Raw genomic sequence first — 72,089 nt, 5'->3', positions numbered from 1 at the left:
AAGCCTACCTGCAGTGTTCCATATGGCAGAAAATGCCTTTCTAAAAGCAAAATCCCTCTCAGAAAAAAAAATGACAAAATTTCAGAAAAAATTGAGGAAACACAAGACAAATTTTCACAGATCTGGTTAAAAAAAGTTAAGTATACCTTAGTTTTACCAGACCACTGAGCTGATTAACAGCTCTCCTAGAGCTGGCCCGAAGGATTAGACTTATTTAACGTGGCTAAGAACCAATTGGTAACTTTGCAACGGGACCTACAGCTTATTGTGGAATCCAAACCACATTATAGCGAGAAATGAATTTCTATCACCAGAAATAAATTCCTCTAACTCTTCATTAGCCGGCCGGAGAGTCGAACTCGAGCCTTAACGAGTGCAAGGCCACAACTCTACCAACTGGCCCAAGGAAGAGCTATTCACAGATCTGGTACGTGATCAAGGGATTACAGGAATCACTCAACAGTCTTAAAATTGTGGAAACAAATAGCAATCTTTCACGGATCTGGGATGCTATCAAAGGAGTGGAGTAATCATTAGACAATCACACAGCAAGCCAACAGTCTCCTTTGAATGAGGCATCTATTATTTCCTTGCCTCCCAACAACATGAGAGAAGTGAGGGTGCGACTCGAAGTCAAGATGGCTATACCCTCCCATGAGGGAACTGCCCTCTTCCCTTCAGATGAAGCTCCCACATCACCTGTAGACCTATCGGAAAGGACCAACGAACCTCCAACCTCCCCTCCCTTCCCAGTGCCTATGGTAGAAGATAGATCTTCAGCGATGATCACCAGCCCTCATGAGTCTTCCGACCCTATCTCTCCCCCAGCCCCCATTGTGGATGAGGATGTGAATGATCATGAGTGTCCGCTGAAACGAAGCCCAGCATTCATGAATCACCTCGCCCGAAACCTGAGAGGAGATGTCACTTGTGATTCACAATTTATGGTCATCGGTGAAGCTTGACACCATAATAGAGAGAGTCAATAGCTCAACCAGCAGATGCCTTACTGTGAACTAACCCAAAATGTAAAAACGATCACCATAGGAGAGATTTGAAAGAATTCTATTCGAATATAATTTCCACTATGCTCGCCTCTGGCAGGGATACCTTTAGATCTCGTCAAGGCAACTCTCGTAATGTACTTGGATGGAATGACTTGGTTAAAGACCTTTATACACATTCACGAGAAATGTTTCTACTGTGGAGGAAAAATGGTAGCCCGAGGGAAGGACACTTTGCACTGCTAATGAGGCAGGCGAGAGCGCAGTTCAAACTTGCCATTGAGCATTGCAGACTGAATGAAAAACAACTAAGAACTAATGCAATGTCTAGAAAATTAGAATTTGGCGATTACCCCTGTTTTTGGAAGGAAATTCAATCCCTGAATCCCAAAACTAAAAAGCTATCAAAGAGAGTAGGAGAAGCCGTCGGTGACGAGGCAATTGCAAGAATGTAGGGGGATCACTTCAGCACTATCCTGAATTGCATAAACGATCAAGACTCCCACAGGGATGTAAATAACCTCCTTACTGATAATATTTAGTTTCATTTCACCAATCGTATTACGCCAGGTAACATCAGCAATGCCACAAACAACCTACCTAATAATAAATCGCCCAGCTGCGGTGGACTGCCTGATGAAGCTTTCAGACTCTGCCATACGATAATTGACATTTTGCTAGCTGCTCTGTTCAATGCGTGCATAATTCACCAGTTCCATTCACTTAATACCATTAATAAAAAACAAGCTAAAGGATGCAGCTGACCCTGGCAATTATCGCCCAAGTGTAATTACTACAATTGCATCGAAGATACTTTCGTCCATTCTTCTAGTGGGACTTCTCCCCTTTTTACACACTACTGACAACCAGTTCCGCTTTAAAGTAAACCACTCAACCGACACCTACATCTACATCCTGAAAGACTTGCTGAACTATTACCTATCATCAGCCTCTCCTGTTTTCCTATGTTTTTTTTAGATGTGAGAAAACCATTTGACAGAGTAAACTACCTGAAGCTCTTCCTGAAGCTGCACAAACGACGCACACCTCTATATCTAATTGGTATTTTATGTTGTTGGTTCTCCACACAGCAATTCTGTGTCAAATAGGGTAACGTACTGTCGTACACCTTCGGCTCCCTAAATGGGCTCCAGCAAGGGGGCATTCTCTTCCCATACCTGTTTAACACGTACACAGATACCCTGAATGTCAAACTGAACTCACTCCCAATCGGATGCACTATCAATGAAACAACAATAAACAACAGCTTTGACTGAGAAACAGCAGCAATTCGCTCAAACAAAGCATCCTAAGCAGTGAGGCAAGAAGATCTAAATTGTGGGAAAGATGGAATAATGAGGGATCTGTTCCTTGAATGACTTATTCTCTATTTTTGTAATTATGAAGTGTCATCTCCAGAATATGTCATTATTATTATTATTATTATTATTATTATTATTATTATTATTATTATTATTATTATTATTATTATTATTCGGGAGAAGACCTTCTCTGAGGGCAGTTGCATTAAAAATTATAGCTGTTTCCACGGCATTCAGTTTATACAAATTCTTCTCCATTCTTCTTATTACCTTTTTTTCCTCAGCCTGTAGCTGCTATATCAGGTTTCCCAAGGACATACAAAGATTTCTGTTTTCTTAGTTTTATTTCCTCTGACGTTTCAAATGCTCTCTGGCGTTTATCTTCAAAGAGAGAATGAATGACATGCAGGTTACAAGGGTATATATAGCAAGTGGGGGTGTACAGTTGTCAAGTCGGTTATTCAGCAGTGTTTTGGGTGGTCCTAATAGGTTGGTGACAAAATCTGGCCTGGAGGCGTTGAGACCTTCTGCGCCTAATTGCTACTTGAATTTGGGAGTAGCTGTTATCCGGGATTATAAGTTGTTCAGGTAATCTGCCTTCTGTGTCCTATGCTGAGTCCCTTTCTCTTTCTTTTTCTCTTTCTCTTTCTGTCACACTTCCTCTTTCTCTTTCTTTCTCTCTCTCTGATTGTCTCCTTCTCTCTCTCTCTCTCTCTCTCTCTCTCTCTCTCTCTCTCTCTCTCTCTCTTTCATTTTCTCTCTCTCTCTCTCTCTCTCTCTCTCTCTCTCTCTCTCTCTCTCTCTCTCTCTCTCTCTCTCTCTCTCTCTCTCTCTCTCTCTCTCTCTCTCTCTCTCTCTCTCTCTCTCTCTCTCGCCCGTATCTGCCATCGGTTGGTTTCTTAAATTTCTCCGTGTGATGGTAGGGAGAAATTCAGTTTCCTTCACTGTGTTGATGTTCGACTTTTTTCTAATATATATAAAGCTTTGAGAAGCCATAGGCGTTGACGATCCTTAGCCTGGTCTATGATTTTGGTATTCTTTATGAGTTGTTCTCTTTCAGGCCTTCTTTGGTGTTTTTGAGCGTAATGATTAATAATTGCCCCTTCTTGGAGGTGACAGGAGAGATGCTTTGAGAGTTTGGTAGTCGTCATCCTGACATAAGAGTGGTGGCATCTTTCCACCGGGCATGTGAATTCGTTGATGGCACTACTTCTCTTCAAAGACGTTTCTGAGGGCGCAGGGTTGTTTTTAAGTAATAACTGGCTTGTTTTCATATTTTTATAGTATATTATTCAGGGCAATTTTGTCATTTTCTTTAATAGGGGTTACATTTTCATTTATTAATTTCTCTGAGCGCCTTCTCATCTGCATATTTTTGGTGCATAGTTCCTGTAATATAGTTTTATGGACTTCCTATGGTTGTTTCCTGTGTCCGTCATGCTTTCCCGGTGCCAGTTATTTATAGAGACTCGGATTTGTTGTTCAACCATGTGATTAGAGAAGTTGTTGTTAATAAGTATTTGTGTTGATTTGTCGATCTCTTCCGTCGTTCTTTTCCAAGTGGAAAAATGTGAGAGGGCGAGACGAATGAAGGCGTCAACCTTGGACTTTTTATACCTGTCCAGGCACTTACTGGACCCATTAAGGCATAGACCCGGGTTCTTGGGTTTCTTGTATACTATTGTGGTATAACCCATCGCGGTCTGCTGCCCTCGAACGTCCAGGAAGGGAAGGGCGCCGTCAACACCATGTTCGCACGTGAAACGGAGGACGGAACATTCTTCAAAAGTAGTCCTTAATTTTTCCAGGTCTTCTTTGTTACTTACTCTCACAAAGGTGCCGTCTATATACCTGTAGTATTGAGGAGGGCAGGGGATCTTACTGAAGACCCTCTCCTCTACGAAGCTCATGTAGAAATCGGCAAATAGGACCCCTAGAGAGGATCTCATTGTCACGCCATTGATCTGGAAGTATAGATGTCCTCTGTGGGTGGTGAAGGGGTCCTTCTTAGTACATGTTTTGAGAAGGGTTTTTAGGGCTTCTTCGGGGATGCTTATGGTCGGTGTGTCCTCACATCTATATACCCTATTCAGGATATGTTCAATTGTCTCGTGAACTGGCACGTTCGTGAAGAGGCTCTTGACATCTAGGGAGGCGATGATACCTGTAGAGGGAGAGTCTTGGAGTTTCCATAGAATGTCGGTAGACGACTGCAGACAATACCTGTCAGGGATATATGGGGTGAGGAGATCGTTGAGTCTCTTCGCGATGCTGTAAGTCGGAGTTGGTATTTGGCTTATAATCGGGCGCAAAGGATTACCTGACTTATGAGTTTTTACAGTGCCGTAAATATATCCTGGATTAAAGTTGCCTGGGCAAGGGGGAACCTGGGGGCATTCCTCGCAACATGGATCCTCTCAACTGTCCTGTTCATCTCTTGTTGGATGTCCTTGATGGGGTTCTTGTGGATTTTTTTGAATCTGGAGTGGTCAGCCAGTATTTGGTCCAGTTTCTCGTTATATTCAGAGTCTGGATGAGCACTAGGGGAGCAGCTTTGTCTGCTCTTCTTATTGTGATTTCTTAGTTTTTTTTTAAGTTTTTGACTGTTTCTTTCATTTCCCAGGTGAGGATAGAGCTTCTGAATGGGGCACCTCGGTTGGTAAGGGCTTCTGCTAACAGTAAGGGCTGGAGGAAATCACTCGACCTGACCCTACCTTTGTCCTCGAGGGACTGCATAGAGACAAGGAGGACTTCAACCTCCAGGTGCTTTGCGTGCAGGTTTGGCTTTTTTATCACATGATTGTTAAGCCCAAGATTAAGGAGGTCTTCTTCTGGTGTTGGTTTATATGGTTGTATGGTTGATAAATTCATTCTTTTGTCGGGGGATCTTCAAACTTCCGCCGTTAAGCTTCACAAGCTTTTTAAGTATGTCCTTTCCTCTCTCGCGGTAATCATTCTGCTGCAAGTGCCGGAGGGCAGCATCAATGTCTGTACAGGGGGTTTCTTAGGAAGCTATGTCTCTGTGTTTGCAGTGTATCTAGTTCTTTCTTTATTTCTCTCTTCTCTTTCTTTTTCCCTTCCAGCTGGCAGAGCACCAAAGTCCTCCTGAAGGATGTAGTGTTCTCTTCTCTTGTCGCAGCTGCGTCATGGAGCCATAAGTGGGTATAATTCGGGAGGAGACCTTCTCTAAGGGCAGTTGCATTAAAAATTATAGCTGTTTCCGCAGCATTCAATTTATACAGTCTTCTCTATTCTTCTTATTATCTTTTTTTTCCTCAGCCTGTAGCTGGTATATCAGGTTTCCCAAGGACATTCAAAGTTTTCTGTTTTCTTAGTTTTATTTCCTCTGACGTTTCAAACGCTCTCTGGTGTTTATCTTCAAAGAGTGAATGAATGGCATGCAGGTTACAAGGGTATATACTGTATATCAACCAGGGGTGTACAGCTGTCAAGTCTGTTATTCAGCAGTGTTTTGGGTGGTCCTAATAGGTTGGTGACGAAATCTGGCCAGGAGGCATTGAGACCTTCTGGGCCTAATCGCTTCTTGAATTTGGGAGTAGCTGTTATCTGGAATTATAAGTTGTCAGGTAATCTGCCTTCTGTGTCCAATGCTGGGTTTCTTTCCCTTCCTCCTTCTCCTTCTCTTTCTATCACACTTCCTCTTTCTCTTTTCTCTCTCTCTCTCTCTGATTGTCTCTTTCTCTCACTCTCTCTCTCTCTCTATACCGAAGAAGAAAAGTAAACATCAGTCACACATACCAAGAGACAGAAGGATCTTGTTCCAGAAAATCAGAAAGTGGAAAAAAGTTCTTGCAAAAGAAAAAAATGCATGGAAAGTGATGGAACTAAAAAGTATGATAGAAAATGCAGAACAAAAGATTATCCAGTCAAAAGAAAATGAAAAACAGGACCTAGAAGAAAGGACCCTACTAAATATCAAGCAAAACCCCAAAATTTTTTACTCATATGCGAAAAAGATGAATAAAATAAGAGTAGAAATAGGCCCTCTAAGAATTCAAGGGCGATTAACGAATGAAAAAAAGGAAATATGTAACATATTAGCAGAAAGATATAAGAGTGAATTTACACCTAGAATTGATAATGAAGATAATGATACAGAAATAAGGGATGAAAGTAGTGAATATTTATCGGACATAGATATTACTGAAGACAATATTGTGCAGGCTATTAATGAGATTAAAAATGGATCAGCAGGAGGACCAGATGGCGTACCTGCCATTTTGTTAAAGAAAGTGGTTCATTCAATCACAAAGCCGCTCACAATATTATTAAGACAAAGTATAGATACAGGCAAGATTTGTGATAAGCATAAATTAGCCTATATTACCCCTACTTTCAAAGGTGGATCAAGACTAGAGGCAACTAATTATAGGCCTGTGAGTCTTACATCTCATATTATGAAAGTTTATGAAAGGGTAATGAAACAATATATAATGAAACACTTAATGAAAAATAGTTTGTTTAATATATTACAAGATGGTTTTGTACCCGGAAAAAGTACACAAACCCAACTGTTAGTCCACCGTGAAAGCATATATAAAAATATGATAAATGAAAAAAGATACAGATGTGGTTTACCTAGACTTTGCAAAAGCTTTTGACAAGGTAGACCATAATATATTAGCGAAAAAAATTAGAAAACATAACATTTTGGACAAAGTAGGAAGATGAATAAAAGAATTTTTGCAAAACAGAAAATCGGCAGAGGTAAATAGGATGGTATTTAACTCTGATAAATTTAAATCAATAAACTATGGTGATAAAGAAGGAATGCTATATGCATATAAAGGACCTAATAATGAGACAATCACAAATAAGGAAGCAGTTAAAGACCTTGGTGTGATGCTGAATAGGAATATGTTATGCAATGATCAAATAGCAATACTATTGGCAAAATGCAAAGCAAAATTGGGAATGTTGTTCCGACACTTCAAAACAAGAAAAGCTGAACACATGATTATGCTTTATAAAACATACGTACATAGTCCACTTGAATATTGCAATATAATATGGTACCCACACTACCAAAATGATAATGCACAAATAGAGTGTACAAAGGTCCTTTACAGCTAGAATAGAAGAAGTTAAGGACCATGACTACTGGGAAAGACTACAATTCTTAAACTTATATAGTCTCAAAAGGAGAAGAGAACGCTACATGATAATCCAGGCATGGAAACAGATAGAAGGAATTACCGAAAACATCATGGAGCTAAAAATATCAGAAAGAGCAAGCAGAGGTAGATTAATCGTGCCAAAAACTATTCTAGGAAAACTGAGGAAAGCACACAGGACATTAATACACCACGCACCAGCATCGATAATGCAGCGTCTGTTCAATGCGCTACCAGCTCATCTGAGAAACATATCAGGAGTGAGCGTAGATATGTTTAAGAATAAGCTCGACAAATATTTAAGATGCATCCCAGACCGTCCAAGATTGGAAGATGCAAAATATACCAGAAGATGCATTAGCATTTCTCTGGTAGACATGAGAGGTGCCTCACACTGAGGGACCTGGGGCAACCCGAACGAACTGTAAGGTCTGTAAGGTAAGGTAAGGTCTCTCTCTCTCTCTCTCTCTCTTTCATTCTCATTCTCTCTTTCTCTCGCCAGCTCCGTCTTTCTCTCTCCCTTACTCTCTCTCTCTCTCTCTCTCTCTCTCTCTCTCTCTCTCTCTCTCTCTTTCATTCTCATTCTCTCTTTCTCTCGCCAGCTCCGTCTTTCTCTCTCTCTTACTCTTTCTCTCTCTCTCTCTCTCTCTCTCTCTCTCTCTCTCTCTCTCTCTCTCTCTCTCTCTCTCTCTCTCTCTTTTCTTAAATTTTCCCATATGATGGTAGGGAGAAATTCAGTTTCCTTCACTGTGTTGATGTTCGGCTTCTTTCCTAAGATATGCAAAGCTTCGAGAAGCCGTAGGCGTCGGTGGTCCGTTGCTGGTCGATGATTTCGGTATTCTTTACGAGTTCTTCTCTTTCGGGCTTTCTTTGGTGTTTTTGAGCGCAATGATTAAGAATTGCCCCTTCTTGGAGGTGACAGGAGAGACGCTTTGAGAGTATGGTAGTCGTCATCCCGATATAAGAGTGGTGACACCTTTCCACCGGGCATGTGGAAAAACACCAAAGAAGGCTCGAGAGACAAGAACTCGAAAAGAATACCAAAATCATTGACCAGGCAATGGACCGCCGACGCCTACGGTTTCTCGAAGCTTTATATATCTTAGAAAAAAAGCCGAACATCAACACAGTGAAGGAAACTGAATTTCTCCCTACCATCATCCGGGGAAATTTAAGAAACCAACAGATGTCAGACACCGGCGAGAGAGAGAGAGAGAGAGAGAGAGAGAGAGAGAGAGAGAGAGAGAGAGAGAAGAAGGAAGAGAAGGAAAGGAAGAAGGGACTCAGCATCGGACACAGAAAGCAGATTACCTGAACAACTTATAATCCCGGATAACAGCTAATTAGGCCCAGAAGGTCTCAACGCCTCCAGGCCAGATTTCGTCACCAACCTTTTAGGACCACCCAAAACACTGCTGAATAACCGACTTGACAACTGTACACCCCTGCTTGCTATATATACCCTTGTAACCTGCATGCCATTCATTCACTCTTTGGAGATAAACGCCAGAGAGCGTTTGAAACGTCAGAGGAAATAAAACTAAGACAACAGAGATCTTTGTATGTCCTTGGAAAACCTGATATACTAGCTACAGGCTGTGGAAAAAAAGACAATCAGAAGAATAAAGGAGACTCTGTATAAATTGAATGCCGTGGAAACAGCTATTTTATAATAATAATAATAATAATAATAATAATAATAATAATAATAATTATTATTATTATTATTATTATTATTATTATTATTATTATTATTATTATTATTATTATTGTTGAACCAAAGAAAAAATTCTTTCAGTTTTCTTCTGAAGAGATTATTAAATAATTCCGTTTGGATCAAATTTAGCAATATGGATAATATAAAGAGTATCTCAAGCAGATTATTGACTAGGGATGAAACAGCAGCACTAGGGCTAGGATTGAATTTCTGTGTAGGGACTACAAATAATATCAATATAGAATTCAATAGCAAGATTAACTATCCTGATCTTGAACAATACAATGATTTAGCTCCGTTTCCCAGAGGAGTGATGATAGGGAGTAATGAAAACAAACTTGGAGATATCTTGCCAGGGAGATTTATCACCGCTCTACAGAGATTAAAAAGTTACAAAGGTATTAGAATTATGAAAGCTGACAAAGGGGGTAGCATTGTTATCATGAATAGTTCAGAATATAGGGATAAAATGTACAGGCTACTAGATGATGAAACTACCTACGCTAAAATAGAGAATCCTCGCTCAGTCCAAAGGCTTCAGAATATCTTCAACCAGCATGTTAAGAAAATAAACAGTAAGCTAAGTAATGAGAAGGAAACGCTATGCAATAAATTATTCTCAAGTAAACTGCCTGAACTTGTATACATATATGGTAGCCCCAAAATACACAAGGATGGCTGCCCACTACGCCCTATTGTTTCTAGTATGAAATCTCCTAACAAAAACTTAGCTTTGTGGTTAGCTGGAGAACTAGGAATATACTTAGGTAAATTTGCAGAATCGCGTATTAAACATTCAGTAGATTTCATAAAGTTAAGAACAAGAATATAAAGGGACATATGGTTAGTTTTGATGTAGTAGCTTTATTCACCAATGTCCCCTTAGATAAAGTTTTAGAATTTCTACAGACTAAACATAATGAGGGCAATTTCAATCCAAGCATAGAAATAAGTGTCTTCCTGAAGTTGATCATATTATGTGTTAATGATACTTATTTTACGTTTGAGGGATCAGTATATAAACAGAAATATGGAGTAGCTATGGGGGCCTCATTATCGCCAATACTCGCAAATATATACATATGGAATATTTTGAGACCAATCTAGTTCCTAATATTAATTTCCCTAACTTAAAATTGAAAGGTTGGTGGAGATATGTGGATGATATTTTTGCCATTCTGCAGGGTGATGAAAGTGAAATAGAATCTTTTCTAGACGAACTCAATAGTTTTGATAACAACATCCAGTTCACTCTAGAGAAAAGTAACAATAATAAAATGCTGTTTTTAGACATCTTGATAGATAGGAAAGAAATAGGATATGAATTCAGCACATATAGAAAGCCCACACACACAAACTTGTATATTCATTTCTTCTCTTTTCATAGTCATGATATAAAAATGGGTGTTCTAGCAGGTTTATTTCTTAGGGCAATGAGAACGTGTGACTCTTGCAAGATAGATAAAGAAATAAATTACACTGATAAAAGCTTTGATACATTAGCATACCCGGAGTGGTTCAGAAAAAGGGCACTCAACAAAGCTAGGAGGATTTTTTACAAGGAAAATGCAGAGAGTACATGGAATACAGAAAACAAAAAAAAAGTTTCCCTCCCTTATATGCCTAAAATGAAACAAATTACATCAAAAGTGAAAGAAATTAAATATAAATTTGTGTATACCTTTAACAACACCATAAAAAACAAAGTATGTAAAATAAATTGGAAGAAGACAGTAATGCAGATGATATAGGGGAGTATACATAATTAATTGCAACAATTGTGGAGACAAATATGTTGGTGATACAGGTAGGGGAATAAAGACTAGAATCCAAGAATACAGGAGGGCAGTACATCTCAACTCACAGCGGAGTGCTATAGCTAGGCATTGTTAGGAAAAGGACCATAGGATGGATTTTAAAAACAGCAGGCTTATATACCAAAGCAATAACATCAGTCATAGGAGGGTAGTGGAAGGGGCACTCATCAGAGAGATTAAAGTGATAGAAGGAAACAAAGGATTTACCTCAGAAGATCCCATAAGCCGAGCTTTAATATTAAAAGAAGCTAAGATCCCCTTCTGACCAGGAGGTTAGGTCTCCTGCCCAACAGACCGATGGTGACCACTCACTTACCACAAGGGTTAATCCCACTGACCATCAGTTCAGGATATCAGACCGACAGGAGGAGATTAACAACTCTCAAGACAATGGAAACCAGGACAGCCATCATATAAATGACAGCACAGGGAGAAGAAGTTCCAGAAGATTGCTGGGCCTTGAACCAGCCTGACTACCTTCACATCTCTTGAAAAAGGGTCACAGTTAGGACCTGAAAGGACTCGAGATTAAAGTAATATGTAAATATTTACAAGTAAACAAGTTATACACAGGAATCTTGTGGGTTTCTCTTTCCATTATTATTTTTTTATTATGATTATTATTATTATTATTATTATAGTTCTCCGTTTCTTGTTATTTTGGGTATTTTTACTTTTTTTATTACTGTGACTAATATCATTGTAGAGTTTTGCAATTTTCAATATTCGTATTTAGTCTTCTGGACTTGACTTCTGTAACCACCTAAGGTCCCCAGATGGAAATTAATCGTCTGCAATCTGCATTTTTGATTGTTATCATTTTCATTTTTTTTTCTATTGCTCTCCGTATAAATACTGTCATACCGTTATTATGAATTCTATTTTTTTCTACTTCTTCAGCAACTGTGTGGATACTGTCGATAATTATTGTTATCATGTTACCTTATTTATCTAGATTGTGTGTATTGTATTTGCATAATCCATGTATATGGCCTTGAGTCGAAATAAAGTATATTATTATTATTATTATTATTATTATTATTATTATTATTATTATTATTATTATTATTATTATTATTAAAACAAATATCAGAGATAAATATTTTTCAATAGTAGGGAGGGGTCTCCAACCATCACGATCTAACTATCCTAGAGTCTATTACCATAAAGAGAACTGTTCCCTCGTTAATTAAATACTGAAATGTCGTCAACTCAGTTATTTGTTGCCTAGCTTTTCCTTTATGCATATTTTCTGTATTCTCTCAGTATCATTCTTTCATTTCGCTTGTGAGTCTGTCTTGGTTCCCTTGACTTATATCTTTTGTGACTCTTTCTATTTTTCTCTTGTTTTATGTTCATTTATATACCTAATTTTAACGCTTCATTGTCATTTTTTGTGAATTTTAAATATTTTAATTTTTTTAAATCTTTTTAGTACCGTGATTCTATCTGTGGTGCAAATTATTTTCTTTTTTAGCCTTGAAAATGTGACATGTGTCATGAAAGTGCAATAAACTTGTAAGAATGGAGGTCTTCGTTTTCCTTGTTCCTTGAGGGTATATATATATATATATATATATATATATATATATATATATATATATATATATATATATATATATATATATATATATATATATATATATATGTATATATATATATATATATATATATATATATATATATATATATATATATATATATATATATATATATATATATATATATATATATATATATATATATATATATATATATATATATATGTATATATATATATATATATATATATATATATATATATATATATATATATATATATATATATATATATATATATATATATATATATATATATATATATATATATATATATATATATATATATATATATATATATATATATATATATATATATATATATATATATATATATATATATATATATATATTTATATATATACGTGTGTGTGTGTGAATGAATGCATTGTATGCAAAATGAAAAAAATCAAAATAACAAATGCCCTTCTGAAATGTAGAAGACTTCCTAATTTTTTTTTATAATACCTGATATATGTATATATATATATATATATATATATATATATATATATATATATATATATATATATATATATATATATATATATATATATATATATATATATATATGTAGTCTAACGATCTGTTAGCCCAAAATTATCATTACTGTGAATTCCTTCAACATAGATAACAAAATTCATGCCGTTTTATGGGTATTGGGAACTATTTACTAATTAATGATATACCTGACTATTAACGCGAAATATGTTCATTGCATAATGAGTAATATTAATGTAAAATTCAAATATTTCTAGAAGTTTTTATTCATATTTATAAAGTAAAAATCCATCGTAAAATATTTTGTATAAATACTGGTATGTATTTAAACAATGTACATAATTTGAAATATATGCCTTATGGATATTTGTTTTATCACATAACCCTGAGTATATTAAATAAAATTTTCCCTTTTCCAGTTTTTCCCCAACGTCCTCCATTAAAAAAAAAAAAAGAAGAAAAATCAATGTTATCAGTGACCCTTTTGTCTGGGTCCAATAACCGCATTAATCAAACATGCTTTCTGTGTCAGCGAATAGCCTTTGACGTGACATCCATTGAAGCATATTCCTTTATGGTGGTCTGTTACATCGAACCACATATATGAAGCTCCGTGAATCTACAAAGGAAAAAGATGATTGGGATGGATTGAGTAACAGAAGAGAGTGACAACATAAAAAGGAAGAATGAATGAAAACAAAGGAGGGAATGATTGACAAAATGCTCAGTACCAGTGTATCACTACGACTGTGTACAGTATACAGCGGTAGGATACAACGGAACACAACTAATGTTCACTAGTCTTGTGGAGATGGTAACAAAAGGCGTGAACCTTATTTGCCCTTGGAATAAATAAAAATAGATTACAAAATAAAAACAAATAAACATGATTCCAAACTAAAATAAAAGCCATAAAAGGTATTAGATTACTACACAAGATATGAATCTTTGTATGTAAGTGAAACTATATGTAAAAGATTTTATCGATTTGGGAATATCATTCCAAAAGGATTTTTTAGGAGTCAGATGGCAGGACAGAGGTCTAAAAGGCACCATTGCGGAAATGACGCAAGTTCTTATGTAACACAGATAATGATGAAAGTACATGTTCTTCGCAAAACCACTCACAAAAACTAAGTAATAGCCTGAGCTGGGCTCCTGTGGACACCGCAGAAGTTGAAGGGCCGAGGCCTGCTTGGATGAGAGGTATGAGAAAGGATATCGGAGACGAGTGGATATTTGTGGAAGATGAATCACAGAAAAGAACGAATGGCGCGATTTCATAGCGGTCCTTTGAGACATTGCGTTGGAGGCGGTGATGATGATGATGATGATGAAATGTATAAAAGGTCAAATAATTAAAACTTAATATCTGCTTTGTTTCTGGGAAATAATATCTGTAGAAGATAAAGCAAACAAACAGACAGGATCATCGAACTCTAGGGTATAAATAACAAAATTTTACAAAACAAGATAAGCATCTAAAGGTCCGAGATGATTTTTGCCTTTAATTGTAAAATATGGTTCTCTTCTCACAACATGCAATAGAAAAAGCACTCAGCAAATATTGCTTTTACGAAATAGATTGCAAATGCAAAGAAAACAAAACCAGAGAAAGCTGGGTCGGAATAATGTGCTTATTTGCATGTTTGCCATTTTTTCTCTGCTCTGATAAACTGAAGGCCTGATATTGGGTTCCAGTAATCGCATTTTTTTTTTTACTTTTTTTTTGCAGATTACAGTAGGTTACTGTATTGCATCGGGATCATGACGCATATAATTCGACCAATGCATCTCAGCAAGATTTTGTCATGACCCGAAACAGAAAAACCCCTTCCATTTGTTCAAAAATGTATAAGACATTATCTTTAGTAACCAACTCAATATGTCTTTCCCTTAGCATCTGATCGATCATATACATTCATTAGAAAAAATTGGGCGGCCATAAAATAGGAAACGGTCGTACAAATCGCTTATCCTTGTATGTTTCTTCATTTGAATGTTCGTCGAATATTTTTGTATATGTAAGTTACTATAGAGCGTGTTATACTTTTTCTTTCATTCTATGTGCTTATTTAGGATCTTTTATTGGAATATTTTTGGGTGTTACTTAGTTTTAGATTTTATCTCAACGTTTTTTTAGAACAATGTGTGTGTGTGTGTGTGTGTGTGTGTGTGTGTGTGTGAGAGAGAGAGAGAGAGAGAGAGAGAGAGAGAGAGAGAGAAAGAGAGAGAGAGAGAGAGAGGCGGGTATAATCTTGAATCAGAAAATGATTTACTGCAAGAACTGTTTCTTATGATATGTGAATTATATTCTATCCTAAAGAGTGTGACGGTTTCGTTATCATGAATTGGCATCCTATTATTAGGAGACTGGAGGCACTGTTGACTTTCAGGCTGCAGGGGCCATACCAGATTAACAGTCAACAGTGCATACGATTTCTAGATGCTAAGTTTCCAGGGAAGGACAACACATCCTTCAGACTCATCGGTTGCAGAGCCGTTCACATTTCTTATGGTATGAAATTTTTGAGGAACAATTCACAGAAGAGGAACTATTTCTGTTCACAAGAAATGTCTCTTGTGTCACGATGACAAATATGCTCCACAGACGGCAGCCTTCATTTACTTCGGGTGCCGCTCGAAAGGAACTGATTTATGAGGGCAGCGTATTCGGCCCATCTGGAAGAAGAAGAAGAAGAAGAAGAAGAAGAAGAAGAAGAAGAAGAAGAAGAAGAAGAAGAAGAAGAAGAAGAAGAGAATCTCTCCTTCAGAGGAGAAAATGACAGAAATTAAATTACAAATTTGCATTTAACTACATGGATATAAAAAAATTCTGGATAATGTTGATAGCTAGGATGAAGAAGATCCTGATGGTTTCTTCCATCTGTTTTTTTAAAAAAATGTTAGTGAGTTGTCTCCCAAGACTACTAGATTCTATAGACTTTTATTTCGACATAGTATGGATGAGCGCAAGCTTAGTAATACAGCGCCTGTTCTAATCAGTGGCTTATCTGCAGACTGCAGTAACTACAGGCCAATCTCTATTCTCCCTGTGCTCTCCAAAGTTGCTGAAAAGCCTATTTTGAAGCCACTATATAAGCATGTGGAATCTAAAGAATTGTTACTTGATAGTCAATACAAGAAACAGTTATGTACCTGCGATGCTCTTTTAGATTTGAAATGCCATTTGCAAAGGAACCTTGATGAGGGTTTTGAGTGCAGAGTAATTCGAATAGATTTTAGTGCCATTTTTTATTTAGTGAATCACAAGGCACTTATAAACTTAAGAATCTCGGAGTGGGTGGATATGTTTTAGGATTACTTCAAGATTTCTTTACAGGTAGACAGCAGCGAGTTGCAGTGAACGGGATCTTTAGTTAACCTAGACCTCTTGTGTCTGGCGTTCCACAGCGCAGTGTTCTTAGTCCACTGTTATTTTTAGTGCATACAAGTGATATGGTTGTTGGCCTGGAAAACAAGATTGTTCAGTATGCCGATGATGCAACGCTTGTGGGTGTAGTAAAGTCTCCACTTTTGAGAAATGAAGCTGCCTCGTACAGATTTTCCATCACATCCTCCCCTTCAGGGGGATGAAACTTTGCTAAATGAGTCTGAAGCTTTAACTATTCTAGGTGTAACTTTTGAGAAACTCCTAATGAAAATTTCATCAAATGCCGCACGAAAATTAGGTATTGTTCGTAGGGCCTCATATATTTGTAACAGTGATAAAATCAATGCAACCTGTTTTAGGTCATAAGTGTTCCCTTTACTGGAATTTCTCTGGTGTGGATATCCCCTTCTGCCAGAGATTAAATCTCTTTTGGATATAAAATTTATTTACTTTTTTTTCTTTTTTGATAAATGGGAACTCTTCTTTTTGTGTTTCACTTTACTTCTTTATAATTCTTCCTAATGAACACCGTATTCTTTTGAAGATTGAATTTCAAGTCAATGGCTCCTGTGGGCTTGTTCCATGTGAATAGGTTTTCATCTACTGAATAATAATAATAATAATAATAATAATAATAATAATAATAATAATAATAATAATAATAATAATAATAATAATAATAACGTTGTAAATTAACGGCACCATTAGAACAACATCACGCTTGAAAAGACAAGATAGAAAAAAATATATAATAAAAATGTCCACCAAAATCACCGAAAAAGAAAAAAAAAATACACTTGCCTATTCGTTTGGTTGTTAGCAACAACATTCAATGGCTTATCTGCGGGTTTATTTTTTTGTATAAAATTGACCAGTCAGGAATCGTTCCTTACAAAAAGATATTAAATTTTGGGAATGAAAGAGATATATCCTTTAGGGGAAACAGAGACCTTTAGTGTGTAAGTTGGTCAAGGCTCTTACATAGATGTACATAATATGGATAAATATAACGAGTGCAGTAATTTAAGACAAATGTGAAAAAATCACAGTCCTGGCAGTATGTTGCTTTATAAATTATTGCATGAGAAATTTTTATATTCCTATTAATTGACTATTACAGCTTTTTTGTGACTTTAGTCATGAATGACAATGTCTTTTCATGGCAAATCACTATCAGAATATTAGATACTTATATATTTTTATATTTTTAAATCGACATGTCTTTTTCTTATAAATTACCCTGGAATATTTACACATTACCTACAAATCTAATATTATTTTCAATATATTTACAGTATTAAGTTTCAGAACATCTGGGATTTGTAAAGCTGATAAACCAACCCTGGATAATGATGAATCTAAAAGTAGACAGCAATTTTGCGTCAAGTGGAAAGGGTGACATTTTTAAAAGAAGTTGTTCAACGAATGGAATACTGGTAAAGGTTTCGTGTTTACTTTTTCAATTGCTGTCGCGCTCTCCCCCCATCGCTGTTGCTTGTCCTTATTTCCGCCTGTATGCGCTGTCACGGACAAGAATGCTGTGAGTGACGTGGCCTTTGTGATTGACTGACACTCCCCAAAAAACCGGGAAAAGAGATTTCACATATTTCGAGCCGCCGTAGATTACCGAATGGCAGATAGGAACTACTGCGATGAGGATTATTGCCTGGGGAGAAGATTTAGACTTGAACGATGACCCTCGATAAAAAGGCCATGTTTTTTATTTGATTTGTTTGTGATTTTTGTCTCTCTGATTTTAGCAGGGTCGCGAGAAAATCTCTGAGCAGGGTTTCACGACAATTTGACAATTAAAAGAGAGATTCCGACCAGGATAAGGACTTTTTTTAGGGAGGTAAAGTAGATTATCCGGCACTGATAGATGTCTCCGGTTTCGGTTTAAGAATACTTTTGTTTCAAACATTCCTTAAAAAATAGAATGAACTCCATCACCGCTGATACGTTCTGTAAATATACTTCATTTCAGAGTATGGACATAGAATTGATTTTAAAGGGTCAGCTTTGCTGCTTCGAATTGATAGGTTTAGTTAAGAATATTTAAGTATGAAAAAAATCCCTACATTTACTTATATGAATACCACTTTTGCCTTTTGCTTATAGGATCTCCCATTTCAACCGAATGTTTCGATTTTTTGTTCTATTCTTGAATTACTTTTGTTGCTAGATGTAACAAAAATGCTCATCCAACAGTATCCAACAGTATCCTGCGTTTGGACATATTTAATTTCTTCAAATTATTTCCTAACAGAATTGTCCTAGTGTTAAATGGTTTAAATGAAATTTTTTACCAGATACAAGATATGGCTAATGTTTCCTTAGGGCAATAGGGGACTGCTATAAGTGGGCTTCTACTGTACATTATGAATATTAACACTTTGCACTTACGCAAGATTGACTGCAATGGAAAACCAATTCATATTATTAAGATTTATCTTTGAGAATTATTCAGAATGAAAAAAAAAACATAATATAAAAGTTGACCAATCCATAAACTAAAAAAAAAAAAAAATCAGAAGGAAGTCTTTAAAGAACAAGAACTATTGGACACCAATAGCAAAGACCAAACCTGAGAATTATACCTGACAGAAGATCACTTTTCTCTAGGAGACATTCCTGTCTGTCTGATAATGTGATCACTTTTTTTTAGGTCAAAGTCTACCCTCTTTATGATTTTCTGAAAAAATCTATTCGTTGCATTGTGCGCAATCCTGTTAGCAAACAAACACAGAGACAAGAGAAGCAGAGAAAACGGCAAACAAGCAATATCTAATCCAAATAAAAATTATCGGGTTGATCTGATCACATCTGAAAAGAACTCACCTCCAGATGAGGGTGAGATCTTTTATATCGGCTTCTAAGGTTTAGAAGCAATATTTATGAAGTCTCACGCGACGACACCATAACATGGCCCATTTAACCTCAGTGGGAATACCATAAAAACTTAGAAAGTATTCTTTAAAAAGTATTTGTACACGTAACAAAAGAGAATTATTAGGCCGCATATTAGAACAGAATATGCAAGGCATAAAAAGGTTGAAACTAGATTTAACCAGTGAAACTTCTTATGCATCTGTTAAATGAACTCATCGCCAGGTCAAATAAGGTCATCTTTTATTGCTTTACCTGTTGTAAGAGCAGGAGCAAACATCTTACTTTCCTAAGATGTCTCTGGTAGCAGTGGCTCCCCTGTGTTAGTAAATTCCTTCTCCTTTGCCGACTTCTCTCGCTGAATCTATTCTTCAACAAAGGCCTACTGGAATTAAACACTGATATACAAAACTAAACTTTATTAGCAAATTTAACGAAAATGATTCAGCAAAGGCTACGATCATGAAATGGAGTGAGTTCCACCCCCTACAAATGTGAATCATTACTAGAGGAATTTCTGATTCACAAATATCCAGATTATCAATTCTAAACCAGCTAATACTAGTGACTAACACCCTGGTCACCAAATAAAGTAATAAGGTCGTAATTATTCTAGACCACAATAAATGTCATATAGTACGTAAAAGAATAACACTACTTCCAAATATATTCGTCCTCTTAGGACGAACCCAGAATTCCTGTTGAAAGAAACATATCATATATTAAAACCTAAAATGGCGTTAAATGTTATTCCTATTCAAAACAGAAAATTGCACACTGGACACACAGAACTGGAAAAGCATAAGGGAGACACAGCGGAGTTTCACTGCAGTACTCTTAGGTCTTTCCACAAAAATGTCTGGAAAAGATGTGTTTATGAGTTATGTACTCGCTTTCCTTTGGCCCATATAAGGTATCGTCACAGTGGTGGCCTTTAAACACTCGCAAGGCAACACACACACCAGCCACAAAACCAAAGTACTCCTGTGATTCACTGTTCCTCTGATAATATACCATTCAGGAGTGCAACACACATACGCACTCACACCATAATTTCTTCCGGAAATGTGACGACCCCGGGTCAATGTTCGATCACGCGGTCTCCATGAACTTAAATCATGATCAAATAGCTCTCTGTATCCAACTGTGCAAGCCTGCAACGTCAACACAAATGCATCTGCAGCGGAAGCACACTGACAGGACAGCACATAGTTCGTTCAAAGTCATCCAAGACTTAATACATCTAATTAAGCATAGCATTGTGTGTTTGTGATCTTTTTTCTTTTCATTCGCTAACTGTAATGTAAGTAGAAATCATCTATAGGGAAATCAATAATATACTTCATTAAGGAAAAGACTTCTACTAATGGGGGAGGGGGAAACGTACAAAACTCGAGATGTAGTGACACCATAATAACAATGTAGGCTCTTACAATAAATGATCGTTTCAATAACACCTAGTAACACAAAATGTTATATTTTCAGGTCACCCGAGAGTAAAGGGTAAAGAGAACCACTGGGCTTCTCTGCAAAACTTGGTTGCATATATTATTTCAGTAGAGCTTAAATTTAACCAGATTTTTTAAGCAATAAATTAGATGAACGTTTTTGTTTTCTGTAAAAGAAAACTATTGTCTGTCCGTCCGCCCTCAGACCTTAAACACTACTGAAGTTACAGGGTCACAAATTGGTATGTTGATCATCCACACTCCAATCACCAAACATACTAAATTGCAACCTTCTAGCCTTATCAGTTTTTATTTTATTTAAGGTTAAAGTTATCCATAATCATACTTCTGGCACCGCTATAGGTACCAACAACATAGGCCACCACAGGACCGTGGCTGAGTTTCATAGGCAGCGGCTAAGGAGTTTTATGGGTCGTAGCTGAGTTTCATGGGCCACGGCTAAGAGTTCCATGGGCAGTGGTTGAAAGTTTCATACAGCATTATACCCTGTACACAAAACTCAGCGCATTTTTTACTTGTTTTTTTTTTATGTAAACTGGTCATGTAAGTTCATTGTCTGAAATAAAATCTTCATACTATATCGGTAAAATAAAAAATAAGTCGAAAATAGATATAGTAAGAAGGAGAAACTGAATAAGAGACTTCATCACAATTTCAAATTCCGATGACATTTCGGATTCAGAACGACCTCCCGGCCAAAAGTAATTGCTCTCGGGGTCACGGATTGAATAAGATTTTAATCGTTGCTCGATTCAGTGAGACATTTTTCTGGTACTTCCTGAATGGGATTTTTTTTTTTTCTCATCTTAAGTCTCACAGGTTAAGAGAGAAAAGTTATTTATGCTTAGTACTTCAACATTGGTTCAGTATCTAGTTTCGTAAAATGATTTTTTTTCTCATCCGATCCGTGTAATTGTCTATCTAAGTCATTTTCGTGCTCATAAACTGCTTATGGAAATCAAGATAAATAAAGCCAAACAAAGTAAATGAGCTAAAAAATTTTTAAATAAAGTAGCTAAGTAAATTATATATTTGGCTCAGCTCAAAGTATTGGGGTAAATTATGCCTCTGTCCCCGAATCTTTTCAATTCTTTTTGAATGTTTATGAAAATAAGTTTTCCTTAAATTCTGTTTACATCTCCTTGAATGAGCAAAGTGCATTTAAATTCAATCTAGTCCTGAGTCAATATTATACCGAAGCAGAGATGGACTATACGCCTTTCACCATTCAGCAGGCGCCACCTTCCCGTTGCATGGGGAAGGGAGAGAAGAGGTCTTCGACCACTCGTGGATATTCTGCTTCGCTAGTCGTGTTGATCTAGAAGATTAGCCTCAGCTGTGTGTAACCAGAGGTCCCACCATCTCATCGCCAAATTCAACTGCAATGTTAGCTCAGACATCTCTCTCTCTCTCTCTCTCTCTCTCTCTCTCTCTCTCTCTCTCTCTCTCTCTCAAAATAATTGTGTCTAAGGTGACAATTTTTTCTTGCAGTTCTTTAATGTCATGCATAATATGGACATTCAAGTGTTATTTTACTTAACTTTGAGATAGGAAGCAAAACATTATTCTCTTTCTCTCTCTCTCTCTCACACACACACACACACACACACACACACACAATTGTGTCCCAGGTGACAATTTTGCTAGCAGTTCTTTAATGTCATGCATAATATGGACATTCAAGTGTTATTTTACTTAACTTTGAGATAGGAAGCAAAACATTATTCTCTCTCTCTCTCTCTCTCTCTCTCTCTCTCTCTCTCTCTCTCTCACACACACACACACACACACACACACAATTGTGTCCCAGGTGACAATTTTGCTAGCAGTTCTTTAATGTCAAGCATAATATGCACATTCCAGTGTTATTCGACTTAAGTTGGAGATATGAAGAAAACATTATTCTCTCTCTCTCTCTCTCTCTCTCTCTCTCTCTCTCTCTCTCTCTCTCTCTCTCTCTCTCTCTCTCTCATAAGAAAATGAATGAATCGTTAGTATGATGATGAATTTTGCGGTAAAATCTGGCACGACATGCAGTCAATGCACATTTAGATATAATTCGACTCACTTTTAGACTCCGATATAATCTGAAAGTATTGCACCTTATTCTTTTTTTTTCAATTTTACTCACACACACAACGCATTCATATCACAGCCTTGTTATCTAAGAGGTACATCAAATGCACTCCTAATTGTATTGTATTATTCCCTCACATTAATAGTTGCATAATTATAATTTTTTCATCCCCCAAAATATATTTTGATGAAACTCTGCAGTAAATGATTTTGTATGAATAGCATTGCAAGATATATGACCAAAATTCAGTTGAAGGATGGATAAAACTTACATACAATAACAACCCAGAAACGAGTTGGGAAATGTCCGAGAGGGGAAGGAGGTTAATTTACATCAAACTGTGCTAATTTCATAATCCTTCGTTATTTGTTTGTTTTAATAACAATAATTATCACTCTTAGAATTATTCTTCTCCGAATATACCTACAAATTACTGAAGAGTCACCGTCAGCAGTATAATAATCATATATAATTTTAGGTGCTCTTTTTCTAAACATTGCACCACCAACTCTTTAATATTGCAAGTATTATATTTTTTTTAGCTAATTAACATATCATCCTGCGTTATTCTCATCTGAATTACATTACTGGTTGGGTTCTCAATAATGAAGTATTATTTCTGATTGATGAAGATAAAATTTTGGATATGGAAGTGTTCTTAATCATTACTTTTCCCTGAGGTGTGTAAATGATACCTATTCTCTTCTTTGGATTATTTTGCTCTCCACTGCTCGCACGTTTTATACTTCTGCACACTCTCTGGTTTATATATCATTTTTCTGACATTATCTCTCTCATTCAGTTTTCTTTAGATGATTAACTTTCTAATTCCTTAGCTTCCAAATATAGTCAAAGAACTTGTGCGTCCGCGTACTTCAGATATCTGCACAATCTTTTCAACAGCCGGAAACCTCCTTTTGTTTAAGTCAGACAAAAACAGAATTCTATAATTTATACTTCTGGGCCCTTGATTTTGCATTCCCACCTCACTCTGTTGCATAACATCAAAGAGAGCATCTTATGAGCAGCTCATGGATAGTTACATTCTGATTGGGTGCAGGATTACCTGGTTATGATTTCAGATAAAACGCGGCGATGGAGAAATATTTACTTAATTTTTTTTTTTTTCTCTCGCTATTACTCTCTTCGCCAAACTGCTTCCCACAATAATCCACCTAAAATCGGCTACCAATTCCCTGCTCAAAGTCAATGACGTCCGTCCCTCATCGTTCGGTTCGAGAATCAAACGCTTGTTCGTCAAATAGTGAGTTGAGTGAGCTACCATTGCGCCAAGATTACGGAGAGAGAGAGAGAGAGAGAGAGAGAGCAAGAGAGCAGAGAGAGAGAGAGAGAGAGACAAAGGCAGGCAGAATGATTACACTACCTTTTTACGTGTAAAATTAATTATGGTAACAATGATAAGTAAATTCTTCGCACTGGTAAACTGCTAAGAAAAACCACACATGTAAACACAATGTCTGGTTTTATGAATAATAAAGGAACCCACATAAACTGAAATTGTAGAATAAAATCTGGCTATCTGCCGTAACGGGACACCACCAAAAACTAAAAAAATTAAAAAAAAAAAATAATAAAAAAAAATAACCACGTAATTTGTTGGTATATAATTGAATGTGGGGAATTCCATGCAATATTCTGGCAATCTTGTTCAATATCACGCCAGGAATTTCAAAGCAATTTCACTGCCAGGCCTCTAAAGCGGACGAGGCCTAAACCAGCCAGTAAATGAAACACTGTGGAATACTACGTATCGTTGTTGCAAATTCTGTTTAACGCTGCGAATGTCGAAATGTATAGTTTCACTAACATGATCCCTGATTTCTTATATTTTTCTTCCTTCATCTCACGCACGAATGACGGAGGCATGAATGGGAGAAAGAAAACCACTAAAATGTCAAAAATTAGTTGTTATGCGAATTTATTTACTCAGTCAAGTCGTCCTTTATAAGAAAGAAACTGTAAAACAGAAACATACAGAAGAGATAAAGCCAATTGATATGAAAAACTAAGTTACGAACTCGTCCTACGTTACAATATGAAAGGAAATAAAGAACAAAGTTAACATTTTAAATGCGAAAGCAAGAAAGGAAAGGGAAATAACGACCGAAGCTAACGACTTCTTATTTGTCAAAACAGGAATTGATGAAAAGAATCAAGTAAACAACTTGTTGCACATGAAAGGAGGAAAGGAAACAAAGAACAAAGTTAACGTCTTCTTTTATATGAAAGAAAAAACGGCAATAAAAGACAAAGGTAATGATTTTCTTATATGTCAAAAGAAGAAAGGAAATAAAGAACTAAAGTAACAACTTTTCATAGATCAAAAGAAGAAACGAAATAGCAGTCAAAGACTTCTTGGATCTTCATTAGATAGAGACCCCCAAGAGTTTTAACCCTGTATGTATCCACCTTTGCGGCGTGTTTAGTACAAGCCCGTTGGGGATTATCGTAAAAACATAAACAAAAGACTGTAAATATCTTAAATATTAGTACTAGATAACGATCCCGAAAATCCTTGGGGGTTACTATCTAGAAAGATCGGACTTCTTATGTAAACAAGAGCAAGGTTAACCACTTCTCTGTGATGGCAGAAGCAGAAATAAGGAACAAAATCAGGACTTTTGAATATCAAAAAGAAAAGAGATAAATCATAAATTTAAAAACTTTTGTTGTGCGGACGCAAGAACTGAAATAAAAGCACGTTAACTATATATCTTTAGAAAAAAAAATGAAGAACAAAGGCAGAAAGGAAAGAACAAAGTTAAAGCCTACCGCTATGCCAAACGATAAAACGGAATAGTGCACAAAGTCATGGACAAATCCTCGGTCAAAGGAAGAAAGGAAATAAGGAAACAAATAAAAGCTACAAATATCTGAAAGGAGTTTGTTGTTTTTAATCTATGGAAAGAAAATGATGTGACATGATAAGATTTGATTATTTGTTTAACCTTAATTTTTTTTTTCAAACTATTCAAACAAAGTAAACAACTTTACCAAAATAGAAAATGAAGATGCAGAATCAGGCACAAACATCGGCTAAGTTTGATTTCTTTTTGCCAGCATTTATTTGGCTGAATATTGTAGTCTTATTGACTATGTAATAGACAAATTATGATAGAGTATCAAATGGTTCCATAAAATCCACTCAAGCTGGAATCCCTTGTTTGAGAATTGCCCCTTTTGGCTCTTTTAGCTTTAAAATATTTCATTTCCATCAGTGTTTCCACTCCTAAATGAACTTTGATGTGACAGGTGCTGCGTCATTAATTTCCTGTTCATTCCAGTGGTCAGCCAGGTATTAGTATAGTCCTCACTGACGCCTCTCTTCATTCATTTTCCGGTTGCTGTATTCCACTGAGAATTTCAGTCGTGTTTAACAGCTAGTTCGTTGCCCATAAAGAAGCACACCAGCCAGTTTGTGAGCTTTATCCTATTAACTCCCATTATCAAGAGTTAAAAGCTTTCCTTCTTTTGGTGATGTTTTCTTACTCTTAGATATGGGAAACACATTTAACAAAGCTCCTTGAAAATTTTGTTTAAAATCAACCCAGTCAGGGAAGTTATTTTTTGGCTTGGTTGGTTGTGTTTGCTTTTGAATTGTTTGTTTTGTTAGCAGGATTACGCAAAGGTTAGAGAGCCATTTATTATCATTATACAGATCTCCACTAAAGAAAAATGGATGGACGCCCTCTACAAGAGATCTGGGATCATGCATTTTGATCTCTTTTCATATAAGCACCAAATGAGGATTCGTATGTATTCTCTTGTCTGAATAAAGAACATGAGGTCTATGGGTTTTGAAATTCACATCTGAGTAGAAAAAAATTTTAAACAATTAAATGCAGAACAACTTAATGCATGTAACTGGTACAACATAAGTACGAAAGAAATTCAAGTTTACGTAACCAAGTTTGACAGAGCAGATACATAATGATCTTTTATTAACAACGGAAGCAATGTCGATCGTAATATAGATGTGCATGTATTTGGGAAACCGGATTTCACTAATGTCTTCCTTCTGGCAGACCTGAATTTCAGAGAACATATCACTGATATCAACAATAGATGGAAAAAAAAATAACCCATCTACTTGTCTGATACAGAAACAAAGTTTCTCTATGTATCATTTACCTCAGTCAGAAATTACTATTTTCAGTCTTCGTATAATGTTGGTCTATGGGGGTTTGCAAATGTAAATATTAATCTTTAAACTCAATACGATGATTCAAAGAAGATTAACTGTGAAGATCATCTATTTCAGCATCGATTATTTTCATATATAATATAACTTCCCCATAACGATTATCATTTACCTTTTTGGATGTGATATTATGCAATTAGGATTTTGCAAACATACTTCATTACGTGCAGGAGACGATTAATCAAGAAGTCTTTCCAAATAAATGACAAAGTTATGAAATATTATAAAATAAATATTATGAAGATGCTGATTAACATTCACAGACGTTTGTTAATGGGAAACCTTCTTTAATGAACTCAATACTGAATTAATCTACATTTTCAGGAAATTTCAGAGCAAGTTAATCATCATGTCTACTTACCTGTGGAGTTTTTTCTCAACGGGTAAGTAGATTTGATAATTGCCCTGGAATTTCCTCAAAATGTAGATTAATTTCTGAGATGAGGACAGAACAGACTACACAGTTGTGGTAATTGCATTCAAGAAAGATTTTTTTTTAGATTTTTTTATGTTTTTTTTTTATATAGTTAAGAAAAAATTATTTTCTTGATTTTGTGATGAGTTGTTTTCTCTTCGTTATATAAAGAGGTTCATAGGAAAAACATTGAATTTCTTACAGCCATACAATTTAAACTGATCAACATATTCTGCGTATTCCCAGGAAGTGAGTTTCGGTACCCATTACGACCCTAAAACCTCTCTTCATTTCTCGCAAAATCCTAAAAGCTCAAAAGGCCTTGTTCCCTATGTAGTAAACCTCAACTCCCCCAAAGAATCCTTTCGAAAGTATGAGAGAGGAAGGTCATAAATCGGGGAATTCCGAGGATAATTCCTTAATATGAAGCCTTGGAAGATATTCAGAGGCCATTTAGGGTCGTATCCAGAAATCTCTCGGATGAAAGCAAATGCTAAAAGCTCTAAGGCTATAATGTTGAGGAAGTTAGTCTGGGTGAATGTCTACTATGTTACCCATGTGCTTGCGCTGTGAATAATGAATCTTACTGTAGCAAATTAAAAAAATGGAACCAACTGTTGGATATTGGTGTTCTTCACAGAAAAAAGTAAGCCATATTAATGTTATAATTGGTCAACCTCCTTTAACCCTTGGGAGTTGATGAGCAACCCATCCAATCCCAGAATGCAGACTGCAGAAAAACACGTATAAAGAAGCATAGTTTATATAACTGTCCAGGTTTTAGCCCAAAACGAATACCAAGATTTCGAAACAAACCTTAGAGATACATATCTGACTCAACCCTCAGCATTTTCAGGTTTCCCATTCGTTACATGTCTCTAGAATTTTAATTTATTAAAGTCTAGTGCGGTGATTAAGAACAAACGCATTAGGCCTTTTTTAGGAGAGCTGACACTATTAATGCAGAGCTATGGTGACGCTGTCTTCTTATAATTATTCATATCACATAGTACACGATATCGCTTGAAAAAAAGCCACAAGCAATGATTTCCTCATTAGGATTTGATTTTCCACTAGCTGAAGCAGCAGGTTACAGCTAATCCATTCTGTTACAGGGAACTTGAAAAGGATGGAACCAGATACGCAGTTACTTGCATATGCACAGAATCATAAGAGGGCCACTGCACCAATGATTATTGTTATTGCACCCATTCCTTGTCCCACCAGTAGGAAGGAAAATCACAGTTAGGGGAGAACCCCTGCCCAACCCACCAGCAGTGGTGAGACCGTCGTTAGGGCGGCCGTGGTAGTACCTTGCATATACAGTAGCATATCTCATTCCTATCTTTCCATCGCTCCTTCAACAGAGTGTATGAAGGGTTGGCTATAGCTTCAGTGGTAGGCGGTTCGATTTTTAAAGAGGTTGTTGTTGTTGTTTACGGTAGTAATAATAATAATAATACTGTATACAAGTGCTTGTCTGAAACTTTCTTCCAGCATGAGTTGCAAGAGGCTTCAAAGATCAAGAGCCCCTACTGACATCAGGTGAGTTTAATGTACACCAACTAAAATAGTCGTTTCTTTCAGGTTTATTGGTTTCCTTTGTTGATGTATAAACTAAGTGCATGAGTGTTAATGGGTTACTTGAATACTTGATACATTTCATTTTTAAAAATTTAATAGGTTGCTTTTTTGTTCTCAATGAGGCTGCATTTGAACAGGCTCGTTTACACTAGACTTCAAAGAACGCTGCATACGTAAAAATCATCACCAACTCCTCCCAAATTCCTGTTGGCCCCGCCCACTTGACTGCTCATCAGGACTTATACCGCACTACCCAACCCATCAAGCTTGCAAGACTCACTGCCGACAACTACTCACTTTTTTTTTTATCTTTTATTTAAAATGTTCAATGAACAGTATACCTAGTTTCGGGTTGCAATATTACCTGAAATTTCCTGTAACAATGTTCCTCAGTACCTCACTTTAAACCTATTTTAATTTTTTTTTTATTTATTATTTTTACTTTACAAATGTCCATCATACAACATTTACCTTATACTTAATAACAATTTTCTTTAATCTGTAACCAGTAACTTCTCAGCTGTCATCGAGTACTGTATTTTACGATAGCGCCAGAAATGGAAACGAGAAGAATTTCGTTTTTTTCATAGAGTATTATCAGCATCATCCATGTTTATGGAGTGTCAAATTAAAAGCACAAAAAAATAGAGATGTACTTGACACTTCAATGAAGAAACTAAGGGACGAGGTGATTTTGATTAACGACAAAATTAACAGAAGATATAAAAAAGAAAATCCATACACTACGTGGCCAGTACAAGCGCGAACAAATAACCGAACGGGAATTAAAAAATTCAGGAACTGGAACAGATGATTTATACGTTTCTAAGCTCTTGGTGGTTTGGTTTGCTTCATTTCTTGCAAGACGACAGTATTCGAGAGTCAACTTCATCACTGGGAATGATAGAGGTAAATATATTTTAGAAGCTGTCGTTTAGTGTAATGATTCATCAATATAATTATGGAGTATTGCTGTTTTGAATTGTTTTTATAAGAAATATTTTGATGTTATAATTAAACACATTTTTTTTCAGTTATGTGATCTTACTTTTAATGAAAAGTTATCACGTAATTTTCTCTTGCAAGACGACAGTATTCGAGAGTCAACTTCATCACTGGAAATGATAGAGGTAAATATATTTTAGAAGCTGTCGTTTAGTGTAATGATTCATCAATATAATTATGGAGTATTGCTGTTTTGAATATTTTTTATAAGAAATATTTTGATGTTATAATTAAACACATTTTTTCAGTTATGTGATCTTACTTTTAATGAAAAGTTATCACGTAATTTTCTCTTGCAAGACGACAGTATTCGAGAGTCAACTTCATCACTGGAAATGATAGAGGTAAATATATTTTAGAAGCTGTCGTTTAGTGTAATGATTTATCAATATAATTATGGAATATTACTGTTTTGAATAGTTTTTATAAGAAATATTTTTATGTTATAATTAAACACATTTTTTCAGTTATGTGATCTTTACTTACTTTTAATGAAAAGTTATCACGTAATTTTCCAATCATCGTGGCTGTCAGGAAGATATTGCTGCCGTTCCCAGCAATCACGTAGTGTAGAGGCGAAACGCGCTATGCAGCACGATGCGTCACCAAGGTGGGCGGGCATATGCTGGCAGAGGTGACATATGAAGCGTGCTGTGAAGCCTAGTGTAAACGAGCCTTAATAACCTCTGGTAGATGGTGAGAATGAGGGTCTGCTCCTCATGAATTGCTTCAGTGTTGCAGGGTGCGAATAAATATGTTTTCAGCTGCAAGCAATCGCACTACAGTAAAAGACCTTTCTGTATGGTTTTCTTAGTGACCAGAGGCCAGTTGGAATGTCAATCTAATGTCCTATTTTAAGCCAGGACTAAAGAAACAAGCAAATAGTGGGACTCGACTACGAAGGAAGAGTTAAGACCATTCAACCGCCTAATCTGTTTCTCACAGACTGTTCACTTATTTGTACGATCAACCAGCCATGCAATAAAAAAAAAAAAAATTATAAAAAAATTATCATTTATGAGATGTTAAATTGACAGCGATAGTGGTTAATTTATGACCCTTTGTAAAATGAGGCTCTATAGCTATTGGTAATTAGAATAAAATAATCAAAGCGGCGAATGCCACTCTGGTTGTGATGACGGCGATGGCAACGCTGCTTTGAATGTCAACAATGAAGTGATGTGGAAAATGAAGAGATTTGGGAACGGATTGGTGGTGCTAATTATCACCAAGATTGCATTGCATATTGCTTCGCGCTTCAATGAATTCCACACCATCACTGTTTCCTGAAAAGCTATGATGGAATATTGTGAAATTAAGGACAATGATTTCTGAGAGAGATAGAGAGAGAGGGAGAGAGAGAGAGAGAGTGTGTGTGTGTGTGTGTGTGTGTGTGTGTGTGTGTGTGTGTGTGGAAAGAATGTCTTCCATTTGTAAGCAAACTAAACCCTTTTGCTTTTAATGATGCTCTTAAGCCCAAATAGATATGAGGAAGAGAATCTGATTATTTGTTCATTTTATTAGGTAAGTGATGATTACTGGATAAGAAAATATTAAAATGAAATACGCTGTCATATCTACAAAGAGATAATTTTTATATTATCCCCCCCCCCAAAAAAAAATAGCTCAGTTACAAATAATTGTTTTTCCAAGATGAATTAACAATATATTCATTAGCTCGAATGCACAAAATAACTATCCCATTCACTGAACTTATCATAATAGAACGACAGTGGGATAAATTTTCATTGGTATCATTTCCAATACATTTATTATTATAAACCGAAATAACCTTGTGGTTTCTCATTTGAATTAGAATTAAAAGAAAAATTACATTTGATTTATTTGGATGAAACCATAATTGTAAAGCATACAATACAGAAAAGTATAAAGAAGAAAGTGATACAAATAAGATCCAAAGAGCAATAACTGATCGGGCAAAATGGTATAACAGGGGGAAGTGAACAGCCCTACCAAAGAATTATTCCGCTATGCTCTTCTCTCTCTGTAAAATGACAAAAGCGAATTTGTGCAAATTTATGCAGTCTTTATTACTGGATTCCACGGAGGTGAGGTGAAAATTCAGGCTTTGAGACTAATCTTTTTAACATTATAATACAGATCTTCTTTTTCATAAAGAGAAAAATATTTATCAGTTTAAAAAATCAGAAACAAGAACTTCGTCGAGTATGCCACTGAAGCGATACTAAGGCCGTTTAATCTAGACGACCTTGGTAAGGAAGGTCATAAGGGTTAGGAAAGGTAGAAACAAGGGGAGGGATTCGATATTGGAAGTTAAATAAGGAACTTTAGAAGCTAACCCTGTATACCCAGGAGAATTGTCGATTTCCTGAAAATTTAGACTGGGGAATGGAGCAAAATATGAAGGAAATATGTAACATTTATATAAATGAAGAAATACTTCTTGAATATAATAAAACTAAAATTGACCGTAGGTTCTCTTTTTCTTGTTTGTAATTCTGATAGTCTATGGCCACTGAACTCCATGTTGGAACTTTTAGTTGTCCTTCCTGGGCTGTACACTCAACACTGGTCAATATGCTTCATGAAGGAGCTTTAGTGACAGTATGGGCAAAATAGAATTTCAACAACTGTCTTCAGCTGGGGGCCCGGGGCATTAACCTGCAGCCTTGACCTGTTGTATTTTTGCGATTCTTAAATAATGCTGTGTGCATACCAAAGGTTCATTAAATCTGGAAGATGAACTTCCTGTTGTACACAAATCTGCCGAAGGACGCGTATTTCGGACATATCACAACAGATGATGATTTCTATTTCTTTATAAAGTTTACACCATTTTTACCCTGAGTGAATATTTAAAAAATTATATTATCATAAAATAATTTAAGCACTGTTACAGAAAGAGATGATTTAAAAAAAAAATAATTCTAGGTAATGCAATCCATCTAAAAATATCTGAATAATATGTTTGTAACAAATTCATTATTATATGATTACCATAAGGATGAATTATAATTTTTTCCCATGAGGATTTACTAATATAGAAGTATGTTTTTTTTTTTTTTTTTTTACTTTTCTTGTTGCCCCAAAATATTCGATAAAGTCCTCAGCACCGAACTAATTAATTAAGGTCAATAAATTGGTAGCCTACTTCTCGATTCCATGCTAAGGTGAACGATTGTCTGAATGACGCAATTAGTCTGTCAGTCTTCATGATTTACTAGATATGAAACACGCGTTTATCATTCGACCATCAGTCGGTTATTCAGTCAGTCATTCATCGTATTTTCCATCAAAACCTTCACTGAAGCTCTTCATGCAAACATTATTGTCGGTTCTGGACGTCAATTCTAGTTGCATGAGGGAAATGCATTTTGCCATTCATGGAATACACCGCAGCACTTTGTTTTACCAATTGTTCGACTATTATTGACAATAGATCAAACACAGAGCTCCAAAAGAACGGAAAGCGTCAATCAAACCGCTGTGATTGCTGCTCTTGTGTAAGTGCAGGGGATTTGCTCGCATGGATTTTTCATAGGTGGGGGCGAGATATGGTTATGGAAAAAATATAAACAAGACTGGAATAAATGTTATAAGGCTTTTTGCATATAACATAATTCTCCTTAACGTTACGCTATAAAATGTAAAAAGTTGTCTTATAATCAGACTAATTCATTTTAATTAACAGTGAATATGAATTTTTACTGGCTCGAGCTCACATGTAGTCTATTCGTGGATACGGTTGGGTACATAAATAGGCATAATGTCAGAAAGATTGAGCAGCCTTTTTGAAGAACACAATGTTTTAATATTCCTGATAGGAAATATGAACAACGTCATTTATAAAAGTGCTAAATCAGTCTCCGATTAATTCTGACTTTAAATTTTCCTCCTTTAACTCATAACACATATTTATGCGTCGATTCTCCCAAATATTTTAGCTCTCAGGTCTGGAAGTTGATGTTTTTTTTTTTTTATTCCTTCGTAAAGATTATCATTTTATGTTTAGTTTCATTTTCCTGCAGCATTCTCCGTTTCTAACTATTATTGCAATTTGGCTAATAATAATAATAATAATAAAAAAAAATTAATAATAATAATAATAATAATAATAATAATAATAATAATAATAATAATAATAATAATAATAATAATAAAATGCCATTTTCTTAATTTTGGATCACTAACATTTACAGAGTATTTCTTTCAGCTTTTGCACGCAATTCGGCGGTAAAACCAATTATTCAACTTGAAAAAAGTCAATCACATGACTTAAAAAAGTAATCAAGCATAATTATATCTGATTACTTGTCACTGTTCCTTTGACCCCCGCCCCCCCAAATAAAGGGCATATGGAAACATCACTAAAAATAAACATATGTCGCTGTTTGCAAGGGCCCGAGCTGGCATTAGGCTTCCATAATCGAAAACAATCAAGTAATAAATCCTAGCACTTATATAGTTAACGTTCACAAATATCATTTAGCAATTAGACAAAATTTATATCTCTGGTTTACTTATCACTTTTTCTCTGTTAATGCTATTTTGACAAAAATATGCTTTATAGCTCTGTTGATCGCATTTCTTTCCCGTGTTTATTTTTTGAGAAAGTCCAGTGATAAAAGGCAAATAAATTAATTTTAATTAATATATATTAAAATATGTAAAAATAATAATGTTATTTTATATTTTAACTTCAACTATACAATGTGCAACAGAAACATGTTATCTTAATTTCCTATTTTATGCAGATTACGTTGTTACAACGAATTGCCAAGTGTTTCTATCAAACTCAGATGAGGGTGAAATGCACAGATTTTTAAAATTTTTTTTATTTAGAAGTCTATTGGTTTCTTATAAAGGAAAGGGAAGTTTGCCTAATTACCAATGTATTTAAGAGGAATAGTTTCGCTTCATCTTCATATTTTAAATCAACGTCTAAAAAGAGGAACATTCTCAGGTTCTTAAAAGACAGTGACCCCCAAGGGTTTTCGGGGGTCATTATCTAGGACTAATATTTCTTGGGGGTCATCATCTTTATGATATTTGCAGTCTTTTGTTTGTTTGTACAGTAATCCCCAAAGGTAGAGACATATCGGGTTAAATAAAACCTTTTGGAGGCCACTGTCTAGGAAAGATCCAGACAATGTTATAGAAATAACATCATTTGAGATTTGAGCGCTACGTAAGGAGAACTGAAAGTGTTTTCCGATATCAAAAGAAGACTGAATTAAACGTTAAACGTTTTCCAAAAAGTTTTCAGTTACTCTTGAAATACAAAACTAATTTATTATACGACAAACAAATCAAAATGAAGGAGTATGATATTTTGATTTATTCCTGTTATAAAAGACATATGATGAAATATGGTGCATGTACGAGAGATATATTAGTTGCATAATAAATTCATTTATTATCTTGATATTACATTTTTAGTTTTCTGTAAATGAAAACTATTGTGTGGACTTTGTCTATCAGTCAGCATTTTTTTGTCCGCCCTCAGATCATAAAAACTACTGAGGCTAGAGGGCTGCAAATTGGTATGTTAAGTATCCACCCTCTAATCATGAAATGAACCAAATTGCAGCCCTGTAGCCCAGCCAGTTTTGATTTTATTTAAGGTTAAATTTAGCCATAATTGTGCGTCTGGCAACGATATAGGATAGGTCACCATCTGGCTGTGGTTAAAGTTTCATGGGCCCCGGCTCATACAACATTATACCCAGACCACCGAAAGATAGATCTATTTTCGGTGGCCTTGATATACGCTGTAGCGGCTGTACAAAAAAACTTGATTGAATGTGCCGAAAAAACTTCAGCGTATTTTTTTTTTTTTTTAAACAAGTTAGCCTTATGTTAACACGGTATAAGAGTTCTGGTATGGACAATTTGACTTGACCAACAAACTATTATATTTTCTACTGTACAGTACGCAGCAAAACTCGTGCAACTTTTTTTTTTTGCTGGACAAGCATTGATCTCAATTTGACACTTAGTATTAAAGCTTATATTTTACTTTGTAAACATGCGTATGTATAAGGGAACGTTGGTCAGTTGTTATGTGGAATTTTATCATTGAAATATATTGGATCATGAAAAACAAAAATATTTCATGCTACAATAATAGTTTAGAACAAAAACTAAACACATTACTGTAGCATAAATCCCTCGGCTCACAGTGACTCCTATGAGTCGTCGAACCATCAGTCTGGATACAGTGAAACTGTGATAGAGAACGTTGCGATTGAATGAAAAAGAAAAGTTAAGCAGTGCATAGTCTAATGACAGGAATTGATGCATTTGGGATATGAATTCAAAGTTTTTATTTCTTTTTGCTTTTGTATTTCTGTGTGTAGAGCAAATGTTAGTCAGGATCATGATTTTGATACTTGCAATAAATTGTTACAAATCATAATTTAGGCTATAGCCAAGGCTACGTGGGTCTAGTCTCCAAAGGGTTTTAATCAGTTTGGTGAAAAAATAAATAAGTGAGGTGGAGAGTAATCTTCACTATTAGAAATACAATTAATTCTACTTTTATGTTATTCTACTTTTACTTTAGGAATGGCAGACTGCATCAGGTCAGACATTAGCAGCCACACCTATTGTGTGCAGATTCTGGAGAATGACAACTGCAATGTATTATAAATAATAATAATAATAATAATAATAATAATAATAATAATAATAATAATAATAATAATAATAATAATAATAATAATAAAAGAAGTCACTGCATCAGCTGTATTCGTCTTGTATAGAGTCTTTACTATTTTCCTTATAACAGTTTTCTCTCTACCTTGGTTACCTGTAAGGCAGTGTAAAGGTGCACATGAATGGAAACCCCCTCTGCCCCATCATGAGCCAGACACCTGCCCCCACATACGGACTAGCCAAGCAGCTCTACCAAATTTTGATGCCCTATGTTCCAAGCCGATACAGCCTGTGCTCCTCAATGGAGTTCCTTGAAGATATCCAAAACTCCCCAGGGACAGATACTATCGCCTCCTTAGACGTAGAATCCCTGTTTACAAACGTTCCTGTCAACAAGACCATTGATATCATCATGGGCCACGTCTACAGGGACTCATCTACACTCCAGCTGAACATCCCAGAAGCATCCCAACGGGTCCTCCTCAAGATATGTACGAAGAAGGCCCCTTTCTCCACTCATAAAGGCCAGATGTTCCGACAGAAGGATGGTGTTGCAATGGGTTCCCCCCCTCCTCAGTGTACTGTTCGCAAACTTCTACATGGGCACGGTGGAGGAGAGAGCCTTCTCCCATATAAGATGACCCTGCAAATACGCAAGATCCATTGACAACATTTTTGTGCAAGCAGCCGATGAAGACGAGATTGAAGCTGTCGGGCGCATGTCCAGCAGTGCAGTTCGCTGAATTATACTGTCGAATTTAGGAACAATGGCCAGCTTCCCTTCCTCGGGTCAGGGCCTACATTGCTCACCCTGGCAGGACACTTATGAAGAGCTCGACCGTGTCACCCAGATGCTCGTGAATAACAGGTACTCGAATCAACAAGGAAGTCTGAACAGCGCTGGATCGGTGGTACAACGAGAATGAGAGACCACAGCCCCACCCCCAGGAGAAAATCAAGCTGTTTTATAAGGCATAATGCACTCACAATCCCATGAGGGCGAAGACGTTTAGAAGAAAATTGTTGTGGAGAATGTGACCTCTACTGGAGCCGACAAAGAACTCAAACTCGTCATCTAATATCATAATCGACGTGCCAGGGACCCAATCACAGAAAACAATCTGACCCCACCAGCAAGAGATCCCTTGAAGCAGACAAATGTAGCCTACCAGCTTTCATGCCCCAACCATGGATGTCCTGTCTCTTACATGGGAATGACTACCATGAAGCTGTCCAAGAGAATTTCATGCCATGCGTAGGAAGGAGTTATTAGGAACCACACCAGGATCACACACCAGGAAGCCATCTCCCATGACGGTATTATCAAAAACATTAGGATAATAGGGAGGGCCCCTGACCAGTGATGTCTATGACTGCTAGAGGCGTTCCTTATTCAACAAGAGAAGCCCTCACTGAATGCAACGCAGGAAGTGCTCTTCCTCCACACCAACTTATGAAGAAATATAGCAGGACATGTCAATAATACCAGGCCAAGCAACACCCCAAGCCCATGAATACCCGATGAGACGAGCAACCCAGCAGCCAATGGAAATTCGAGCTGCCGTGACATCACACAACGAATAGCTGATGAGACAGGCAACCCAGCAGCCAATGAAAATTCAAGCCACTGTGACATCATGCAACGTCACACACCACCAAGCAACGTCACACCCCTACCTCGACGGTCTGCTAGGTTGCAGTAGTGTGACCTTCAACATTGAGAAACGGCTTGAGAAAAACTATCTCCAGCCAATAGGAGGATAGCACTGCATCACCAGCCAATGACAAATAAGCATGAGATAAGCCCCCCTGCTGACCTATGACAATTTATAGAGTAGATCCCTCTAGCATCACCAGTCTACTCCGATCCACTGCCGTGATCATACTCAGATGAATCCAGGAGAAATGTTGGCCACTTGAAGAGTTGGACTTGTAACCTAATTTGACTTGTACCTATCATCATAGTGTATATAACCCTATAGGCTATGCCCACCGTATTTGAATTACTCCAAATAAATGTATGTAGAAATTCCAGGAAATTAAGTCTGTCCTGATGAATCACATTGGCACGTTACTCGCCAGTTGCAGTAACGGAGAGAAAACTGTTATAAGGAAAATAGAGAAGACTCTATACAAGATCAATGCAGCTGATGCAGCAATTTCTTTCAATATTACTTGTTTGAAAGAGGGTGTCCTACCAATAATAATAATAATAATAATAATAATAATAATAATAATAATAATAATAATAATAATAGCATCAAACACATAGATGAGACGATACAAATACCTGGGAATAATAGGAGAATATATAAAACACCAAGAGATGAACGACACGATAAGGAAAGAATATATGCAGAGACTTAAAGCGATACTCAAGTAAAAACCCAACACTGGAAACATGACAAAACCCATAAGGTAGTACCAGTAATCAGATACAGCCCAGGAGTAGTGGAGTGGACGAAGACTGAACTCCACAGCATAGACCAAAAAACTCGGAAACACATGATAATACACAAAGCACTACACCCAAGAGCAAATAAAGACAGACTATACATAACACAAAAGGAATGAGGGTGAGGTCTACTAAGCACACTAAGCACAGAGGACTGTGTCAACATCGAGGGCAGAGCACTGGGCCAATATCTGAAAATCAGTGAAGACGAGTGGCTAAGAAGTTTATGGGAGGAAGGACTGACTAAAGTAGATGAAGATCTGAAAATATACAGAGATAGGAGAATGAAAAACAAAAGAGAGGAATGGCACAACAAACCAATGCATGGAGAGTACATGAGACAGACTAAAGAACTGGCCAGCAATGAACACGGCAATGGCTACAGGGGAGAGAACTCACGAAGGAAACAGAAGGAATGCTAACAGCAGCACAAGATCAGGCCCTAAGAATCAGCTCTCCAAAGAACAATTGATGGAAATAACATCTCACCCATATGTAGGAAGTGCAATATGAAAGAAAAGACAAGACCTTAAACCACATAGCAAGCGAATGTCCAGTGCTTGCACAGAACCAATACAAAAAGAGGCATGATTCAGTAGCAAAAGTCCTCCACTGGAGCTTGCACAAGAAACACCAGATAGTCTGCAGTAATAAGTGGTACGAAAACCAACCTGAGGGAATGATAGAAAACGATCAGGCAAAGATCCCCTGGGACTATGGTATCAGAACAGATAAGGTGATACGTTCCAATAGACCAGACTTGATGTTGACTGACAAAATCAAGAAGAAAGTATCACTCACTGATTCAGCAATACCATGGGACAACAGAGTAGATGAGAAAGAATGAGAAAAAATTGATAAGTATCAAGACCTGAAAATCGAAATAAGAAGGATATTGTATATGCCAGTGGAAATTGTACCCATAATCATAGGAACACTAGGCATGATCCTAAGATCCCTGAAAAGGAACATGCAACCTGGAACCCCACAATTTAAAAACCACCCAGTCCAATAGGATGACTGTGGTACTCCAAAGGAAAAAAAAAATAATAATAGTATGGTTCTGGAGTCTAGGCATATGCTATTGGCTTTATAACATACTAAGCTATATTTCAGATAGTCACAATGTATAGTTGCGTCAAATCTTTGTAACTTATAAAGTGTGTATATAAGACCATAAAGCAGGATTTGTGAAATTCCTCCACAGTCTTGGTGTGGTATACTTCCGTCATTATTTTCTTCACAGGCCTGTAGGCTTCATAAGAATGATATAATCGAGAAGAGCAAAGTGCACTTGACCTACGGGTAATGCGAGGGGAGGCAAACAGAGCAATTTAAACAGTTGACATCTGGTTAGACCACGCCCAAAACTACACCTCCGATACGTTCATTACGTTAAATACATTACTGTGGTGTCTAAAGATTCAAATTCATTGAGTATTTACGTCTTTTCATATTTACCATAATTAGTAATTACTTTGTTAATGTTTTTATAATGATCTAGCTGATATTTTGATATAAAATATACCATTGGTACTTTAAAACCATGCTTAGTGAACTATGCCTTTTTTTGAGCGAAGTTGCAAAATGTTTCGTCGTTGCAACTCAGCGTCATTAGAAATGTGAAGAAGGTAAGAGTTGCCAGTTAGCGATTTTCGAACGAAACTCAATGAAATTGGGTCACACGAATTTTTCTGCATGCTGTACAATACGAACGTCCAGTGAAATGGACTGCTTTTGTAAAAGAAATGCATATTGAAATTGCACTTATTTCATTTACTATAATAATATTTTTAATGTTTCGTTATCTGGGCCTAGTAACCTACCGTTACGAAATCAGAAACCTTGCCAGGGCTTGATAATGACATCTTCAGACTTGTTAATGGTGAACATGATATAAATTAGTTGGTCACAAATATGATGAATGATATTTATATGACATATAAAGTCTCACTCCATTTATGTTTCGATGATGGACGGTAAACTTCAAAGATTCAAGAATCTACTGGGTGTTTTGCTTGGAATTGAGAAATTTTATGACTCTCTTTATAATTTTCATTGTAAAATATAATCATAATCGAGCTGTTAAAAAAATGTAAGTGGAACTTATATACAATACTTGGCTTTCTTTAAGCATTAAAAAGAAAACTAATAATAATCTGGAAGAAAATGTCATCAAATCAGTCTCTGATATTGGTTGCAGGGCTTTTTTTTTTTAGTGAAAGTACCTCTTACAATACATAGTTTTGTTTACTTGAAATATTTTTGTGAAGAGATTATTAACGCTAGGTCTGCGAATAATATATAAGTTTTTTTTTTTTTTTTTGCCAGTAAAGATGTTATTCATCAGTTTCATGAAAGGTTTTACATTTTCCCCGGAATATCGTGAAAAAAAGAGAACAAATTTTTCGAACTTATTTTTCGAAATATCGCTGACCAGTATGTATAGATTTTTTCGGCCAGAAAACATTAAAAGATTATAGAGCAACATTTTATAATTGGATAATTGCCTATGTAGAATTATTTCATAATTACAGGATAAAACTATGAAAAGTTAATAGTCACTTTTATTTCACAGTAATATTATCATTTTATTGTGGAAGTAGAATAAAATAAGTAAGTATACTGAATTTATGAAATGACCTCTATTATTATTATTTATAAAATCCATAATAGGACGCAGCTCGGGAAAATTTTAATAACTGGGATATCGGAATTCTGTTTTTACATAACAGTAACTCACAAAATTAAGCTTCCATTTTATTTCGACATTTTAGCCTTCACAAACCATTACGGTAATGGTTTGTCCGGAAGAGAAGGTGGCCTCATATATATGAAAAAGGAAGGTTTAAGAATAAATGTCTCTCTCTCTCTCTCTCTCTCTCTCTCTCTCTCTCTCTCTCTCTCTCTCTCTCTGTCTATAATATATATATATATATATATATATATATATATATATATATATATATATATATATATATATATATATATATATATATATATATATATATATATATATATATATATATATATATATATATATATATATATATATATATATATATATATATATATATATATATATATATATATATATATATATATATATATATATATATATATATATATATATATATATATATATATATATATATATATATATATAATATATATATATATATATATATATATATATATATATATATATATATATATATATATATATATATATATATATATATATATATATATATATATATATATATATATATATATATATATATATATATATATATACATGGTATCTATCAGTTCTTAGTTAACATACCTTTGCTTCCATTTTACTGACGACCGAGTTAGCCCGTTGTATAGTAAAAAAATTTTTTACGTAAGAAAGATATCGGTTAATGAACAGGACTGCGTGAATGAACTCAAAGATAGCACTACTGACATCTTCCGATCGAGATGTTTGCGTGTGTTGATGATAGTGAATGACAAATTTCCCTTTTCAGGTACATAATGCATATATCTGAAACTGGGCCGTATTGTTGATGGAAGGGGATTGTAAGTGTCCTTTAGAGCAGTGTATTAGGCGTTGCATCTTCAAGAGATGCCACCTGATTAATCTATTTATTCTTTTATTATGAATATTGCAAAGAGTTTAAGTGTCCTGCATGCCATCTTCCCCACATTCACACGAGCCCAGGTCGCTGCCCACTTTAAATTCTTCCTTCTTTAAGATGCTGTAAGTGAACGATCTCCTGTCCTCCTAAAGCAATCACAGCATGCACTTCCTGTATGCATCACTCGTCCGTTAGTTATGGGCTTCGCATAGACTGTTGTTCTTATAACTGTGCAACTGACACCTATTGTTACATCATGAGCTTGTAGTGCAGCAGATAAATAGAAAAATACTTCAGTTCGTGATACAATCATGAAATTTGGCACAAGTGCTCATTTTAACCCCTCTTTTTGAAAAATCTGGGTGTCCACGCAAAATTTTAATATGGCCGCCACTTTCCAAGATGGTCACTAGTTGTTTCGATTTCTGACACTTTGAGTAAATCATTGTTGAAATAAATACATCGATCATTATCCAGATAATGTCTTCCTGGGTAGAAGAGTTCATTGAAGAAATCACTAGAGCTCCTACTACTATATTTACCATTTTGATAAAGATGGCGTACAAAACGGCCACCATAAAGCATTTTGCTTGATAAATCTGCAACAGGAAAGATAGAGGCATGAAATTTTTATCTATGCCTACATTTATGAGGCCAGAGAATCTGTTTCTAGCATTTCTATTAGGCTATTATCAATATTACATCTTGGAATGGGATCCCATAATGCTGCTGGAAAGTATACAAGCAGCACAAGACTATAATGGAGGTATGATAACAAAGTACCTTATCTATGTTCGAGCAGTGTCTAAATGCCTTTTTTAAGCCTGAAATGAACACCAAGATTTTAAAGATGAATGGTGTTACCCTTTAGTGTAACGAAATTCTCATTCAGATGTATCTGAGGAATCATTTACAACATTATAGATGCACCACACATTTGCAGCTACACAAAACTGTGCATGTAAGCCCAAGCATGTAGCATTTTTGGACTTGAAGGAAGCAGGGTGGATATTTGTGAAGGAGTCAGGTAGTTCAGGTACAGATTTTACCCTCTCTGGCCCAAAATGTACTGGCTGACATTGTTCCCCCGGGTTGTCTTTGACAGGGTGCTGGAATACTGAAATGCTGGTCCCATGAAAAGAGGTAGTAGCCATAGATGCTGAAGGGTGTGATTGTTGTCCTTGACCGCAGTGGTAAACAACTCCTTTCTCAAGACAGGTAGACAGACTACACCCTCTTCCACATACTTAGTGACAGTGGCATCTCTCTGTCGGGCTGATATCTCCAGCACCCTGTTATAGGAAATGCTCATGCCATGATCATGAAGCATATCTACCAGGTTTCTCTTCCTGGTTTTGGCATAGATAGCCATGCCCATGAACAATGGAAAAGGAGTTTCCCTATCCTTTGAGTGTCGATGTACACTTGCTCCTTCCTTCTGTTTTGAGAAGCAGTTGTACTGCAGGAGCTGAGCAATAGCCAGGTCTGACTTTGATGAGCCAAACCTTACATGTGACTTTATGTCTGCTTCATGTTCAACTGTACTAGGGAACTGGAGCAGACTTTGAGGTATGGCATCACTGATGCATCCTTCACCAAAGATGCTGTCAAACCTGAACTGATGATCCAGAATATGTTTGTTTTCTCAGTATCTTTGTTGCTTTAGCAATCACAAGTATATCTGAATAGTCAGATGCCCGAGATAGGGCTAAAGCTACATCTTTCTGCAAGGCAAGTAGCACACTTCTTCCTTTCTTGTGTGCTTCTAAGTCAGGCATTTCTGCTAACAATTTGTCCTTTAATCTTGCTGTATTTACAGTGGGTGAGGCAATGCCCAATTGTTACAGACACTGCTGGTATAATTGGGATATGTCTGCAAGAGGAAATATGGCAGGACCATCCAAACTCAGGCTGGTTTCAGTAATATAATTAACCAGCTCTGATAGAACCAGTGGATACACATCTGGTTCTTCACTGTGACATTATTCTTTCTCAAGATTTCTAAGATGGGACCTCTCCCTACTGTAAAGGCCAGTGAGACATACAAGATAGTATTTCAGGTGTTGTGCAATTACATCACCTGCACCTGGTTTTGCCAATAATTTACCCTCATTAAGTGTGTGAGTGCACTCATATAGTCTCCTGTTGAAATTCATGGTCATTACTTGTCGAAGATCTGATACAGGTGCCACATTTTCAAAAAAAAATGCATGCTTCATTTTCATGACTCATTCGACACTGTTTAGCATGCTATTCCTGTGGTTCACTACCTTCAACTGAACATCTTCACTTTCTTGTGCAATCAAGTTTTGCATTGTTAAACATGACACTACAGCTCTTGTGGTATTTTGCCATGTTTTGTTGCAGTGTTGTCTCTATGCCACTACTTTCATCCAGCCTCTTCTGGGTCAAAGTTAAGTGGCATTTCACCAATCTCCTGGAACAATGGCACATTGGTTGAAATCATTATGTACCCATCATGTTCAGGATTATGATGTGCAGAGGCTAAGGGTGAAGTTAGACCTTCATTTCTCTTGTCTTCCTGGCAAAGACAACATTTGCTCCAGTTGGTCTTCCTTTTGCCTGTGATTGAATTTACACTTGCCATTATGAGCTCTTGACTAAGGCTGAGGGGCTATCCTTTTACCACCTTAATCTGATATGCACATTGATGTATGAGATACAACTAGGTTCGGTCACCCTATACATAGCCTGATCATTCATCCAGTGCCATTTAAGTCCCATGTGACCTGTACACCATCCAGGTAGGTACAAGAACAAACCATGTATAGCCCCACTTACCCTAGGCTCAGCTCACCCACACTAGCACCTCCTGTCAATTCAGGCGTGGCTGTCTATAACTAGATCTACCAACTATATATATAATATCTACCGGCTAATTGATATGGGGCTACAAGACAGCATTTGGGACACTAAACTACTAAACTATACTAAAGCAAATCTAGGTACAGCATAGGTAAAGGCAAGATTAGCTGACACTGAACCCCACACTGAGTTACACAGCAGTGAAGTCACTAGTGTGCCCTGGTTGTGCGCTTACATCACTCAATTAAACTAAAACTAAAGATAAAACCACCACCTAAATTATGTATATAGACTTCCAAAATATTATATTCAACAAGAAGACATTTTTCCACACCTACTGAATCCTGAGATGCAATTATTTAAGGTTTTTGGCTGCTATATTGGATGCCATCTTTCTTTATATATGCTATATGAAATCTTTAGCAGAAATGCATTTTAATTTTGCTTGGTGACTGCCTAAAATGTGTATAACCAAATGCATAAAAACATGACCACAACGATAATTAAAACGTCGCTCTTCTTGAAAACCATTTTTAGAAAAATCAATAATTTTAAAAATGGCCACATATGTATGGGATCATTAACATATTTTAGTGAACAAATTATTTTATCTGTTGCATTCTTTGGCAGCAAAATCCAGCAGATCTTGTCCCCTGTCCTGATCCCTCCCTGGGTAACAAACAGGGGAGACATGAGGGTGGTTTTCTCCCTACACTCCCATTCTCCTACTAGTTTGTCTGCCCCAGATGGGGCAGGGTAAACCAGGGAATGGGGGGTGGGTGGACAACCACTCCTCCTCCTGTCAAACCTGTTTGTCCACCTCATCTTTCTGAATTTTTATTAAACACTCAGTAAGGAGGGCAGGTGCAAAAAATGACCTTCCCATAGGGAAATGTTATATTGAAATTTCTGAGAATGGTATTTCATTAACTGAAGTATTTTTGTGAACAAATTTCGATTTGTATCTGTTGCACTCGACCACTGTTTCCTAGCCCTGGAACCATCGGAGATATGAAACTGTCTAAACCAGTTGACCCTCCTTATCCCCATCAATTGCCCCTTGGATACGCTCCACTGACATCGACGCAAAAGGGTTAACAAACAGGGGTAAATTTGAAGGAAACCTAGGAAGGTTTCACAGGTATCTTCGGATGTATGGTGGGACACAAACTAGGTGTTGTGGGGTTTTAATCTAAATTATGAAGGTTTTAACAGTAAAAAATAAAATCTAGTATTTACAAAATATATAAAACAGAACGTAATCAGATAGGCACCATTATACAAGTGCTTCACTGGACATACATATCAATAAGTATAAGTTCGGGAAAAAAGATACGAAATAGTTTTAAACAAGGCTGGATTTAGCCTTCAAATCTTTCTACTTACAACTATGAATAGAAGATAATTTTCCATCGTCATAATTGTTTCCTTCGTCAAAGAATGTTTTATTTAGAATTTTTATTTTATTTTATTCAAGTATAAAGACATTAAAATTTATAAGACGTAGATAAGGTCTCTTATTATTATTATTATTATTATTATTATTATTATTATTATTATTATTATTATTATTATTATTATTATTATTATTATTATTATTATTATTATTATTATTATTATTCAATGAAAAAGGAATTCTGCCCCAAAACCTCAGCTGATTTCTCCACAGAGTTTGGATGTATTTTTCTATTTTGCCTGAAGCAGATAGCAAATAAACATTTTCAACCATGCAAAATAACCAGTGTCTGTTTATGTTTTCATTTTTCCACCAAAAAGAAAATAGCATAGGTCACGTTTGCGGAGAGCAGTGAGCAAATATTACTGGCCTTCCACATATGTGTATTCATATCTTGCCTTCTCCGATAATTGGATTTGCAATGGCCTTTGCAACATGTACTGAATGTTCTTAGTTGGATGCCTAGCTTCAGGTTAATCAATATCAATCAGCTTGCACAGGACATGGGAAGTGACGGCGTGATATACAATTTCTGACTAGCAGTTGTGTTGCCTGAGGATAATATAAATTTGGGGTACATATACTTTGTGTGTGTGTATATGTATATATATATATATATATATATATATATATATATACCCAGGGCCTGGCGTGAACCATAAACTACACGCACGCACATCCTCGCATAATTGTCATTTTCAATCCAACACCTTTTCTCTTTTGAGAGGTGGAACTTGGCCGTCCTAAGCGAGTGGAGTGTGGATACTGTATGACAAAGAAGGGAGAGGAGGTTAAGGCTGTTAATAAGAATGATGAAAATAGTGGGTTATGTACTGGGATGTAGAAGCTAATAGGGAGATATGGACATGAGTGTATTGTGGTGCTTTAATAATAATCAAAAAATATTCAGATGATAAGGAGAGAAAGATCTAACAAGTGTTGGATGCATAGTGTGGTACAGATATTCAAATGGAAGGAACATAAGATGCATGTGGTACAAGAACACGGGGAAGATACAGTTAATAGACCCCAGGTTCATCTGACATTACCTTTCTTTGATGCTATATGAAACTGGGGAAGAAATATATTGTATGTATATATATATATATATATATATATATATATATATATATATATATATATATATATATATATATATATATATATATATATATATACATATATATATATACATATATATATATATATATATATATATATATATATATATATATATATATATATATATATATATATATATATACATATATATATATATATATATATATATATATATATATATATATATATATATATATATATATATATATATATATATATATATATATATATATATATATATATAAATATATATATATATATATATATATATATGACATATATATATATATATATATATATATATATATATATATATATATATATATATATATATATATATATATATATATATATATATATATATATATATATATATATATATATATATATATATATATATATATATATATATATATATATATATATATATATATATATATATATATATATATATATATATATATATATAGATAGAGAGAGAGAGAGAGAGAGAGAGAGAGAGAGAGAGAGAGAGAGAGAGAGAGAGAGAGAGAGAGAGAGAGAGAGAGAGAGAGAGAGAGAGGTAACAATGTTTAATGAAATTAGAATAGTGGCATTAATGTGAAGGGGACATGGAGTCATTTATATGATTCTTTAATGTGAGACCTAAAAGTGAAAATGTGATGAGAGTGCTGTAAATAAAATGACTGATTGCGTTGCTATTGAGAAAATAAATGTAATTTGTGAAGAAATGAAAAGCAATAAAATCTGGTGTCTGTAAATATTAGATGATGAAGTCTAACCATCACGACAACGGTATATTGAAGATGTGTCACGTCCACATGAGGGACCACTTGCATATGTTATTTTATGACCTTGTCAAGGATGAAGAACTCGATGACGTTGTGTAGCTTACAATGAAATGAAAAATGTGTAATCCCAAACTGACCTTAAGAGACTTCAGCACAGGGCACTAATTCCAAAGTGAACTTATGGCCCTAATAGCACAACCCTCGAAACACCAGACTTTTACATTGCACAGCCACAACCTCTCTCTACCAAATCACCATGCTCTCTGCCCTCTCGCCAGCCAACCATTCCTCACCTTTACAAACCCCCTCCCAATCCCCAAGACCACATGTTGCCATTTACTTAGTGAGTTACCTATTGAAAACGGAATCTTTTGACGTTGTTAACTCTTTAGCATGAAGGGGGAGGGATTTACCCAGGCGTCCTACCTGGTATACTCAGAACTCACTGGAATTAGCCCTCCCTCCATAAAAGAGAAAATGGGAACCTAGAGCACGGTCGTTCCTCTTACGTGTTACCACTGGAAATTTGCTTATAATTAATCTTATAGAGAGATAGTCATTGTATTTTGATTTTAAACATGTTCGAGTGATTTCTGTATCGTTTTCGTGTAAACTTTGGTTGTTTATCTAGCTTTTTATGGTTAAGAAAAAAACATTAATTTTCAACCAGTGCGCATGGAGTTTGGTTGAAATAGCGAGAGTGAGAATGGGAGTGTGGGAGATTTATGGGAAAACTCTGCTGAGAGTATTGGCAGTACTGTATATTTTTATTAAAAATAAATGCTATAAATTATCTTCCAAACACCACCAGTTTCGTTGTAATATATATGAAGAAAGAAATGCAAAAAAAAAAAAAAAAGGAAGAACGATTGCTTATATATATCCTAAAGTAGTTCCTCGCTGGATGAGTCGGTAGAGTTGTCGGCTAGCACTCTGCTAGACCCGAGTTCGAGTCTCCAGCCAGCCAATGAAGAATTAGAGAAATTTATATCTGGTGATAGAAATTAATTTCTCTGTATAATGTGGTTCGGATTCCACAATAAGCTGTAGGTCCCGTTGCTAGGTAACCAATTGGTTCCTAGCCACGTAAAATAAGTCTTATCCTTCGGGCCAGCCCTAGGAGAGCTGTTAATCAGCTCAGTGGTCTGGTTATACTAAGGTATACTTAACTTTATGCTAAAGTATCATAAGTAACATTATAATAAGCAGAAGTGAGTTCATTAGTCTTGACGGTCAACCAACCAAAGTATTTTTATTCATTTCATCCCTGCAGGCGCAGTACTCCAGTAGGGGGTGGAGGCTTCTTCAGTGGCCTGTTTCTTAGGTCACCTAAGCTACGGACAAGCTCGTGGAACTTTACAGCTAACCAACTTACTATATTTTATTTTTTTTTAGGTGTTAAATTCATAGATGTAAGCATTTTTATAATTTATCGTACTTCAAACTAAGTTGTTCTTCCGTTTAATATTGCAAAAGTACTATTGCTGCCCATCCTCACCCTTTAGTAAATAAAGTTTTAAAATCCCTTATCCCCACACCTTAGCGTTTTGCAGTTTTTTTTTTTTCACTTTTTCACATTAACATAAATTTTAAAGCATTCATTAAGTTACTGAAAATAACTTACCGAAGATTTCATTCAACGTAAGCTTCAAAATTTCCATATTATTTAGTTTAAAGCATACTTCCGTGGTCAAGAGATTTAGAAATTTACAGTAAGTCAAAAGATCCAATTTAGTTTAACCATCTACATCCGCAACTTAAAAACACATTAACCATCAAAGATGGGTTTGTCAGTTAGAAAAAGAAAGAACACAGGAAGCAATGTTATTCTACTGCCATGTATAATAAGAATTTATATTTATCGTAATATACTTACTAAAGATATAAAAAATCTTTCTAAAGATTCTGTTAACGTAATTTATAAATAATTAACATTCGTATATTTTCATAATTTTAACCTTAGTAACTCTAAAGAGATTAAGATTATGCCAAAGGTGGTGAGTTAATGTGGCTTTTACTTAGCAACATTCACTTCAGGTTGCGACTTCCCTGCCTACACGAGTTACGGTAGAACAGACTCTTTAGCGTTAGCATGCAACTCTTCCAGGAGAGGGACACCCCGAAATCAAACCAGCGGGTGGAAGGAACCCTTAGCTTTGGCAGGCAACCCCTCTAAGAAAAGGTTATTCTTAATGCAAACCTTGTTCTCTAACCAAGGACTGTGCCTTAGCCACTATACCAGTGCCTTCCATGGTCTTGGGTTTGAGTTCCCTTGCTTGAGGATATAATCAGCATCTTTTCTCTTTTTTGTTCACTTCCCATTTTCCGAAAAGTGTGTTGGACAGGCTGATTATAGAGCGAAGGGTGTTTGTGGATTATAAGGAAAGCGCCTTCATCTTCACATAATCTTTTCCTTCTCAGCTTTTTATAATTTCTAAGTCCATCCTAACTGCCCTCCCCCAACTGTTGCGGAAAACCTGGCAAGTTTATTTTTGCCTCATAAGGTGTCCCGGCTCCTCCGGGTCGACCAGTTGCTTCCGACACTTTTTTTAATGACATATGGTCAGGTTTATTCATCCTTTTAGTGAAATTATTGAAAATAATTTAGATACTCTTGTTGTTGATTTCATTGTTTCTTGTTTTGTTGATTTTTACAATGATGCTGTTGTTATTACCTTTCCTGATAATTTTGTTTTGTTAGTTTCAATTCTTTCAGAGGACATTGAGCTGAAACTTAGGCCTGCTACTCATTACTGAAAGAAAAATTGCAGAGTACTCTACTCAAATATTCAAATTTTGAATCTTTTATCACAGGGTTTGATGGCCCTGAATTTATCTATCGATCTAACATACAACATGCATAAGGTATGGCTGTGTACAGTAAGTCTGGATGAACTATTTATTGACAGAAATCTTGGAGTGTAGTTGTCATGAAGTTATTTGTTTTATGATTTTCAGTAAGTTCTACAATGTTTATGTATTTGCTGTTTACCGCAATCCAGATATTGACGATTCTGTACACGACTTTCCCTTGGAGAGGATTAATAAGCTTAGTCACGTTATTCAAAAGCTTCTTTCGTTATTTATGGAGACTGTAATGCAAAGCACAGGGCGTGGCTTGATTCAAATTCCACTGATCAAATGGCAGGTCTGCCCTTGAGTTCTGTATGTTCCCTGATTTTATCCAGCTACTTGAGAAGCCCACTTGTATTTCTGGTAATGAGTTAGACCTCTTATTCGCAGATGTCCCTGCTATCATCAAGCCTAAGGACTGCAAGAATATAGGCACTTCTGACCATTGTACCATTGAGATCGACATGTGTGTCAGTCAGTGTATTTCTAATGTCGCCATTAGAAAAATGGTTTGGCTGAAATCTAAAGATAATTGGGATTGAATTATTGAAGCTAATCAGGCACTTTATAATTTCAGATGCTATATCAGATCCAGATCCCAAAAAGTTAAATGAAAATCTGATGGCTATTTTAGTAAGATATGTCCCTAGAAAGATCGTCAAGATTAGGACAAATGACCAACCATGGTTCGATGATACATGTAGACAAGTTTACCATGACAAAAAACCAAATTCAAAGTAATGGAGATGAAATCCTTCACATGAAGATTACGTAATTTCTGTTGTGCCTCGCTGTGTTGCAAGGAGATTTGACCATGTAGCTGAGAGAAATTTCAATATTTCCTTAAAGAGGAAACTTGAAGGAATTACTCAGCCTTATCTGTTAAGGACCAAATTAGCATCATCTATCTTCGGGTCAGGATTATCTTACATTCCACCACTACTGACTGATGATGGTGGATTGGTTACCGTCCCTAAAGAAAAGGCTGAGCTGCTTCATCAAGCTTTTGAAGCTAAGCAATCATCTGAGGACGTCCCTCTCCCTGATATTTGTGTTCCTAAACCTATTCTTAAAATATTTTCATTTCTCTCTAGGGATATTAAGAATATTCTTGATAATATTGACAGCAGTGGTAGAGAAGATCCTGATGGCTTTTTCCCTTTGTTTTTTAAAAAGATTTATAACGTGCTGTCTCCCAAGATTGGTGGATTCTATAGATTTTTATGTCAATGCAGTATCTTTGCGAATTTGCACAAGTATAATGTAACGTCACAAAGGCTTAGACATTAAAAAATATATATAAGCCGTCAATACAGGACTAAGGTACACTCAAACAAGTGATAAAGGCAATCATCATTTGTGGTAGATGTAAGACAGTTCTGTATTTACCCATAAATGATCACTTACAAATTAATACTGAGAAGTTAAACCTCAAAGAAGATTAAAAGTAATGACTTTCATTTTTTTAACTTGAAATAACAGTAAATTAAACCTTTGCTACACGGAATTTCTATATTGAGAATTCTATGCAGTGGCTTCCCAACTGGTATAAGAGAAATAAAGAGGGGTATTGGTCACTATTTCTGTCTGTTTCTGTATGATAAAGTTGCATAACTGCTGTCATATTACTAAGTAAATAGAGGTAAGGTGTAACATACATATCTAACAATCGAAGTTTCTGTTTATCTTTCTTATGACTCATTGTATGGACACTTACATATTTTTTTTATATATTCCTTTGTCCTTGAAGGTGTTTCTTTTAAGTTAATTTTTATCGCAGAATTCGTCAAAAGATTCACGATAAATAGGTAAGTAAAAGAATGAAAGACTAGATTATTTAAGACTTTTTAGCCCCAAAAAATGTAAGTGGAATAAGGTTGTTCAGATTCGTAGAAATTTCACCAAGCAATGTTTCACATCATCAAAATATAGTCAGTTGAATCCCTCAAGAGACTGTTTATGTGGAGACGCGTTAAATGTAACGAAGGTGACTCATATGAGTAATTAATATAACTCACTTTATTTCGAAGATTTTTTTTTTTTATCTGGTTTTCACTTTAACATAAGTTGTCATAGCTGGTTAGAGGTATTTATAAATTACTCGTTTTATAATTTCACAATACGAACATGAAACATCAATTCCAATACGGGCCACTTAAGTAATATATTTACAGCTTAGCTTTGTATAAGTCAAGACAAACAATATTTTACGACGCTCTTGACTGGAAAGTTTTACTTCTGACTAACGGGTTTAAGCGGTTCTTTGTCAACGAGAAAGCAATTTTAAAATTAATTGTTTATGATACGTTTGACCTGTGCCCACGTAAGCTGAAAGTGTAATTACCCTTGAAAGTTAGAAAATATTTGATGTTATGCTTGGTGTGTCACGCCTGCCTAAAGTGTTGGAGTTATTGCATTTTGATAATATGATAAAAGGCCAATAGATTTGTTGTAACGGCAGAGCTTAAAATTGGATCCAAATGCTTGTTTGTTGAAAGGTCTTTTCGTAATCTATTTGTTTTCTCTTATTTTCTGTTTCGTTAAAGTAACTTATTGTTTATTTTTCCATCACGTTTTCGCCACTGTGGTGATATCCTTAGGCTTATAGCATCCTGCTTTTCAAACTAGTGTTACAGTTTGGATGACAAAAATAATACTAGAAGTAAGAAACTCTTTTAAATATATGCTGTTGAATACTATTGCTTCATCAGCGGAATTTATCCAATTCACTACTTTTTTCCACGTCTTATAAATTTTTTTCTTTAGTGACACAAAAGGGAGATAAAGTGGATGAGAATCATACTTCAGAGATGGTGACAATTACTCGGAAGTCATACATGGACTTTACTGATATAGGCCTTTGAAAGACGGGAGGACTTGACCCAAGCTGTCCCTAAGGACCACTCTGTATACTCTTTGCCTAAAAGTTATTGTACCAGTAAACTTCATACGTGACTTGAGAGTATTTTTCACCATCTCTGAAGTCTGAATATCGGTATCATAATCTCCCTCCTGTGCGCCACTTTGATAAAAGTTATAAAAAGATCGAAAAAGTATTGTATAAGATAAATACTGATGATGCATCCATAATAATAATAATAATAATAATAATAATAATAATAATAATAATAATAATAATAATAATAATAATAACCTTTTGCAAGGAACGGATTCGTCACTAATTTTATGAAACTATCAACAGTAGTTTTTTTTTATTTAATAAATGTGCATAACTTTCCATTTTTTTTTAGAAGCATTTATAAATGTCTAGATAAAAATAGTATTTAAAAATCTCATGACATATATATTGCTTTCGTAACCATAGCATTAAAACTGAGACTGAAAAAATGAGGTATTTTCTTTGGATCCCAATAGCCTTATGGATTTGATTATAATGAAAATGGCTGCGCTTGCAAGGACAGTAGGCTGCGAATGGAATTTTAATTTCTTATGTCATAAAAACAGAATATGGTTTTGAGCGTTTAACAGTATTTATCTATAATCACCATGAGCTGAGATTTACTTGTTACTTGCTAAATGTTAAAGTCAACGCTTCTTCTGCAAGATTAATCATTTAAGACAATTCTTTATAAAGACTCCATGCATATACGGTATATAATATATATATATATATATATATATATATATATATATATATATATATATATATATATATATATATATATATATATATATATATATATATATATATATATATATATATATATATTTATATATAATATATATATATATATATATATATATATATATATATATATATATATATTATATATATATATAATATGTATTATGTATGTATATATATATATATATATATATATATATATATATATATATATATATATATATATATATATATATATATATATATATATATATATATATATATATATATATATATATATATATATATATATATATATATATATATATATATATATATATATATATATATATATATATATATATATATATATATATATATATATATATATATATATATATATATATATATATATATATATATATATATATATATATATATATATATATATATATATATATATATATATATATATATATATATATATATATATATATATAGATATATAAATATATATATATATATAATATCCATTTATGTATACTGTATATTGCCAATATCAAAACCTAAATCTATAAATTATTATAATTTCGCTATAGATTTTGCGTTATTGTGAATATTTTTGCTTGCTATTTTATGAACAAAACCTAGCAATAAACGTTAGGTATAATAACAATTGTACAGAAAAGTTTAACAAAAGAATTATTCTATATTCATGACTGTTATTATAAAATCCATTAACACAATGACGCTGCTGTGCAAAAAGAGAAAACGTACAAATTCCATTGCCTGAATTTTTTCAGACCATTAAGGAAAATCTCCCAATATCTATCCGTAAGTAAATTCAAATCCCTGATCAGTAGACATAATACCAGTATTGAAGTTTGAGTCGATTACTATAAACGGATATTGCATGTAAAATTGTGAAATAGCGACTGCTTTGTCTCTTCGAAAGCAAATGAATACTATTGTGGGAACTGAAGGAATCCGATTATGAAATCTGGAATCGTCTTACAGTGTTTCAGTAAATGATAATTCATCTTATTACATATTATTTTTTTACGTAATGAAATGACTTATATCTTTCCAACAAAGGTATTATGCAATTATATGCATACGATGAACTTTAGGACCAAGCATTATCCTACTTATCAAAATTCAGAACAAAATAGATAAAATATGCTGACATATATAAAGTGATAAATAAATAATCAACCGTAGTTTGAACGTAGTGACAGCTAATATATATATATATATATATATATATATATATATATATATATATATATATATATATATATATATATATATATATATATATATATATCTCCTTAGTCTGTATATTATATATTGCGCATTATTTTATCATTATAATCCCTGCTGTGAAAAGGTAAATTCAAAGGAAGCTGAAAGAAAGAAACCAAATATATTGCATATTTAATAGCATAAGGACGCTTAACAAATCATACGCCAATAGCCATATTAGCGTTAGCAAATAGCTCTTAAGAAGTAAATGATTTATTTCTCGTAGTATATTAGAAAGATTGACGTAAATCCTAAAAGGAAAAATGTAATGTAAGAGAAGGCGTTTTACTGCTGGTATTTTATGCTTCAAAACCTGTCCATTAAACCAATTTATGGTTTAATAACAATTGTACAAATGTTGCCGCGATAAGAACTTATCTTCTTTTCCTTGATGATTATTATAAAATCCATTTAGGCCAATGTTCATTTCATTACATTCCAAAAAAAGAGCAAGTCATTAGGTCCTTGTTCCATTTCCTTTGAAATTGAGTTTGTAGACCAATTTAGGAAAATTCCCAATATTTTTCTTCAAAGAAATTAAAATCCCTGATCAGGGATCTAAAAATACTGTTCTGTAAACTTGAGTCGATTGTAGAAACGGATATTGCTACTTCCGACTTTTTTCTCTAAGCCAACTCAGTCAAATATAATACTATTACATAAACTGAACAAACACGATTATGGAATCTAGAATCGTCTCACAGGGTTTCAAATAAAAGCTGATAATTCATCTTATTACATATTATTTTTTTACGTAATGAAATGACTTATATCTTTCCAACAAATGGTAAATTTGCAATTATATGCAAGACAGTGAACTTATAAGACCAAGGTGTATTATCCTACTTATCAAAAATTCTAACAAAATAACTGAAATTTGTGGCTTTATATATGTGATTATAAATCATTATGCGTGTAAAAGTGGAGACCATATGTATCATCCGTAGTTCTAAGATAAAGATCTGCTTTCTCCCGCAATAGTAACGCGGGAGGAAAAACCACTAAAATCATAATTCTCTCGCATATTTATATAAATATCTCAATCACCGTGTTATATTTATGTGATTAGTGTCATTCTGTATATTACTATACAGACTACTTTGCAGCTCTCAGGAGTTACTGACCTGTGTGAAAGTTTTGTAAATAAATTAGTAAGCTGTAGACCGCCGTATCTTACTTGTACCTCACTCACATTGGTAACCACCAGAGAAATGCCTGACCAAGCCACCAGCAGCGACCCCAATGCCATCTGCGAAAACCTAGTCATCTCCATATATATATGTCATGCCCTACAACCCAGAGGGATAGTTCTTCAGGGCGGAAATGATTTTTCGCGCAAAGAAAATCACCTCAGTGACACAGAAGGCAGACACCGTCCCCAATTCCTGCCAGACAACGTCTTCGCACAGATAGCAGGATGGCTTGAGGAACTGGAATCCCCTGTCACCTACAACATACTGAAGGACCAGTTGAAGTCATCCTTCAGCATGCCACCCGCCCACATATGAGAAGAAAGGCCGTCACACATTAACAAGCAACTGCAGCAGCTGATCACGCTTCCCACCAAGGGCGACCAACCAGAGTCAACCTTGGACCACGTGAGGGACTACAAATAAGCCTAAACAGAAAAAAAAGAACCCCCAGAGGGCATATGCTTTTTCCACTGGAGGTTTAATAAGCATAAATGCGACAGGGGCTTCCTAGCAAATAAAAACATGCAGATAGCCATATTAGCATTAATGTCACTTAAGAAAAAATGATTTATTTCTCAGGTATATTAGAAAAGATTGACATAATTCTTCTAAAAGGAAAAATGTAATGTAAGAGAATCGCGTTTTACTGATGGCCTTATAAAGACTGCTTCCCCGGCCCTCCCCCCCCCCCAGTCCATTAAACCAATTTATGGTTTGATAAAAACTTTTCGAAGAAATTAACTGGTCGTTCAAATGTTGCCGCGATAAGTGACTTCCATCTTCTCTTCCTTGGATGATATAGTGTGACGTGATTTAGGCCAAGTATGTCCATTTCATTACATTCCACAGCAAGTCATTAGGTCCCTTGTTAGATCTCCCTTTGAAATTGAGTTTGTAGATCAATTTAGCGAGGTAATGCATTCGCCTATTCTATTTTTCTTCAAAGAAATTAAAATCTAACTGTATTGGGGATCTAAAAATACTGTTCTGTGAACTTTGCCACTATTGTAGACACCATTCTACGTCCGTTTTTTTTTTTCTAAGCCACGTACTCAGTCACACATATGCAGTAGATATATACATAACACTCACACAAACACATACACACACACACACACACACGCGCGCGCGTTCAAACACACGTAGTCAAATATAAAGCTACAAATGTCATTTAATATCGATTTCACTATATTTCGGGAGAAATGTACACGTGGTCTATTTTAATGTTTAAACCAATGACTTAAATTTCAAATTCTGGATGGGGCAAGACAGTGCACTTATCGATTATAAATGCCCTTAGGTGTAATGTATTCCTTTGCATAGAAAATTCTAACCTAACTGATATTTGTGGCTTTATATATGTGATTATAAATCATTATGCGTGTAAAAGTGGAGACACATATGTAGTGCTCACGGGCAGGTCTAAGATAAAAATCTGCTTTCTCCCGCATAACAAACATTAAAAAAATTATGAGCCCCATTATGAATGCCTTAAAGGAAATAAAAAGAAATTAAACTGGGTAGAAAATCAAGACATAGCATTTACTTTAACAAAAGAAGCAATACCCTCTTCAACAACACTAATATTTCCTTTACACTATAGGTCCCTCATCCTGACAACATACGTAAGGAATGCAGCAGTGGGTGCCATACTTCAGCAGGACACTGATGATGGTTGTCGACTGCTGGCCTTCTACAGCAAAAAGCTAACCATAGCAGAGCAGAAGTACTTAACATTTGACAGGGAGCTCCTTGCAGTCTACAAAGCAGTCCGTCACTTCCACCACATGCTTGAAGGATGGCAGTTCATGGTACAGATAGACCACCAACCACTGGTGCACACCTTCACAAAGTCAGCAGATGCATGGTCAGTGCAACAACAATGGCACCAGTTAGTGATAGCCAAGAACTCCTGCACCATAAAGTACCTGAAGGGTTCAGCAAACATCGTGGTGGATGCCCTATCAAGAAACTGTGCCAACACCATCCAACTCAGGATAGCCTATCCCAAAATAGCAGAGGCACAGAAGGATGACGAGGGCCTGCAGCAACTCCCGCGGATCATCCCCGCCCTTACACGCAGCAACCTGTCAATTAACAGTGGAAAGGTGACCATCACTTGCAAGGTGAGTATGGGACACCCTTGCCCATACTTGCCAGAGGGACTAAGAAAGGAGAGTCTTTGCTCTTGTCCTCAACCTATCTCACCCATCAAGCCAATCAACCTCCCAAATCATAGCAGAGTGGTACATCTGGTGGGGGAAAAGAAGAGATGTGATGATGTGGACAAGAGAATGCATCCCATGACAGATATCAAAAGTCATGAGACATGTCGAAAGCAGGATAGAAGGGTCCTAAACAACAAACCGCCGACTCGCTCACATACGCATCAGCATAGTGGGACCCCTATCCCCCTCAGAGGGGTACAAATACCTGTTAACCATAATAGACAGGAACACCAGCTGGCCTGAAGCAATACCCGTCCAACAGCAGACGCCAGAGAGCTGCATTAAATCCCTCGTTGACTGGGTCAGTAGGCATGGAGTCCCCAAGATCATCACCAGCGATAGGGGTGCCAACTTCACATCCGGCCTGTGGAACGCCATCCCCGACAGTCTGGGGACGAAAATAACGCATATGATGGCCTACAACCCCAAAATCAATGGAACCATTGACAGGATGTAACGATCATGAAAAACATCACTCACCATCAGATGCCCAGGTGGGAGCTGGAGAAAAGAACTCCCATGGGCTCTTCTAGGACTGAGAAGGACACTGCATGCAGCATTCAATGCATCTCTAGCAGAAGTCCTGTACAGCCAAGCGTTGATGGTGCCAGCTGATGTCTTCCAATAAAGAACAAACCCAACATCACCATCCGACACCTGAAAAGTGATAGAAAAAATAATGCCAGCCAAGACAACCTACAAAGCAAACAGAAAAATGTACGTCCCCAAAGATTTACAGAACGTAAAATACACATTCATCCGGGTAGACGCACACAAACCACCCCTCTCCCCAGCCTACGCTGGACCATACTGCATACTCCAGAGACAACTGAAGATATACCAGATCGCAGTAGACGGGAGGACAACATGGGTTTCAATTGACTGGTTAAAATCAGCATTCATACCAGACACTGGGCCACATTTGTAGGCCTCTCTTCAGAGGGAAGTCCTGTAGTGCCCATGTGGCAGGCCCACAATAAAAATCTGCTTTCTTCCACGATGAGTAATGAGGGAGGAAAAACCACACAGTCGACAGAAACAAATTCTCCTGCATGTCTTTTATATCTCAATCAAAGTATTGTCACCTTTCATGTCTTAGTATCATTCTGTATATTTTTATGCCAGCTTTCCAGTAATGCATGTATAACTGTTAATCAGATGTCTTGTATCCATCCATATGTAAATCTATATCTGTGAAGAAACACAGACGCTAGAATTTAATCCCTTCCTCGATCCGTCAAGAGGTCAGGACTACTTTGTGGCTTGCATGAGCTATTGACCTGTGTGAAAGTTTTGTAAATACATTAGTAAGCTGCAGACCTCCGTATCTTACATATACTTCACTCACACATACACAACGTGCATCTATTTATATATATATATATATATATATATATATATATATATATATATATATATATATATATATATATATATATATATATATGTGTGTGTGTGTGTGTGTGTATATATATATTTCAAGATCAAGAGAACAGGCAATGGACATATTTGTTCTTAAATATTAAAGATATAAACCACAATTAGTCCTTCATCTACTGTTTTTCATCTATCTCTTTGTACATACTCTGTCCTCATTCCTCGGTTTATCATCATAGCAATTTATATATATATATATATATATATATATATTATATATATATATATATATATATATATATATATATATATATATATATATATATATATATTTGTATATAATTTGTGATTTATGATTAACTGAGGAAGAGGACAGAGTTTGTACTAAAAGATGAAAACAGTAGATGAATGACTGGTGTGGTTTATTTTTTTCTAATGTTTAAGAACAAATATGTCCATTGCCGGTTCTCATGAGATGAAATTTAATTGAATACTGAAAAACATATACCAAACACAAGGTAGGCTGAAAAAGATATGGATACCAGTAAGATTTAGATTGCATATGAAAGTATGAGTTTACATTTGTCCAGTGCGGTCATGAATTCTGATGTGACAATGAAACTGTCTATAAAAGATTTTGTCGATTTGAGTGTGATGCTTTAAGAGGACTATTAAAGCGGTGCCATTTGTATTTGACGGTCACTGGAAAAATACTGAAAAGTAATAGGTGTCTATATTGTGTGTTCATTAACCTAAAGAAGGCATTTTATAGGATACCAAGTGAGGTAGTGTTTTAAGTGTTGAGGAAAGCAGAAATTGCCAGAAAATTGGGCTATATATGTTGGTTGAAACTATATATAAAAGAAAATATACAGCATTAATAGCAGCCTGTGGCCAAGTTGAAATGCTTGAAAATAGATTTAGATTACAACAAGCATCGGCACTTAGCCTTTTTCTGTTCATATTGGTAAAGCATTTATTGAAGGTTGAAATAAAGGGTATATACCTACTGGAACTGGTATATGCATTTGATATGATGATTACAGCAGAGACTGAAATAGAATTGCAAAGAAAGGTAAGAAAACGTCAGGTAGCTCTTGAATGGGACAGTAAGAGGGTAAAATGCAGGTAAAACTGAGGTTTTGGTATACAGCAAACAGGAAGAGGAAATTCTGTTTATAAGGAGTAGATGAGGCGAAGTTTAAACAGGTAGAGGATTTTAAACACTTAGAGACTACTTTGGCTCGAGAGGGAGGGAGGGATTCTGAAGTTGAAAGTAGGATCAAAACAGATTAGGGAGAAAAACGAGGGAGATGGCAGGTGTAGACTTTGCCTAAAAACACTGATAAACTGAAAATAAAGATCTTTTATACAGCAACCAAGCCAGTGATGATGTATAATTCAGTAACATTGGCACTAAAAAGGAAGTAGGAACCAAAGATGGAGCAAATAAAAACTAGGCCGCTGAGGTGGTTTAGGGGATCTGTCTGAAGAAATTAAAAGTCCAGGGTGGTAAAGATTACTGATATGATAAAATCAAAACTGAATAGTTGTGGGCATGTGACAATGAAAAGTGACAGTGAATGAGTGGAAAGGGCTTGGGGGAACCTGTTTGGGGTAGACGGTCAACAGGGAGGTAAAGGATTAGATGGCGTGATAAAGTGAAGGACGATTTGGAGAAGAAGGCTATAGTGGAGGAAGATGCTTCCAACAAAAGCAGTGTGAGAAGATGCTTTAGGGCAACCGACCCTTTGGGTAAGGGATAGTGGTTAGGATGAAGTAGAAGTTTTAAGAAGATTATTAGAGTCAGATGTCAAGATAGAGGTATAAATGGTACAGTAATGGGAATTTCATATGTGGACAAGATAATAATCAAAAGGCAACGAAATGGCTTGAACATGTCCTTCATTACACCGGTGAGGATGAAGTAGAAGTTTTAAGAAGATTATCAGGAGTCAGATGTCAGGAAAGAGTTAGAAATGATACAATAATAGAGGTTTCATATGTGGACAAGATAATAATGAAGGAAATGGCTTGGACATGTCCTTCGTAACACCCAAGGAAGAGTAGTACTTGAGAGTGTTACCAGGGATCATCTGGGTACCAAGAAAAGTGGGAGACCCAGACTTCTTAAAAAGAATCAGTGGGACAGGAGGCTGGCAGTAAATGGAGATTTGTGGGAGTGGAAACACAGGAAAAACTTCAAGGACATAATTTCACCGAGCCCTTTAGCATAGCAATAAATAGTTAGCACAATAGAAAAGAGAAATGTTAAAAAACATATCAGGAGTAAAGAAAAACGTTATATTTCAGTAGTCTATATGCTGTCCATTCGTTCTATTCAAATGATTATTTTCTTTCCATATATATATTTATTATATATATATATATATATATATATATATATATATATATATATATATATATATATATATATATATATATATATATATATATATATATATATATATATATATATATATATATATATATGTATATATGGAAAAGGTTTCTGAACATTACAGTATAAGATATTTCTCAAAATTTTTCATATTTGACCTGCATAACTTGAACCAAAACCAGATCGAAATGATATTTGAACTTCCTGACAGTCATTTCATATAAATGCTTTCAGAAAACTGAACGAGAATTTATCATTAATAGGAATTTAATTTAATTTAATTGGACTATTAAGCCAATGATAATGACAGCAGTTATTTATTAATATGTCAAGGTAGATGCGTTATTTTAGTTAAGATTTTTATTTTTTATACTAAGTTTTTTCCTTAAAAAAGGATTTCTCCACAGAAATTAAACATTCATTCTTTAACAACACTAAGTCCAGACAGAGAAGGAGGTAAGATGCACAAGAGTTCGATACAAGGCCGATGAGCTGTCTCATGTGAGATCTCTCTCTCTCTCTCTCTCTCTCTCTCTCTCTCTCTCTCTCTCTCTCTCTCTCTTACTGCAAAATCAATCACTCCATTAATTTAAAGGCTATCTGATTTTCAGCTATTTGATCATTGCTTTCGAGTGCTGGAGTTATTAAAAACTAATTGGTAGGTAGGATAATAATCCCTTTTGCCATGCAAGTAAGGGTTTCGGTGTGTGTGTGTGTGTGTGTGTGTGTGTGTGTTTGTGTCGGTGTGTATGTATTATTTTAAGTTAATTGGCGGGAAATATTCTCCAATAGTACACCATAGATCTACCTGAGTTTTGACGACCAAAATTACCGATGACATAGCTGTAGAATCTATAAATCTAGTGAGATGTGAATTTTTATTTAATACGAATTGTGGAGTAATTGCATTATCAGGTAAGATAACGTTACCTTCAGCAGCTTTGCTTTCATATTTGATAAAGGAATGTATTAAAGACCTCCGCCACATTGAAAATCCCTAAAACTTACAGCAAATAAAATTCTGTTCACTTGGACTGACGTATTATTCATTCTTTAACTTACAGTTTTAGTATAGGTGTATATTAGGATGCATCCCTGTCAAATGTGAGAAAGAAGTGATAAGCCATAAAAGCTTCTGAAATATCTAGCAGTGGATAAAAGGTTTTGCTAATGTTTATAGTACCAGTTTGCCTTTATTTATTGTGTTTAAAAAGATTATATTAATAGCAAATTTCTGATCTGTGAAGTTATGAACAAAAGATCTGCTGTTTGGGTTCTTATTCTCTACATCAAAGTATTTGGCATAAAGAACAATGGAAAGGTTCTATGTGTCTTTGAGCAGGCAGAACATGTTCAATATTTGTGTGGTAACAAATCGCCAAAATGTTTCAGTAATTATTAATAATAATAATAATAATAATAATAATAATAATAATAATAATAATAATAATAATAATAATAATAATAATAATAATAATAATTTCTTTTTGCTTCAGAAGTAAGGCTTTACTTCTCCAAGCACTTTAAAGAACTTAAGGGATTCACAGAAGCCAAGTTCATTGGCAGAAAACACGAAAAACTTAAATAATAATAATAATAATAATAATAATAATAATAATAATAATAATAATAATAATAATAATAATAATAATCTAATTTGTATAAGAATTAAAACATTTTGTAAAAATAACAATGAAGCATTTAATTGTCGATAACGTCAAGAAAGGGTTAATGGCAGCACTAAATATCCCTGAAAGTTATAGGAGTCGTTCACAATGAGCAAATGCAGTTTATCACGGACTTATCCTGATCTTAGTTCCCATAATTTGGACAGTAAACAAGTACTTGATCTTGAGCATTACGAGGGCACTTACCTGGAAGCAATTCGGGACCACGTCCATTGTGAGCAAGTGTTACGAGCAAAAACTTTCCCATCTCGGTTGCTGTGGTAGTGTCAAGTACACTGTAAACATGCCACCGAATCGCTCCTAAAGGATCCTCGTAACCACTGGTAGAGCCCTTGGATCCTATGTGGGGTGAGTTGGTAAGTGGCGGGGGAATGTTGTTAGCTTAGATAGGAATTCCGAGTCTCCATTCAGAAGATGAGTTTCATAGGGGAATCCAATTCTAACGCTTCATATCCTTCGTTGTCAACCCTCACTCTCCTTCTTTTAATGTCTGTTATAAAGATATCAGAGGCGGTTTCTTCATCTATCTCAGATTAGTGATGCCATAATGAGTGATCATTCAAACAGAATATTTTGTTCGTTGTTATCCTGAAACTATAAAGAAAGGTTTATGTGATATCTAAGATCTGCCTTCAGTTCTAGGTAATTACACAAGAAACTTGCATCAAGTCTCTCTCTCTCTCTCTCTCTCTCTCTCTCTCTCTCTCTCTCTCTCTCAAAGACAAACACACAAACACACAATAAATGCTTGATTGTTTGTATTTTTTCAAAATTGTTCGCGCTTATCCTGAAACTATAAAGAAAGGTTAATGGTGATATCTAGGATCTGCCTTCAGTTCCAGGTAATTGCACAAGAAACTTACATCAAGCCTATCTCTCTCTCTCTCTCTCTCTCTCTCTCTCTCTCTCTCTCTCTTACACACACACACACACACACACACACACACAAACACACAATAAGCGCTTAATTGTTCGTATTTTTTCAAAATACGAATAGCTGAATTGAAGGGAGCATATCGACGAATCATTGATGTTAGGTAATTCAGAAAGCCTAAATTCAAAAGGGAAATTGTGTGCCGGAATACAAACGAGTTTATAAGAATGATGGGTCCACATCTTTCCTTCCACATTCCTATAACATTCAAATCCCCAATCCCCACGATACCTATCTCGTCGCCTGTCCCTTCCCTCAATCCTCTGTCATCACTTCATTAAGATACAATCCCAATACCAATCTCATCGCTTCCTCTAGAGTATCGGCTCAGCTGGTAGAAGGCCTTTGATGTCATATATCGATAGTGATGCCATGTTAAAATATACTTTCACGGTATTTTGACATGAAAAGCAATATTTTTTTCTCAGAACATATTCTTGAGAGGAATCCATATTCTAAGATAAAAGAAAATCATTGTTTAGCTTCTTAGAATCTGGATAAATTATTAAAGTCCATTATATTACGAATATTTCTGTTGACATTTATTTATATATGGAATATATTATTAATTTGCCGAATAATGTAAAATACTCTTTTATACATATCATGAATCTGATATCAATAAATTTGGATATTCCTTCGTATAGTCATTGCTGAGAGAGAGAGAGAGAGAGAGAGAGAGAGAGAGAGAGAGAGAGAGAGAGAGAGAGAGAGAGAGAGAGAGAGAGATTCAAAGTCAGATCAGAAATGAGTCTAGCATTAAGTTTTCTACATCATCATCTACCCATTAAGGATATATATGGAACTATATGGGTAATGCAGTGAATACGCAATACTGAGTCTGCTATTTGTGTTGTATCTTGCAGGCTTCTATAAAGAAGGGGGTGCAGAGTTAATAATGTTAAGAAAACTTCTTCAAGAGCTTTTCACAAGATTGCCATTTGGCTATTGATTCACATAAACAAACTAATGCATGGTAGTTTTTCCCCTGAAAGTCCTTAAATAGACTAAAATAAGGTAGGAAGAGATATGGAGTGAACTATTTTTAAGGGATACAGAGTTACTCAAGTCGGTACTGTTTAATGTGTATTTACTGTGAACTTTAAATTTCCTACTCAAACAGTTCTGCCGTAACTTACTTTAAACCGTTGTCTAACCCATTTTATAGAGTCAGCAACATATTTTTTCTTTATTCATCATATTACTAGCGATATATCTCACTGCGATTACATTTTACACGTTCATAAAAGTTTTGATAAGGAGAAAATTAAAAGCGCCACAAATTTTATCATTAATTTTACCGTGTCATATCTGAAATTACTCTTCATTGTTATCAAAATATAATGTATAATCCCATAAAAGAGGTACCTTTAAGACTGAAAATTTTTGAATAAATATAAATAAAAAAACATAATTTGAAGGTTTAATGATACGCATGTTTTCAGGTGATTCTATCCACTATGTATCATTACCATCACCACTATTGTACCCATAACTTCCAAATAACGGGAACTAAAGAGAGTGTCGACCACTAAGGGATTCAGAGCCGATGAAACACGGATTTTCAGTAACAGCTTTTTATCAAAGCATCGGATAAAGGTGAAAGTTGGCAAGTGTATATTTTATAACCCTACATAATTTTTGCAAATATTATCGAGTACCTAAGTTCTGAGATTTATAGAGTAAAATGAAGTCGCCGATGCCGGAACCGAGAAAATCACAGACAAGAAGCCTAAAACAATTCGTGACGTAAACACAATATGACGTTATTAGTCTCTGCCCATCCACCAGGTAGGCGGTGAATGGATATGCTTACACAGTCTAGACTTCAACAAATTCGATAATGGCCAGCAGGATATGGAATTGTCCCCGTGGTTGCAAGACTGCAATTGTGCTACGGCTTGCCACTTTGTATACAAGCGAGAAGACCCGTCGCAAGATTACTATAGCGTGAATAGGTAATTATTCCCACAGTGGGTAATAGTTACTTGGCACCACAGAAGCGTGGGCAGGAGCTGTTAGACAATATCCATGAGAGCGTGGAACCAGTCATCATTGACCTCGCTAGCGACGATGAGGACGGGGATGATGACCTCTTCCTCAAGAGTGACGATGAAGACATTTTGTAAATAAATTATGTATAGTGTTAGACGTTTTATTTGTATATCTAAAGCAAATTTATTAAAACAGTGATTGTAACAATAAGTTCCTCATTCAAACTGATTCCAATATATTCTCCTTTCCATGCATATCAATATAAATCGTGTTACATTTGACTGATATTAAATAGGTAAATAATAGCTTGCCCTCAAAATCTTGACTCATACCAATACCTCTTATTTGAAGCATAAAGCGCTGTTTAGGGTTCTATATGATAAAAATAAAAAAAAAAACAAACAAAAATAGCAATGGGTTACATTAACTCAAATAAAACAATGGCGTTGACCTTTACACCTCCAACAGTTGAGGGAAATGAGATATCATTGCTTTGCATTTGAATCCTACCTCTAGTGACCGCCCTGAATTACTGCAAATAGTGTCGAAACCTGAGGTAAAACAAAACGGATTGTCTTTTTGTATTTCCACCCTGAATAGATGTAGATCTAACAAATGAGCTATAGACTGGTTCATTATGTGGATGAATTACATACATTGAATTATTTGTAAAGTAGAAACAATGCAAATATCAAGAATAATTAAGAATTCCAAGCTAAACAACTTAGTCCCAACAACTACTGTTGAAGTTGCGATGAAACTTCCACATAATAATAATAATAATAATAATAATAATAATAATAATAATAATAATAATAATAATAATAATAATAATAATAATAATAGAATTACTGAGAATGATAACACAATCAAGGGGACGATAACAAATCTTGCTCGCCATCATTGATATCGCTGAAACATAGGATGGGTACTAACATCCACGGCCAAGAGAAACGAGGTCTACCCAATTAAGTGGAGTCGCCTCCCACCTGGGGTAACTACGTGGGTGATGACGTATCTTAGAGGTACCTGCTCATTACGGCAATTCATCTGCTGGAGCAATTAGGAGGTAGACAAAATTCCGCCTACATGGGGGATTTGGGGGGGAAGTGAGCAGACCTTCTCTTTCTCTTGGCCTTGCTAATATCAGTTAGTGAATATGTCATCGGCAAGTGGGAAGTGTCACAGTGAAGAGACGTTTTCCCCGAATGAAAATTTCTCTTCACTGTGGGTTGAGCCTCATGACGTCATAGGTTAACGTCACTATTGTGTTCAAAACCCTTAGCTGCGGTTTTGACGGCTCTGGCATAGGAAACACACTTTTACTCTGATAAGTACCAGAACTATTAAACTTGGGTTCTAAATAGTACTTGCAAAAATTAGGTAGGGTTACAATATATACACTTAACAACTTTCACCTTTATCCGATACTTTGATAAAAAGATGTTGCCAAAAAACCGTGTTTCATCTGCTCTGAATCCCTTAGTAGGCAACTCCTACCCCGGAAATATACTGTCTCGGAGGTCACATCAGTGTATCTGTTACAGGGCTCAGCGGCGATACACTCTGACCCTCCCTGGCTGACGGCAATTTTGTGTTGCCGTACCGGAAAACATAGAAGTTATACACAAAAAATACATGGGTGTGCAACGTGTTTGATAAACTCTTATTTTTAGGAATACCAACAGCTGCATTATACTCTTAGCCATTTTCATATGTTATTCTAGACCCCTGAATGTTGTATGGTTTAATTAATGAGGGGTTTGGTATGGGCTTCTTTTCTCTTTCACATTCCTCGACAAGGAGTGTAAACATTGCAGACTGTGTACATTGAACAGAAATTCATCCAGAAAATGGAATTCCAAGGCCAAGGGTTATTTTGAGAGATATATTTCCATTTGGTCGGCATTCGTGTTTGCATAACGTTGCTTTTATCCTGACCCGGTTTTACTATGTTGGCCTTATCTTCGCTTTTTATGATAGTCCCATTTCCAAGAAAGTTGCCTTATTCTGCATTTTCATTTTATTTAAAGTTATGTAGGAAGACCTATTGACTTGAGTGGGAACTTTTTCCTTACTCCAAAACCTTATAACATTCAGATATTCACAAATCATAAGGAATTTTCTTTATTGACATCTTACAGTGCATAATAATGCAAGGAAAACACAATGATTACCTGTCACGAAGCAGAGGAAACTATTTATACTTTAGACTTTCTGTGTTGAGTAAGATTTTAACTTTTAATTTTTTTATATATGTAATTCATGTAATTATATGCAATTGCAAATGAATAAAGGTTTGAATTTTATTTTGAATAATTAATGATTAAAGAATTCAAATTATACCTTTTTCTTCTTTCGATTTTTCGCATCACTTCTGTCTTTTAATTTTCTTCGTCAGTTGGACTACGAAAAAGGTTAAATGAGGATTTTCACGGAAATTTGTCCAAAGGGAAACATCGAACTTGGGTACAAATTTTTACTTCTTGGCAGAAGCAAGAATGCAAAATTTTCGGAAAACGGGACCTTTTGGATAGCTGATTTTCTAGCCCTGGCAAAGGTTTCCTGTCTGGAGCTTTTTGTTGACGAACAGTATCCGTTATTTCTGTTACTTCAGTGAACATTAATTTTAGTTCCCAATATTCTAAGAGATTATACAGGCGTCAGATTTTCCTGGGAATGTTGAAAAATGCTTTGCAAGTATTCTCATTCCTTACATTCATTAGTCTTTCAAGCTGCCGTCATCGTTTCTATTAACTTGAGCATTTTTACTATTTTGTCACTTTCGGTTTTCCACTAATGACTGGAAGAATTAGTGAACACTGTCATCTTCAAATACGAAGACACAGACATCAAGGAATAACCATATTCATTTATTATTTCTTTCATGAGTAATTTTCGATTTTGACTATATTCTTCGTGTTATTTTCAATGAATTTTTCCATAAAAATTGCTCAATAGCAGTTATTTTAATTACAAGCCATCAGGGTAACTATCTTTTAATTTCCTCTGAGTAATGTTCACTCACACCAAAATGCACAAACACACAACTCACATATGTATGTAGTAATATATATATATATATATATATATATATATATATATATATATATATATATATATATATATATATATATATATATATATATATATATATATATATACACGCACACACATATACAGTACAAGAATTCAACGTCATCCCTCAGTAACGATTTCTCTCTGCAATCTCCGCCCACCTTCAACCGAACCTCTCTCTCTCTCTCTCTCTCTCTCTCTCTCTCTCTCTCTCTCTCTCTCCTTTGAAGCCGGCAGTTCCCTTTATAGATTTTTGCTTCTTATCAAGAATGTATCTTGTTAGGTAAACTTTGCCAGCAGAAACATTCTTATCAGGCCATCACAACCTCCATGGATTTTCGGCTTCCCGGACT

The sequence above is a fragment of the Macrobrachium rosenbergii genome, chromosome 47 (genome assembly GCF_040412425.1).
Source record: "Macrobrachium rosenbergii isolate ZJJX-2024 chromosome 47, ASM4041242v1, whole genome shotgun sequence".
NCBI classification, from domain to species: Eukaryota; Metazoa; Arthropoda; class Malacostraca; order Decapoda; family Palaemonidae; genus Macrobrachium; species Macrobrachium rosenbergii.
Note: the sequence above shows the minus strand (reverse complement) of the source record.